Source organism: Scardinius erythrophthalmus (assembly GCF_964197995.2).
Source record: "Scardinius erythrophthalmus genome assembly, chromosome: 2".
NCBI lineage: Eukaryota > Metazoa > Chordata > Actinopteri > Cypriniformes > Leuciscidae > Scardinius > Scardinius erythrophthalmus.
Window position 1 is genome coordinate 62,361,639 of NC_138222.1, and position 72,089 is coordinate 62,433,727.

Sequence of the window (72,089 nt, forward strand, 5' to 3'; positions counted from 1 at the left end):
ATCAGCCCAATCTGCATTCCCTGAAGAGGATATCTTCGCGGGAAAACTTCACTCTCGTTGACGAACCGGCCGGTTCCGATGACGAAGCTCTTAAGCACAGCTGGAGCATCCCGCTAGACTGTTAACACGGTCTCACGGGCCTTGATGTGTTACTATCACGTGTTAAGGTTTTCAATTTATGCCTTCCTAGGAAGGTGGCCCCGAACGCAAGCGGCCTGCCTGTTGTTCGACCATTGGGAGTATCGAGCCCGCTTTCACGGGCCACAAGCCCTCCGGATTCTCTCCCAGTCCCGGAACCCCTGTCCAAAAGACACAGGGTCTCCCGCGGACGGTCGGTTAATCCCGTCTTGTGGCTGCCCAGCCCGTGTGTTTAGTGACGCTGTCGTGAGGAAAAGTACATAAGCAGTGTTACCACACCGCACGCACTTGGTTCCCCTCACCCAGTTATTAAAGGCTTCGGCCCCAGTGTTTTCCCAACACAAAACACACACATCACTAAACAACACATTTAACAAACGAATCAGATGGATTGGCCTGACTCAGATTGTTTATTGGACTCTGATTATTGCTGCCTGCCCTGACCTCTGCCTGTTATTTGGATATCCTACTTTGATATGTTCGCTGTTGATGACCCTGCCTGTACGACTACTCTTTAAATAAACTGCATTTGGATCTTCACCTTTGAGTCTCGGAGCAGTTCATAACACATAGAGAGCAAATCTCTCTGATCCCATGCATGTCGCCCTGAGTCTGTCCACAAGAGGGCGCCATTGCCTCACAAATCAACCAGCTGGGCTCACACAGCTCAGTTGCGGCTGCCCAGCCCGTATTTTTAGTGGACATCGTGTGTGGAGGGCTTCGGCCCCTGTGTTCGCCAACACAAAACACACACATCACCAAACAACACATTTAACAAACGAATCAGATGAATTTGTGCAGATTTATATATCTGCCAACATAGAGAGCAAATCTCTCTGATCCCATGCATGTCGCCCTGAGTCTGTCCACAAGAGGGCGCCATTGCCTCACAAATCAACCAGCTGGGCTCACACAGCTCAGTTGCGGCTGCCCAGCTCATGTGTTTTTACTGGCATTGTGTGTGGAAGGCTTCGGCCCCTGTGTTCCCCAACACAAAACACACACATAACTAAATAACACTTTAAAACAAACAAATTAAATAAATCTGTTACAGAGAGAGTATCTCTCTCTGCGGATATTATTTTTCTGCCTGCACTTGAGACTGCCCAGTTCATGTGTTCAGGAGATGTGTGTTTTCCCCCCCACTTAAAAATCAGGGGGCACTTTGTGAGGGAAAGTTTAGCACAGTGAACACCACACTATGTTCCCCTCACTCTGACAATAAAGGCTTTCAGCCCCAGTGTTTGCCCAACACAAAACGCACAAAGTTACAAATCAAATGAGAAAACTTCTCACTGCAGAGAGAGGAGATCCCTACAAATCCCTGCATGTCGCCTCTAGTGTGCCCACTAGATGGCGCATTTGCAAATGAACCAGCTGGGCCCATACAGCCCCGCTCCGGCCCGAGCGGGGGCGCTCGCGAGTCACGAAGCGACTTGGCAAGCCGGTTCAGCGCCCGAGTGGGTTTTGCGTACCACAACCCAGGGTTACAGGCTGCAGATTGCAATAAAACCTTCGCAATTTAACGGCGTTCTCTCTTCTCACACAGAAGAAAACGCCTCACACATTCTGAAAGAGGAAATTTCCTCCCTCCTAAACAAGGGAGCGATTCAGATGGTGCCACCCAATCTGATAAACCATGATTTTTATTCCTGGTACTTTCATTATCCAAAAGGCATGGCGCCCCCCACCCTATATTGGACCTTAGAGTGTTGAACAAACATTTGAGGAAATACAATTTCAGAATGTGACACAAGGCTCTCTCGCCCGTGCCATAAAGCAGAACGACTGGTTCACATCAGTCGATCTGAAAGATGCTTTCTTTCACATAAGCATCTACCCTCCACACAGGAAATATCTTCGTTTCGCCAACCAAGGCATTTGTTACGAATTCAAAGTTCTTCCGTTCGGGCGCATTTTGAGTCCCCAAACTTTCTGTCTGTGTGCGGAGGTGGGCGTGGCGGCCCTGAGACTATCAGGGCCGAGAGTTCGTACTTTCATAGACGATTGGCTCATCATAGCCAAATCAAAGGAGAAGGTGTCGCTGGTCACCGGCCGGGTGCTCGCGCACATCACATCCCTCGGGTTCAAGGTGAATGCGAGCAAAAGCAATCTGACTCCCAGTCAGAATGTTATTTTCCTGGGCTTGGAATTGAACTCAGTCTCCATGCAACGCGTCTCTCTCAAGAGCGCGTTCGCTCGCTGATGGACTGTCTGTCTCAGTTCAGAAGAGGGGCGAGAGTACAATATCGCACATGCCTCAGGCTGCAGGGTCTATCCAAGTTGTGCCGTTGGGTCTCCTGAGAATGAGAGCGTTCACGAAATGGGTTTTGTCACTACATTTCAGCCCGATTCGTAATCTCTGCCGCTCGGTAACGGTGACGTGCGCCTGCTCGGCGGCCCTGCGCAATTGGGAGAGCGAGAACTTTTACGCACGGGGAACCCCCCTCTAGACGGTTACGATGCGGAAAGTTGTGACGACAAGATGCGTCCTTAACAGGCTGGGGAACCACCCAGTAAGGCAGAATGCTGAACGGTGTGTGGCTGAGCAGACTACGTTCAGCGCACATTAACTATTTAGAGCTTTTACCATTTGGAAAGCTCTGAATCATTTTCTGCCTTGCCTGCAGACCACGGCAGTGGCTTATATCAACCGTCAGGGCGGCATGTGTTTGTCGAAACTCCACGCCGCTGTAGCTTACAGGCTTTTGATGTGGAGCAGACGGGTTTTTCTGTCATTACGCGTGACTCATGTTCCGGGCATTCTGAACAGAGGCGCCGGATCTGCTATCGAGGGGAAACCCAATCTACGGGGATAGTGAAGATGTTATGGATGAGATTTGGACAGACAGCTGTAGATCTTTTCGCCTCGCGCGAAAACGACCATTGTCCTATGTTCTTCTCGCTAAAGGACATGGACGCGCCCCTCGGGGCAGACGCACTGGCCCACCCATGGCCCAGAGTGCTCCTGTATGCTTTTCCTCCCCTGTGCCTGATGAATTTCACACTGGCCAGGGTGAGAGAGCACGGCCTGTCTCTCATTCTGATAGCACCCAGGTGGCCCAAAGCCCCGTGGCTGGCAGAGATAATCCCTCTGTTATACGCCAAGCCATGGCGCCTCCCCCCTCGCACGGACATACTGTCCCAAGCCAACGGGGAGATTTACCACCCCCACCCGGACAGGGTGACTCTCTGGGCCTGGCCCGTGAGAGGACGAACCTAAATGCACTGGGGCTCCCGCAGCGTGTAATCGCCACTACTCAGAATGCCAGGGCCGTTTCTACGCGATCCCTATATGGCTGTAAGTGGCAAGTGTTCGAAGGGTGGTGTGATGGGCGTGGTCTCACATCTTATCAGTGCTCGGTGCCTGTTATTTTGTGTTACATGCAAGACCTCATGGAAAGAGGCAGGTCCTTTTCCACCATTAAGGTCTACCTGGCTGCGATTTCAGCCTGTCATGTGGGTTTTGAGGGCTCCACCGTCACACCCTCTAACCCACAGTTTTATGAAGGGTGCACGCCGCTCTTTGCCGGTCATCAGGAGATCTGTTCCTGAGTGGGACTTCTCCATGGTGCTGGAAGCACGGCCTCTGTATCTTTTGAGTCTCTGGGGAGTATTTCCCTTAAGCTGCTGTCCCTCAAGACAGCTTTGCTCTCGGCCTTGGCATCTGCTAAACGGGTCAGTGCTTTCCGCAAGAGCTCTTTGTTTCAATGGCTCCCCCCGCACAAGGGGAGTCCCATTTCAAAGGAATGCCTCTCACATTGGCTTGTGGACGCTATACTATGGCTTATGAAACTAAGGGAGTGCAGCCCCCAGGGGGCATCAGAGCTCATTCCACAAGGGGCTTAGCCGCCTCTTGGGCTCTGTTCAGGGGAGTGCCACTGCAGGACATCTGCTCCGCTGCCAGCTGGGCCTCTCCTCATACCTTTGAGCGTTACTACCGGTTGGATGTCACCAGAACCTCTGTGGCACACTCGGTCCTAGGGGTAGGGTCCTCTTAGCCCTTTCCCACAGCCCCATTGGGTTAACCAACGAGGAGTGAATAGGCCGGCTGGCCATGTTCATTCCTGTCACCAAGCATTTGCATTCCTTCTTGGGTTTGGCTATGTGCATTGGTGGTGCGGGGGCCATTATCATGTATGTGTCTCATGCATGTTTCATGCCCTGCTTGTCCACAGCAGTTTAGCGTGGCGTCACCCTTGCAGGGTCATGTTTGTGGGACGTGTCAGGCACCGCCTCTTTGAGGTGACCGTCCTTCTCTGGCCTTCAGAACCTCACTGTGAGTGTATTGGGCAATCGGGGAGCTGTCCATGTCTCTCCCATAGGTGGATCTCGAAACGAGATGATGAAAGAGAACAATAGGTTACTGTCGTAACCCCGGTTCTCTGAAACATCGAATGGAGAGATCCACCAGCGTTGCCCCGCTTGCCGCACGAGAAGCGAATATACTTACTGAGGAATAGCAGCACGCGGAGAAGTTATATGCCTAGGTAAGGGGTGTGGCCTTACCTGGCATTGGCTGCTGACTTCTGGCATTGGCTGCATTGACTTCTGTCTTTCTAGCCAGACTTGGTGCAATTGGATGCTTCTGCAGAGGTCAGGTACGGATGCCCTTCCCATAGGTGGATCTCTCCACTCGATGTTTCAGAGAACCGGGGTTACGACAGTAACCTATTGTTTTTCTACCTTACAAGGAAGTTGTAAGTTTCTCAGTGGTGTATATAAGCTCAACCCTTACTGTACTACTTCATAAAAACACATAGACCTGGCACAAATACAACATATTTTCAAGTTTCTCTCCTGACACATATGAAGAATAAAGTAAAATAACTTCTTGGCAAAATAACTGCTGTCTGGTCCCGTGAATAAAATAATAACAGGGAAAGGCTTAATTCCAAGTCTACAGTAAACATATAAAACTCATGAATAGAGAAAGTAATTAAATGCAGGTGCATGCATACAAAGACACACACACACACACACACACACACACACACACACACACACTTTTACACGATTATAGTAAATCTGTAGCCTACAGACCAACAATGTAGGCTACTGTAGCCTGGATGGGCAATGCTTATGGAGACTTAATGAACATTGTAAGAAGTGTTCTTTAAAATTATTGGTGCTTGGAGAGAGGGCAGTGCTTAAAGTCTGATATATAAGTCAATTCTACGCAAAACCCCTCTGTATTTGAATTCTTTACTCACCATTGCCTTACCAGTCCGTAACCTGCGCTCTAGTAAGTACATTTCCCTAGTACCCCTTAAAGCAAATACTTCCTTTGGTCGTAGCTCCTTCCAATTTGCAGCTGCACATGACTGGAATGAGTTACAAAAGACTATGAAACTTGAGAACACCATCTCCCTCATGTCTTTTAAAGCACAACTATCAGAGCTTTTTCCTCTTCGTTGCACATGTTGATCTCCTTAATTATAATATTGCACTTAATTTATCTCTGCTCTGGTGCCTTTTTGTCCGTTGGTGACCTGCTGAGAGTCTGTGCACTCTGTTTGTGTGCTGTATGCTATTTGCACAATTTCTCCTTGCACAATTACGCCCAGTATTATTACTACTTATGTAGTTGCCTTGTTATTTTATTATCATCTCAATCCTTTATTGTACATTATGATGCACTAGTTGTATGTATACCAACGCTGTTTTTTACTACTTCCTAGAAAACTTGTATTTTTATTCATAATTTTTATCTGCTTGTGTATTTTTGTGTAACTTTATGTTATCTTGCACCTTCGCTTTAACTTGGCCAGGTCGCCGTTTCAATTGAGAACGTGTTCTCTACGTGCTCACCTGGTTAAATAAAGGTAAAATAAAAAATAAAAAAATTTAAAAAAGTGTTTTGAAGTGTTTGAACACAATATACTTAAACAATCCACGCAACACAAGGAAGCCCCCCTGTGTCACACATTTTTAAACCTTTGAATAAGCGTACGAAGCAGTCACGTGGGTGTGTGTGAAATGAATCTTTGGATGTCATTGGTCATGTGATTTTGATAGAACAAATCAAGCATCTATACAAAGCTTCACTGAAATTGTTTATTTTTTTTGACACACGCCTCTGAGCTTTGGTGTCATGGCTAACATCTAATTTACACAGCAAGTGTGGCAATGCAAGAACAAATAAAATTTAAAACAGCAAAGGTGAAGACAGAATATTATGGATTTGCCAGACAGAATATTATGGATTTTCCAGTTGTTCAACTCCTCTGCCTTGAACTAGAGCAGTGGTTCTCAAACCTGTCCTAGTTTTCTTTGTTATCAGTTTTCCCACCACTTGTTTGTCACTATGGTTAGTTTGTTAGTATGGTTTGTCACTACTATGTATGTTGTCCTCCACTGAATGTTGTTCTGTTGATTACCATTCCTGTATATCTTAGCCCTCTGTTTCTCCAGTCCTTTGTCATGCGTTGATGTTGATATTGTAAGCTAGTCTGTTACTCTGTTCATTAAATCTCCTTTTGCTTTATTTTCTTCTCGTCTTCTGGCTTGTAAACAGCAAGTGACAGAGATAATCTAGTCAATATAATGATGAAAAAAAGTACCTGGCGCATACAATACCAGTTATGTTTTTATTAGAAAAACAGCTGTAAAAAAAAGAACTAATTTAATTAATTTTGGTAACACTTTATAATAAGTATATAGTAATATAGTACTTACAAATCATCAACAAACTATTCATTTAATTCATAGTTAATTTGTTGTCTCTACATTGTAAATATGCTTTAAACATATTAGAGTGAGTTCTTCATTCTTTGTCACTGTAATTAACAATATTATTTGTGGCAAGCAGGGCATTGTACTTTGTTTTGCAAAAAACATTTTAAGTACAGACAGGAATAGCTGACCCAGAATTTAAAACAAAAACACAAAAGAACGAGACAATGGTGATTGTGATTGTAACTGGGAAGTTCCGAACTCGTGAAAGTAGTCCATATGATTTGTGTGCATTATTTCCGAGTCTTCTGAATTCAGTAGATTGCTTTATGTGAAGAACATACCCTAATTTAAGGGGTATTTACTCCAGTCGTGTCCTCCCTCATTTGAATCCGGCGCGCTCAAGAGACTGTTGGTTTGTTTACATAAGCGCGCACAATGAGCGCCATTTAGAAGAAACTACGGCACACGTTGGTTGTCGCGCCTTTCGTCAGTGCGGTATATTTGAGTGTTGAAAGTGAAGAAGAAGATTTGAAAACTCGGTAAGTCTCACTTACCCTCATTACAATACGTCTGTAGAGAGCAACACACACATGTGACAACCATTTAGATCGTACTTTAGCCTTTCTAGTGTGGTATATTACACTTTTGACAGGATTGAACGAAGCTGTGAGGGATAGAAATAAAGTGTTCATTAACGACATGCTAATTGTTCATATGACAAAACGTAAAAAATTCGTAAAGTGTTGACCAGACTAGAAAATTTTGTTTTAAAAGAGATCAGTAATGTCTCAAACTATGTTCAGGTTTGTCTAGACACCAAAGTCTGCATTCAAAAGTCAGTCATCTCAAAATGTCTCAAATGATCTGAGCTGCACACCACATTTTTTAAATGTGATTTTAAACTCACACCAGATTTTAAAAATCGAATTATATCGAATTATTTAAAATCATAAGGATCATCAGAATTATTAAACATTTCAAATCATCAAAATAGTCATAAAGAAAAAAAAGTGTGGCCGATTGAGATCACAGAAACTGAGCCATGCCGGAAGAGGCTGCTGGTCAATATGTAATCTATGTACAAAGCACAATCTGATTGGAGCCTCATAAATCATTTACGTTTAAAATTTAAGAATCATAATTTGAGGTTAAACAAACATACTTGCTAATTATTAATAAACCTGAGTGTGTGTGTTTTAGGTTAGCAGCCCCAAAAGTCACACTTCAAAATGTGTGCATGTCATTTTATTAAATCCAAAACATCAAGCTCACTTTTCTTCATCAACTTTTAAAGTCTTTTCAGTGCCTTTGAATCAACTGGTGTTTTACATGTGCATTTATGCATTTGGCAGGCACTTTTATCCTAAGAAAATAATATACTCATCTGCAATATAGTCTGTTAAATATATGTTGTGATCGAGAATATATGTTGAATATCGATGAATCGTGATTGATGAATATATGTTGTGATTTTTTTTTTTTTTTTTTACTTGGTGTAATGAGACAATCAATGAAAATTGAGATGTCTGCCATTGTGCGGAATTGTATTTTTCACATTGAAAAGCACATCAAGAACATATTTGTAATTTTACATATTTATAACAACAACCTAATAATTTACCATTCATATACAGTCAAAATGTAACATTTTTCTAACATTATTATTGTGTCTTTATTATTATGGCATGACACTCTTATATTCTACTTTGAAACGAAAGTCCTTAGATAAATGACTTCCCTCCACCAACATAACTCCATTGCATTTATATTTTATGTTTATATACACTCACCTAAAGGATTATTAGGAACACCTGTTCAATTTCTCATTAATGCAATTATCTAATCAACCAATCACATGGCAGTTGCTTCAATGCATTTAGGGGTGTGGTCCTGGTCAAGACAATCTCCTGAACTACAAACTGAATGTCAGAATGGGAAAGAAAGGTGATTTAAGCAATTTTGAGCGTGGCATGGTTGTTGGTGCCAGACAGGCCGGTCTGAGTATTTCACAATCTGCTCAGTTGCTGGGATTTTCATGCACAACCATTTCTAGGGTTTACAAAGAATGGTGTGAAAAGGGAAAAACATCCAGTATGCGGCAGTCCTGAGGGGGAAAATGCCTTGTTGATGCTACAGGTCAGAGGAAAATGGGCCGACTGATTCAAACTGATAGAAGAGCAACTTTGACTGAAATAACCACTCGTTACAACCGAGGTATGCAGCAAAGCATTTGTGAAGCCACAACACGCACAACCTTGAGGCGGATGGGCTACAACAGCAGAAGACCCCACCAGGTACCACTCATCTCCACTACAAATAGGAAAAAGAGGCTACAATTTGCATGAGCTCACCAAAATTGGACAGTTGAAGACTGGAAAAATGTTGCCTGGTCTGATGAGTCTCGATTTCTGTTGAGACATTCAGATAGTAGAGTCAGAATTTGGCTTAAAAAGAATGAGAACATGGATCCATCATGCCTTGTTACCACTGTGCAGGCTGGTGGTGGTGGTGTAATGGTATGGGGGATGTTTTCTTGGCACACTTTAGGCCCCTTAGTGCCAATTGGGCATTGTTTAAATGCCACGGCCATTGCCACGGCATTGTTTCTGACCATGTCCATCCCTTTATGACCACCATGTACCCATCCTCTGATGGGTACTTCCAGCAGGATAATGCACCATGTCACAAAGCTTGAATCATTTCAAATTGGTTTGAGTTCACTGTACTAAAATGGCCCCCATAGTCACCAGATCTCAACCCAATAGAGCATCTTTGGGATGTGGTGGAACGAGAGCTTCGTGCCCTGGATGTGCATCCCACAAATCTCCATCAACTGCAAGATGCTATCTTATCAATATGGGCCAACATTTCTAAAAAATGCTTTCAGCACCTTGTTGAATCAATGCCACGTAGAATTAAGGCAGTTCTGAAGGCGAAAGGGGGTCAAACACAGTATTAGTATGGTGTTCCTAATAATCCTTTAGGTGAGTGTATAATATAAATTGTATTATATATATATATATATATATATATATATATATATATATATATATATATATATATATGTTGTCGACTCTGTCTGACCTGACATCCTTGAAGATAATACAGACAAATGACCATGTGATATACATATACATTGTAATAGAATCAGTGTACAAGAGGATTAAGCAGCTCATTTCAGTTCAACAGGTCTGATTCACAGCAAGTTTAATCTTCACATGACTGAAACTGACAGCAGCTTCACCTGCAGGAATTATTGTGTTTAATGATGAACTCACATTAATGTGAGTGTTTTACTGGCAGTAGAAGGTCATGACATTCTCTTGGTTTCCTCGTATGAGCAGGGTGGGACAGTGGATGCCGTAACTCAGCGCTTCCACCCAGGCCATATAGAGAGAACTGGGACAGTTGACATCAGGGACTGGAAGAGAACTGAAACACACACACATTCTGTTTAGAGCTGTTATCAGGCATACATTGACTGGCAACGCTTTCGCTCTCAAACGCCCCAGTTTATGCAAAAGTATGACCAATTGCTTGTGATGTCACTTGTTTGTGAATCACTTTGGATTGATACATGAAAATGACGTATCATATGGGATGGGTAAACTGCTCTAACTAGCAATACTCACATTACAACCAAAGCCGCTGGGATGGAGTTCTTCTTGATGATCTCATTTAGTCTCACTGACCTCTCCACCTGAAAATAAAATACAGTCAAATGGAGGGTCTGATGGATTGCACTCGTGTTCAAAACGACCCACACCATCAACACACCTTGGGTTTTATGGCCTCCAGGTCTTTTTTGGAAACTTTCCATGGACTCAGTCTCTTGAGCTCCTGTACGTCTGCTCCAGCCTGTTCTTCACTCAGCATGAAGGGGGCGATGTTTTCCTCATACCGCTGCCAACTACAGGAACAGAGAGGAAGAAGAATTTTTACATACTGTACATTATTACAGCTCCTCTATTCCCAGTTTGTCTGAAACACGCTGATTTCTTCAAAGCCCCTCCTTCTGAAAAACTCAGAGTGCTCTGATTGGCCACCTGACCCATTAGGTTGTGATTGGACAAACACCTCAAGCGTGCATCGGAAATGTAACAGGCCTCGCCATTATCACAAGCTTAAGCTTCCAAGGCTTCTATAGCATTTGTAAATGCATAGTTAAAATTTATGTCATTGATTTTACCTTATCAGTTCAATCCCCAGTCGGATTCTGAAAATGAGGATGATCAAGCCAATCGATTGGTACCCACTTTGCAAGTTTAACCCCTCTGGTCCTGCTCCAAGCAGGACTCAAACAGGCATCTTCGACATGGGAAGCGGGCGCGCTAACAAGGACGCTAAAGACCACAGCGTCAGTCGCTAGTGCACCTCTTGAGATCAGGGGAGTGAGGATTACTCTCACAACTCTTACTGGCCTACATTACTCTCACCCCCTAAACTTCACTTCCATCCGTGTCACGGCACCATTGTAACCCCTCCGGTCCTACTCACCCTGCTCCAAGTGGGACTCAAACCAGCGTCTCCAGCATGGGAAGCGGGTGCGCTAACAACAAGGCTGCAGCGTCAGTCGCTATTGCACTTCTTGAGATCAGGGGAGTGAGGATTACTCTCACAGCTCTACGTTACACTCACCCCCTAAACCTCACTCCCATCAATGTCACGGCACCATTGTAACCCCTCCGGTCCTACTCACCCTGCTCCAAGTGGGAATCGAACCAGCGTCTCCAGCATGGGAAGCGTAAAACTACAGTGCCAGTTGCTATTGCACTTCTTGAGATCAGGGGAGTGAGGATTACTCTCACAGCTCTTACTGGCCTCCGTTACACAAGCACGACTTGAGCAGAACGTTTCACAGTGGTAACTTGTCTAAAGTGATATCTGGAGTTGTATGGCAGGTCTGGATAAGTGTTCTGACTTTATGAACTTCTTCACTTATAAGATTGATAATATCAGGGACAAAATTATAACTATGCAACCGTCTACTACAGTATCACATCAGGCAGTGCATTGTAGTCTCCCTGAGGAAAAATCTGATTCATTCGTTGCTATAGGAGAGGAAGAATTTACTAAACTCATTAAATCATCTAAATCTACAACATGTATGTTAGACCCTATACCGATTAAGCTACTGAAAGAAATACTTCCAGAGGTCATAGATCCTCTTCTTAATATCATTAATTCCTCTTTGTCTCTAGGATACGTACCAAAAAACTTTAAGCTGGCTATGATTGAACTGCTTGTTAAAAAAACGCAACTTGATCCTTCAGAATTAGTCAATTACAGGCCGATCTCGATTCTACCTTTTCTGTCAAAGATATTAGAAAAGGCGGTATCCTCACAACTGTGTTCCTTTCTTGAAAGAAATGATATCTGCGAGGATTTCCAGTCAGGATTTAGACCGTACCATAGTACCGAAACAGCTCTCGTTAGAGTCACAAATGATTTGCTCTTATCATCCGATCGTGGTTGTATCTCGCTATTAGTGTTACTCGATCTTAGTGCTGCATTTGACACCATCGACCACAACGTTCTTTTAAATAGATTAGAACATTATGTTGGCATTACGGGAAATGCACTAGCATGGTTTAAATCATACTTATCTGACCGTTATCAATTTGTAGCAGTAAATTATGAGATGTCTCATCGATCACAAGTTCAGTATGGCGTACCACAAGGCTCAGTACTAGGACCGCTGCTGTTCACTCTGTACATGCTACCCTTAGGAGATATCATTAGGAAACATGGCATTAGCTTTCACTGTTATGCCGATGATACTCAGCTCTATATTTCTTCAAAACCTAACGAAACTTACCAATTCACAAAATTAACGGAATGCATAGCGGATATAAAAAATTGGATGACTTGTAATTTCCTACTTCTGAATTCTGAAAAAACAGAGTTTCTAATTATTGGACAAAAAACTTCCTCACGTAATAACCTAGAATACTGTCTAACACTCGATGGCTGCTCTGTTAAGTCTTCGTCGTCGGTTAGGAACCTGGGTGTGCTCTTTGATACCAATCTTTCATTTGAAAGTCACGTGTCTAGTATCTGTAAAACTGCATTTTTCCATCTTAAAAATCTAAATTACGCCATATGCTCTCATTGACAAATGCGGAACAGTTAGTTCATGCGTTCATGACCTCAAGGCTAGATTATTGTAATGCTCTACTGGGTGGTTGCCCTGCACGCTTAATAAACAAACTACAGCTGGTTCAAAACGCAGCAGCTCGAGTTCTTACCAGAACCAGGACGTATGACCATATTAGCACAGTTCTGTCAAAACTGCATTGGCTCCCTATTAAACATCGCATCAATTTTAAAATATTGCTGATTACTTACAAAGCACTGAATGGTTTAGCTCCGCAGTACTTGAGCGAGCTCTTAACGCATTATAGTCCGTCACGTCTATTACGATCTCAAAATTCCGGCCAGTTGATAATACCTAGAATATCAAAATCGACTGCTGGCGGTAGATCCTTTTCCTATTTAGCACCAAAACTCTGGAACAGTCTTCCTACCATTGTCCGGGAAACAGACACACTCTGTCAGTTCAAAGCCAGATTAAAGACACATCTCTTTGACCTAGCTTTCACATAATACATTATAGACTTCTATAATTGAATGTTAGGCTGCATATAGTAGGTCAGCCGGAACCGGGAACACTTCCCAAAAATCCTGATGTAATCGTTACATCATGAGAAGAATGGCATCTACGCTAATTTTAGTGTCTGTGTTTATCCCGAGGTTTTCCTGCAGCCTGCCGGATCGAGGCCGTATCCAGATCTGACGAAGGACCTTCGCCTGGACCGATGACAACGCAGTGCTGAAGTGCCAACTAGTCTCTCCCTATGGAGGATCCCACTACCACTCTACAGATAAGGCGTTGTCGGGAAAATTCGTCTCGCGGTCCTACCCCAAAGCAACAAATAAAATAAAATTCCTTATCAAAATTTATAAGGAAAGACAAGTATTCTGTTTAGGCTTGGCTTGTAGGGAATTCCAAACCTGCGTATATTCAAACGCACATAACTATAGAACCCATTCTAAATGCGCATGTGAACGCCATCAGTGTTTCTCACAGGTTCGCGTTTAAAGTCTGTGTAGAGGGAATGGTGTCGTCTTAGCGGCCCCTAATTTAATAACAAATGATCATTGCGACGGAAGCAAATCAATTAAAACTAACTTTAGATGGAAATAACTTAACTCTGCTGTAAAGCCGAAACAATCTCTGTTGCCTTAAATTATACGCTTATCTCTGTAAAGCTGCTTTGAGACAATCTACATTGTTAAAAGCGCTATATAAATGAAGATGACTTGACTTGACTTCTCTGTTACATAGAATAAATCACTTTGTGGGAGACTATGAGCTTTGTAGATTACTTTGTAGATTATATACAAACATAAACAGATACATTACACACTACAGGTAAAGGAAAACATTAAAAAGAATAATTTGACCATTTACCAAACAGTGTTCAGAAGTGGTAAGTAGGATGTTTCCGATAGCACATTAAGGCAGCATTCCTACAAACCTGCAAGTTTGTGTCCATGTTTATTTGTGAACATTTCTCACTTTTTAGGCAGAGGAGCTTTATCCACATCTGTTATCACGACAATGTCCTCGAACTCCAGCCGGAATGTCTTCAAAAGCATTTTCATGCTGGAATGAGAACAACCGTTTAAAGAATCACTGTTTCTGCATGTCAAAACTAGTAACAGATGATGATGATGATATAATGATCCTCTCACTCTTTACGGTCTTCCTTCATGGTCTCCTGGTCTCCTAAGATAAACACTCTGATTTTGCACTTTTTCCAGCGGTTTCTTCTGGTCAACAAATACGGCACTAAAAGAGTCAGACCTGAAAGAGAGCAACAGCCTTGAGAATAAGAAAATGGGAGTGCAAACAGATTGTGCTGGAGGTTGATCAGACCCCCTTGAGCTTTACCAAGACCAAAACCATGGTTGTCTACCAACCCAGACTGAACCAGTTGGAACTTCATGCCATGATTTTTTTTTTCCCCATAGTGAGTTTAAGTATCATTCATGCAGTCGTATCTCACCGCCATCATCAGAGATCCAGTAGATGTCAATAGTCTTCCTGCCCTGTTTCGTCTGAAACACCGACCTGACTTGATCGTTCGAGCCATCGTCAGACATATCTGGATGGGGAGTCAAAAAAACAGGTGAGACGTGTATAAAAAACATTTACATCACACCAGTCAAAGCTTGATTGAGAAAAAGTTAGTGCACCCTGTCTACAATGCAGTTTTGCTGATTATAACAGGATTGACTGACTGGGTGATGATTTAAATGCAAATGAGCTGCTGCTCCCAGCACAGGGGGCGGAACTACAACAGCTTGTTTCTTTTTACCTCACACAGACATGCACTGAAAATGTAAAATTTTTAGCCTTTTATGTTCAAACCGGAGTCAGATGGAGTCAATAGCCGCGTTTCCATTACCCTTCAAATTGCGCAAATTGAAATTGCGAATTGGAAATATGCTCACTGGAAACACGTCAATTTCGCAAAAACTCCCATTTATTGCAAAAAAGTTTTTACGCTCACATGAGGGGGTTTTTCAGGCAATTTGAAAAATAAATATTTCGCAAAACTGCAATGGAAACAGTTTTTGCGCATTTACAGGTCACATGACTTAGAAGGCGTGGTGTGTTTGGACAGAAGACGAGACGGAGTTCTTTATTGAATTCATAAAAGACAAATGAATGACAGAAATACTAGATTCTAAACCTCAAAGAAATGCCACAATCAAGACCTCTGAGCAGAAATGAGTGAGAAAAACCCAGAAACACCTCATATGTGCTGCTCACAGACACAGTATGGGTCTTTCCTTACCATTAATGCTTGGATAACACGCCTACGTTTCCTTCCATTAATAATAATAATGTCTAGTGCGGTACGTGGCTGAGATATATATATAAACTTACCAACGTCCGTTGCCATGATTTTTGGAATGACTTATCACGAGAGGAAAAAATTACGTTTTAGTCGCATAACATCGGTTAATGGAAACGCTGTCATTTTGCAATAATTTTTTATCAATATTTAGAAAAAATTGAATGGAAAACACGGCTGATGATGGAGAGACTCAAGAAGAAGTGACAACATGTAGAATGCAACAGGACATTTCTGAATGGTTAGTTGATAAATTTATGTAGCTGATGTGTAGTTATCGTCTAGTCATTGATTAGCATATTCTTTCATAACAATCTGTAAATCGTGTCCTGGGGGCGAGGTTTATGTAAATTTTAGGGTTGGTGATGTCATTAACCCGGGAGGAAGCTCGTGTAGTCCCTACCAGCCGTTTGTTGTAGTCCTTAAAACGCAATGTCTTTAAAAGTAAATATCTCCCTTTGCTTTGAACTTCGAGCATTGTAACTTTGCAGATGTTGTTTATGCTCAAACAGCAAACATTACACACTAAAATCATAAACAACCACCTCTTTAAAAACATAACAGTGAGCTGAGAGAAGGCTACAGTAAACCTTAGTGACCTTTAGTGTGTATAAAACATGCAGTCAGATTGTATTTGAACGGTTATTTTCTTGCTTCCATTGGCATCAGTGTGAATTTTTACAAACTATCAATATTTTTTGTACTAATTCTGTGTATTTAATTGTCTGAAACATAAAGTAATTCACTAGAGTGGAACTGTTCTGATTGGTCGACTGGATGTCTATGTCCACTGTTCTGATCGGCTGACTGGGTGATGATGACATCAGGATTCCATTGCTTGCAGTGTAGACGGTTGATTGTAACGTTCTAGTTTGTCACAACGCTTCACTAGCAGTGCCAGTAGGGTAAAAGTGCACCAAAAAAGACTTCAAGTGTGTTTGTCACCTGAATTCCGGTCTGTCTCATCTTTTTCAGATTGCGGGACTTCGTCTGCATCGAATGCCGGATTATCAATTGCAGATGATCTTCCTGCTGCTCAAAATAGACCCATGTCAAACTTTGTTTTATGATTCAAACTGCAGCACCAATGCATTTTTTAATCATTATACTGTATAAAAAAACACTCTACACACCTGAACTCTGAAAAGCATCCATAACGTCCAATCCATCCATCATTCTCAGAATTGCAAGGCCGTAGCTGGAGTCAAACGCGTCGCTACACAAAAAACATGAAACAATGTCAATATACAAAGAACTGAATGACAAATAAACTGATATTTGTGAACAAAAGCAGCATCTGAACTCACCTGATGGTGTTGACGTAGTCCTGTAAGCTCTCAGGTTTACATTCCTTCCAGTTTGTCTTGTATCCCATAACGAGGGTGTTCGGCTTCAGTTTACCAAGACCTGAAGCCTAGAAAGATGATTGAGTCTTTGAGAAGGATGTTATGAGGAGAAGAAAAAGGTGTTAGAACAGATTAGCGACGGTCTTACCTGCATGAGATTGCACGCGCCCTCTTTCAGACTGTCGGCATTGAAGGACGTGTAGAAAGAACGAACCTTCCTCTGATTCAGCCAGTCCACCAGCATATCAGTGCTGTGCTGCGGAAAACTGGACTTCTCGTCCTCCTGAAAGCATGAGAGCGCAATAAACCCACGACATCTTCACATCTTGAGTGCACACTGAATAAGCCGTTTGGTGAAATCAAGGTTATCTGCTTGTGTCAGTCAGGTTTTTTGTAAATCATCTTTCCTGAATAAAAATGTTATATAGGGATGCACCAATTTCGGTATCAGGCCAATACTGCGCTCGTGTACTCATACTCGTACTCATTAAAATGCTCAGATACCAACAACCAATACTATACAATGCTTGTGACAAAGAAACAGACAACAGAGCAAAAAGATAGCAGAAGGGGAGGAGGAGCTTATTACTAACGTTAACCGACGGGAGAGAGAGAGAGAGAGAGAGAGAGAGAGAGAGAGAGAGAGAGAGAGAGAGAGAGAGAGAGAGAGAGAGAGAGAATTTGAATTTGAAAACACCTTTATTACAAATTAAGTGTTTTAAAACATTAAAAACAAACTATTTAAAATAAATTACATAAATTGAGTAAAATAAAGATTGTCATCTACAACAGAGCACAAAACCCCTCCATAACACCAAACATCCTCAAACATGGCAAGACATGAAGTAGCTTTATAAAACTTAAAATCAATCAAAATTCTTGACTTCACCATGGCACCAAACATAGATACCAGATCAAATTCCTGATTTTGTTCAATTTTATCTTTCCGACTCATGTATATTGCCATTTTACTTTTGCCCAAAACAAAATTTAACAACTGACTCTCTCTGTCTTCTCTTTGTATATTTAACACCAAAGATAAAAGCTTGCATTGAAAATTCTTCATCAAAAGACTTAAACAAATTTTGTAAAACTTCAAATAAAGGTTTAAGTCTATGACAACTCATAAAAACATGAAACACAGTCTCCCTTTGTGAGCAAAATGGGCATTCATGACCTACATCAGGATTCAACACAGATATAAAGGCATTTACAGCAATAATACAATGTAAAATCCTCCACTGCAAATCTCCAATTTTCTTATTCAATGGTGGCTTGTAAAAAGTTCTCCAATTTGGCTTAAAAACATCATCCAAACCTAACACAATTCTCCAAGGTGTATCAGTTTTTCCATTTAATGCTTTTTTATTAAAACATTTCCCACATGACTTATACAGTTTCTTGCCATTCACTTCTTCAAAGTCCATGACCACTACTTTTTCTACTTCCAGAAAAATTCCACCTTCCTCCTCTAAATTAGGTGAAACCATCAACTTTGGAAAAAAATCTTTATCATTGGGAGTAATTTCTCCCTCACAATATTTTCTTGAGTAAATCAGTCTCTTCCACTGTAAGGATAGTCTGTAACTTCCGTAATAGTTTCTCAACCACTCGAATGGATCTAAACCCCAATTGTGTTGCCACTGCATCCACTTCAACAAAATCTGGTCCTGCCAGACTCATTAATTGACGAAGAGTCACCACTTTAGCCTTAACAAAGGCTTCTGTCAGTGACACAGATGCATTAGTAATGTCCAGTCTTGCACCATAAAGCAAAGGCTCTTCCAAAAGCCAATACAACGATGTGGGATTGCTCATCCTTTGGAGTTTAAAAAGACTCCATACTTTAAAAAGATTCCGATAAAAAACTGGAAATTTCTCCACATTTAAAGTTTTTGGATCCAATAAAAATAAGGATTTGTCCAAAGTTATACCTGCAGCAGTTTTTAAAATAGCACTTGCTACTGGTCTCCAACTTACAGACTCTGGGCCTGTCAGGAAACGTTGTATAAACTGTGCACGAAATGTTGCTGTCCTACTTTGTAGATGCACAAGTAGATGCACAAGTCCTTGTCCACCTTCTTCCTTTGGTAAGTACAAGATGTTATGGATCACCCAGTGCATCTTATCCCAGAAGAAGTCTATCAACATCGATTGTATCTTGGCAAGAAAGAGTAGTGGTGGGTCAACACAAGTCAGTCGATGCCAAAGAGATGAAGCAACAAGGTTATTAATAATAAGGGTTCGACCCCTATAGGACAATATTTTCTTAATCCACTTCCATTTATCCAAGCGGCCCTTTATTTTCTCAATCATCCCTTCCCAATTTTTTAATTGAAAAGACTCGTCCCCCAAATAAACTCCCAAATACTTTAACCCATCTTTTTTCCATGTCAGACCACCAGGGAGTTTGGGGGGCACTGTTGTCCGCTCTCCCACCAAAACAGCTTCGCTTTTTGACCAATTCACTTTTGCAGCTGATACCATTTCAAAATCATCCAAAGTTTTCATTAAAAGGTTCACATCATTTTGCTCTTTTACAATTACAACAACATCATCAGCATAAGCTGATAAAACAAAAGTACTTTCACATCTCATCAATGAGAGGCCTTTCATTACCCTTCTCAATCTTTGCAAAAGTGGTTCTATTGCCAATGTATAGAGCATACCTGATAATGAACAACCTTGCCTCACTCCACGCTGAACTTTAAAAGGAAAACACAAGCCACCATTAAATTTCAACATACTCTCAATGTCATTATATAACACTTTAATATAGCCTTTAAAATCCAAATTAAAACCAAAGGCATCTAGAGTCTTCCATAAATAACCATGCTCTACACGGTCAAATGCCTTTTCCTGATCAATGGAAATCAAGCCAAAATTAACACCACAAATCTTTGAAAATCCATCAAATCTCGGATTAAAAAAAATGTTATCAAATATAGATCTTCCAGGCACACATAGGATTGGTCAGGACTAATTATATCATCTAAAACTTTCCCTAATCTAATCGCCAATACCTTAGACAGAATTTTGTAGTCAGAGCACAGTAAAGACACAGGTCTTCAATTTTTAATATCACTCAGATCTCCTTTCTCTGGGAGGAGTGTAAGAACTGCTCTCCGACTACTAAGTGGTAACAAACCACAGACCAAACTATCACTAAGAACTGCAAGCAAGTCTTCTCCTATAATGCTCCAGTATGCTTTATAGAATTCAAAAGGAATCCCATCTACCCCTGGAACTTTCCCGTTTTACGTACTCTGGAGAGCTTCATACAGTTCAATTAAAGTTATATCTTCACTAAGTTTTGCATTGGCACTTTCTGATAATTTTGGCAGATCTTCAAAGAAACAACCATCAATATCTTGATCTATCCTATGATCAGAACTATAAAGATTTTTATAAAATGTTACGGCTCTTTTTCTCATTTCGACTGGGTCTGATAACAGAACCCCAGCTTCAGACCTTAAATTCTGAATATACCGTCTTTGACCATTCTTTTTTTCTAATCCGAAAAAAAAAACTTTGATGGAACGTCCATCTGCTCTACATCCTGGAAACGTGATCTGACCAATGCCCCTTGTGCCTTTCTTTTATAAAATTCAGACAAGGCTGATTTTTTCATGAAAAGAGAATCTAAATGGTCTTGATTTCCTGTTTCTTGAATTAAAACTTGAATCTCTATAATTTCCTCTTCTAACTTCTTTATAGACTGAGTTAAAACTCTTGTGACATTTAGAGTATATTGTTGACATAATTGCCTAATATTTATTTTCCCAATGTCCCACCATTCATGTAAAGAGGGAAATTGATCTTTTTGTTCTCTAAAAGACTCCCAAAAAAAACTAAAAACATCTTTAAACTGTAAATCTGACAACAATGTCACATTAAAATGCCAATAAGAACTACTTAATTTAACAGAACTAACAATCATTCTACACACAACCAAACTATGGTCAGAGAAACCTACTGGAAGGATTGAGCCATTTACAAAAAAACTAAGATGATGTTTGAAAACATAAAATCTATCTAATCGTGCCATTGACAACACATTTTCGTGAGCATGCGTCCATGTGTATTGTTTAACATCATGATTAAAATTTCTCCATACATCACCAAGCTCATTCCCTTCTATCATTTGTATCAGTTTTCGGCGTTAAGCCATATGTGGTTCTACATGATTCCTATCTATATTTCTTTCGACACAATTAAAATCTCCTCCCACAACCAAAAATTCCTCATTATCAAACTTTTCTATTACTGTATTCAATTGATCTAAAAACAACATTCTTTCTATCTGTGAGGTTGGTGCATATACACAAATAAAAACAAAAACATGATCAAATTGAGCTTTTATCTTTAACAATCTACCTTTTACAATCTCCTCTACTGAACAAGATGAGGGAGAACAATTTTTATTAAACAAAACTGCAACTCCTCCACTGAGTGAAGTATTATGACTCAGAAAAAGAAGACCTCCCCATTCCTTAGCCCATTCAACAGCAATGTTCACGTCACTATGTGTCTCCTGTAAAAACAGGACATCAATTTTATTCTGTTTCGCTACTTCATATATCTGAGCTCTCTTTCTGCAATCTCTAACCCCATTCACATTTAAAGATGCAATGCGAATGTCACTCATAAATAAAAATGAAAAAGAAACTACAGCACAGAGAGCAATACATCCAATAAGGGCATAAATACTAAACCATTTCATCATCATTATTCAATTGGAGTTGAATTTTTGTAACGATTTTTTTTAAACGATATACTTCTTTATCTGCAAATCTTCCTTATTTTCTATAAATATTTTTAATATTTTCCAGAAGTCTTCTGAGATCTGGAAAATAATCATAAATTTTCACTCCTCTCATATTTTTGGTCACTTTCAAGATTTTTTTGATCTCATCTACTCCATATTCAAGACATGACCAACTGGATTGAGAACAAACGGAACCACTGGAATCAGAGCACTCGCTCTCACTGCTTTCATTGTCCACTTTATTCTCTTATTGATTCTTTCTAGCCTGTTTCAAAACCATGCTCTTGCCATTTTTTTTCCTCTTCAGAGGTGTTTTAAAAACAACCTGATCCATATCCATTAATGTATCCTCATTTTGAACTACACTCTCCACTTGTGACTCAGTATCAGAAACCTGATTTAACTTCGTTTGTGTTTTACCAAGAACTTCTTCACAATCACTACTGTTGCTTTCAACACTCTCACAGATTACAATTTCGGATTTGTTTGCGTTTCTTTCATCAATTTCAATGCTTTGTCTAGTTAATTCAGATTCAACATTTTTTCCTACAGACACTATTTTTGGACCACTAAAAATCGGCGCATTAGAAGTACTGGCGACTTCTCCATCTCCATTCTGCTCAGCGTTACCTTTTTCACCATCATTCTGCCCACTGTGATGAGAGCTGTTTTCCGGACACCCGCGGATCAAATGACCAGACTTTCCGCAACCAAAACACTTCATCGTGTCTGTAGTTACAAAAACGGTGTAATCAAAATCATCCACTTTAAATTTAAAATTCACGTCAAGATCAGTTCTATTTCCGTTCAGAATCATATACGTGAAACGCCTGAACGACACTACATGTTTCACTAACCCCGATTTGCATCCTATAGCGATCTTTTTTATAAGAGCAATCAGTTTGCCAAAGCGTGACAATTCCTTCATCAACATCTCATCTTTAATAAAGGGGGGTACATTTGAAATGGTGACTTTTTTAGCGGGAGTAGAAAGAGGTAGTACTTGAGTAAATAAACCACATGTTTATTCCCTTTCCAACAACTTCATTCGCTTTCTCTACTGTACTTAAAAACAGTACAATTGAATTATTCATTTTGGACGCCGCTAACACACATTCATGACCACATCACCGACCGCTACACTACACTCTTCCACACTCCCCGCAGCCACCACCTTCACACCGTGGCGAGTGAATCGAGAACATTAACTCCTTGAGTTGCCATGCTTCCCAGTGCGAAGACTGGTTTAAAGGGGGGGGTGAATTACTGTTTCATGCATACTGAGTTTTTTACACTGGTAAAGAGTTGGATTCCCATGCTAAACATGGACAAAGTTTCAAAAGTTAAGTTGTACGTTTGAAGGAGTATTTTTGTTCCAAAAAATGTCCTTCCGGTTTGTCACAAGTTTCGGGAAGTTTTTTTCGAGTATGGCTCTCTCTCACGTAAGAGAGGGCGGAATTTCCTTATATGGGTCCAAAGGGCACTTCCCCCGGAAAGACGCACGCGCGCACGCACTCGTAGACCAGAGCAAGAGAGTGAAAGCAGTTCGCCATCAAAGCGCCCTGCCCGGCTTTTGGGAAGTCATGGTCACCAAAGAAGTGTGTTTTTGGTTGCCAGGGCAAGACAACCCTGCACAGATTCCCAAAGAACCCAGCGTTAAGGGACCCGTGGATGGAGTTTGTTTTCCTGAGCATAAAGAGTTGTGTAAGACTGTTGTTCCCTGCATTTCGACGATGATTGTTTTATAAACAAAGCCCAGATCGATGGATTTGCAGATCGTCTAATGCTTAAGGATCGAGCAGTCACAATGATAAAGGTTCGCGGTCGTGCGTTGGAACCGGACGGTGAGTAAAACTGTTGAACAAATGTCTCTGTGTGTTGTCACTAGCTCGGCGCGTTAGAACAGCTAAGCTTCGCCCACACGGCCCGCCCTCAGCTGCTCGTTTTTTTCCGGAAAGACTCGGTACAGCCAATCTCTCAATTAAAAATATAATAAAGCAAAATACTTTTTGGAGATATGAAGGATGCAATATTACTCTATAGGTACTCAAGATTAACAGGAGACTGAGTGAAAATGAGCATTTCGACCCCCCTTTAAGCAGGCGCTCAGTTAGGTTTCTCTGCTAATTTCACAACAAACACAAACAAAACAAACAAAAAACACAAAAAAGGGGGAGAAAAAAGTATTTTTTAAAGCCACAGCGGGCACAAAAAAAGACCACACACTCACCACACCACTCACTCCACTCAACAAACGCCCGCACAAGAGAGAGAGAGAGAGAGAGAGAGAGAGAGAGAGAGAGAGAGAGAGAGAGAGAGAGAGAGAGAGAGAGAGAGAGAGAGAGAGAGAGAGAGAGAGAGAGAGAGAGAGAGAGGGCTGCGTTCGAAACCGCATACTTCCCTACTATTAAGTATGGGAAAAAGAGTAGGCGAGCGAAAAAGTATGTACGAATTCCAAAAGAGTAGGCGTGAATTACCTGGGTGACGTACTAATTATCGCGAGATTCGGACTTAAGTGCGTTCGAATATGCCTACTTTCCTACTATATATTAGGCGAAAACAGTACGTGAAGGAAGCAGTACGTTCGAAACATCAGTATTCATAAAAGAGTAGGCGAGAAGTTCCCGGATGGCTTACTGCTTCCAGCCAGATTTTTGAGTGCTCGACCGATGGATACTCTTCTATCCCAGGAGGCCACGCGAGAGGATACGTCATAAAAAAGAAGGATAGGTCATACTCGAACGTGACGGAAAGGATGACGGACGAGACTGTTTTCAAATGTGAGTATTACAAATCAAATGATCGCATGTGTTGAACTTCTGTACAGTAAACTGTTGAATTGTTGAAGGTGTAAAGACGCTATATATGTGTGATTTTGCTGTAAATCACATTTTATTATGTATAGCTAACAGAGAAGCTCCAGTAAGGACACATACGTCTCAAAAGTGGATTTGCATACATTTTAAACCGTATACATCTTAAATACAATTACTAAATGTCTATTTAATATTTATTTAATATTTATTTAATTCTATTTAATTTAATAATATCTGGCAAGAAACTCTTCTATAAGAATTGCAGATTACTATATGAAATAGGCATCTGAGTGATGTATGTGTGCTATTATGTAGAACAAATCTATAAAGTAACTAAACATAAGTTATCTATTTTATTTGTCCATTAGTTGATACATTGAGGAACATTTATATTGGATAAAAACTAAAAGTTAAAACAACCTCAACATGTAAATGTAGTGTTGAGCTCATAAATCACAGAGGTAATGTGAGTCTGGTCTGGATGTTACAAGGACAGATGAACACGTGTGTGTTTATCCAGTGGAGAGTGGCTCATGAAGCTGAATGCTGCCATCAAAGACTTTGTGACATTACAGAAATGGATAACAACAACTATTTAAATATTAAGTTGTAGTTTATTTTAATTATTGTAATTTCAAACAGAGCTATTACAGCACTTTTCTGATTCTTGATTTATGTGCATTTGCTGCACAGCTTTTGTGGTGGAGCAGGACCTGCAAAGAAAGATGATGGCGGCATTTGTGGAAAAAAGCGTTTTTGTCTTCTAAATAATACTGAAATCAAATGACATTGTGCTGTTAAAATGACCATTCCTCTGCACTTGAGTTTTTTCCTCGTTTTCTTAAGCTTTACCGTGACAGAACGATCCGACCATGTAAAAAACTCAAGTGCAGAGGAATGGTTTAATAAACAAATGAACAAAGTAAAACAAACACCCACGAGGGGGAAAACACAACTAAATACAAAACAACAACTTCAAAAACAAACATACCAGAAGGGTCACGGGAGAACAGGAGACGTGTACAAGACAACGATCCGACACAGACAGCAAACACAAAGGAACTTATAAAAGGGACAAATCAGGCAGGTGATGAGGAACAACAGGTGGGGCAAATGAAACCAATAATGAGATAACAAGGAGGGTGGGGTCAAACAGTGACAGGAACACAAACACCACATGTGCTACACGAGACAGGACAGGCATGTGACATACACCTGGCTGTTATCATGTGTACTGCTGGCTTTTGATGTCTCCGAAGTAAATGAACTTACTTGAATGGATTTGTCTCCTGCAAGTTATTACATTTTGGCGACAAGGATAAAAGCAAGAAAAGGAAATGCCTTGGAGAGAAGTGCTGGAAGGTGAAGAAGTTTAACAAGTTGGAGCTTTGGAAAAGAAGATGGCCAACATGGTAGGAACAGTCACACCATTTGACAGTCAATCTCAGTCTTGGGAAGAATATTGTGAAATCTTGCAGCATTTTTTGTGGCCAATGAAATTACAGAAGCAGTCAAGCAAAGAGCTATATTGTTGAGCACTGTAGGAGGTCAAACATACAGTCTACTGAGGAATTTACTGAGCCCAGTTAAACCAGGAGCAAAGACATTTGATGAATTAGTGGATTTGCTTAAAGAGCATTTCAACCCAAAACCTAGTGAAATTGTACAGCGGTTTAAATTCAACTCAAGATCAAGAGAAGAAGGGGAAACTGTACTCGAGTATGTGGCAATTTTGAGGAAATTGGCTCATGATTGTAACTATGGAGAAAAATTGACAGAAATGCTTCGGGATAGACTGGTATGTGGCATAAATGATGACCGTATTCAACTTAGACTGTTGGCAGAAGTGGATTTAACCTTTGAAAAGGCTTTGAAAGTAGCTCAAGCAATGGAAATGGCCAATAAGGATGTGAGGGACTTGCAAGCTAAGCACTCAGAAACATCCATGTCAATGAGAGTGCATAAAATGGCAGTAAAGCAAGAAGAAAGTCAAAGCAGAGCATGTTACAGATGTGGAAGTTTGCAACATTTGGCCAATGAGTGCAGATTTGTTTCTGAGAAATGTCACAAATGTGGGAAACAAGGTCACATCATGAAAGTATGCAAATCAAAAAGTTCCACCAGAGACACAAACTTACAAGGGGGAGAAAGACGTAAGAGAGTTGTGACCAGAGGAGAACAGAGATCGTATTATGTGGGCCGAGACGAAAAAAGTGCATCTGATGAAGAGGGTATTTTTACAGATCATAGTTTGAAGGAAACTGAGATTCCAAAGGTTGCCCCACTGACTATCACATTGGCTGTTAATGAGACAATAATACCTTTTGAAGTTGATACTGGTTGTGGTGTGACTGTGATGAATGGGTCAAATTTTTCCAAATTATGGAGAAGGCGTCAAATTCCAGAATTAAAGACCTGTTCTTTGAAGTTAAAAACCTATACTGGCCAAACTTTAACAGTGTTAGGTTCTGCGCAGGTGGAAGTTAAACATAAACATAAGTTACCGGTAGTGGTAGTACCTGGAACAGGACCCAATCTATTGGGTAGAGCAGAGGTCTTCATTCCTGCTCCTGGAGAGCCACTGTCCTGCAGAGTTTAGTTCCAACCTGCTTCAGCACACCTGCCTTTGAATACTTAAGTGATTCTGAAGAGCTTGATGAGCTGATTCAGGTGTGTTTAATTAGGGTTGGAACTAAACTCTGCAGGACAGTGGCTCTCCAGGAGCAGGAATGAGTATGTGGGGGGTAGAGGATGGATTAAAGACTTGGGCATGGAATGGGAGGCCATACATAAAATTCAAGGGGTGGAAAATGTAACCTTGACTGAAGTGCTTAGCCAACATTCAGAGTTGTTTAAAGAGGAACTGGGTGAATTGAGAGGTCCACCAGCAAAGATTTATGTTGACAAGGAAGCAGTTCCCAGATTTTTCAAAGCCAGACCAGTTCCTTATGCAATGAAGACGAAAGTAGAGGCTGAAATAGAACGCCTGTTAAAAGAAAAAATCATAGAACCTGTTAAACACTCAGAATGGGCTGCACCTGTAGTGCCAGTCTTAAAGTCAGATAATACTGTACGACTATGTGGGGACTATAAGTTAACAGTAAATCGAGTCTCAAAGTTGGAACAATATCCTATCCCTCGAATAGACGATTTGTTTGCCACACTGTCAGGTGGGCAAAAGTTTACTAACCTGGATATGAGCCATGCTTACCATCAGATTGCATTAGATGCAGAGTCCAAGAAATATGTCACAGTGAATACCCACAAGGGTCTGTTTACTTACCGTGTTTTACCCTTTGGAGTTTCTTCTAGTCCTGCCATCTTTCAGAGGACCATTGAGGGAGTACTGCAAGGTCTTCCGTATGTGGCAGTTTTCCTGGATGACATTCTGGTGACTGGTCGCAATGATGAGGAACATCTTCAAACGCTTGCCAGGGTATTGGAAAGATTGCAAGAAGCAGGACTGCGGTTGAAACGGAGCAAATGTTCCTTCATGGAAAAAGAGGTAGCGTTCTTAGGTCATAAAGTAGATGAGACCGGTCTCCACCCCGTACCAGAAAAGGTGACTGCTATTCAAAACGCTCCATCACCAAAGAATGTGACAGAGTTGAAGGCCTATTTAGGACTATTAAACTACTATAATAAGTTCTTACCCAACTTGTCTACCGTTTTAGCCCCTGTGCACCAGTTGCTGTGGAAAGATGAAAAATGGAACTGGAAGGAGGAACAAGAGGTTGCTTTTGCTCAGTCCAAGAAAACGATCCAATCAGTACAAGTTCTGGTCCACTATGACCCCCAGAAGGATGTGATTTTATCATGTGATGCTTCTCCTTATGGCCTAGGTGCAGTTCTTTCACATAAGATGCCAAATGGGAGTGAGAGACCCATTGGATTTATGTCACGGACTTTGAATCAAGCTGAGTGGAATTATTCGCAGTTGGACAAGGAAGGGTTGGCCATCATGTTCGGCTTACAACGCTTCCATAAGTATTTGTATGGTCGTAAGTTTACTATAGTTACGGACCATAAACCCTTGTTGTCTTTATTTAATGAGTTAAAAGCTGTTCCTCAAATGTCATCTCCTAGGATCCAGCGATGGGCTGTGACACTAAGAGCCTATGAATATAACATCCTCTACAAGCCGGGCAAAGATCATGGAAATGCAGATGCTCTAAGTCGGTTACCATTGTCAATGGAATCGGACATTAAAATGGAGGAAAGAGTCCTGATGCTGGAGAATGCAGACGTAACCTTAATTACTGCCGAACAAGTGAGAGGGTGGACGCAAAAAGATCCGGTATTATCCAGGGTGAGAGAAATGGTGCAGCGTGGTGGGCATGAATTAATTGGAGCAGAGTTTGACCCTTTTACATCATGAAAAGATGAATTAAGTGTACAGGATGGTTGTGTGCTCTGGGGGGCCAGAGTCATCATTCCCAGTGTGGGTAGACCAGAAGTCCTGAACCAACTTCATCAGTGCCACGCAGGAGTGTCCAGGATGAAAGCTATGGCCCGAAGTTATGTGTGGTGGCCAAAGCTAGATCAAGTTGTTGAAAGGTTGGTTAAAACCTGTTGTCTGTGCCAACAGCATAGGAACGTTCCGGCTGTAGCCCCACTGCATCCTTGGAATTGGCCAGAAAAACCATGGCAAAGACTGCATGTAGATTATGCTGGACCATTCATGGGAAAAATGTTCTTGGTCTTGATTGATGCACATTCAAAGTGGATGGACGTGTATCCTGTGAACTCAGCCACATCTGCTGCCACCATTGAATGTTTACGTAAGAGTTTCAGCAACCAGGGTCTACCGGAACTTATTGTATCAGATAATGCTACTTGTTTTGTTAGTGCTGAAGTTAAAGAGTTCCTGAATAAAAACGGAGTATAGCATGTTACTTCTGCACCTTATCATGCTTCCAGTAATGGATTAGTTGAACGGGCTGTACAAATTCTGAAAGGCATGCTAAAAAAATGTGTGGAAGGCACAATTGCAACTAAATTGGCCCGAGTGTTACTCAGCTATAGGATTACTCCTTAGACCACCACCGGTCTCTCTCCAGCTGAACTGTTACAAGGACGGAAATTGCGGTGTTCTTTGGACTTTATGCATCCTGATTTGACGAGGAAGATTCAGAAACAACAACAAAAGCAAAAAGCACATCATGATACGAAGGCCCGCGAACGCAGTTTTGGTGTCGGAGATCCAGTACTGGTTCGCAACTTTAGTTATGGACCGAAATGGATTCCGAGGGGACATAGAGACTGTGACTGGACCACTTTCTTATAAAGTAATCCTGGGCGATGGGAGAGTGGTCCGAAGACATGTGAATCAAATTCATGGCCGACAGAAATTGCTTGTGAAGCTTTCAGGGGAGGAAATGGACGGTAAATCTCTTGATTTTGACATTTTTGACAACTCTGCTGCTGTATGCTCTAAAGAGACTGAGAAAACAGGGGCTGAGGACATTCCTGGGGAAGTTAATCCCCTTGAAGCAGATGGGGCTTCTTCTCCAACTGCTGAGATAACAACTGAAATGAACAAATCTGTTAGCCCTGTTGTGATTATGAGAAGGTCACAAAGAACCAGGAAATTGCCTGGTCATTTGAAAGATTATGAAATGAAGTAAAAAAAAAAAAAAAAAAAAAAAAAAATGTAACTGTATTGTGATTACAGGATTGTAAAATGAAGTTCATAGTATGATGATTATATTGTAAACTTGGGGGGAAGGGGATGTTGTAGAGTGAGCTTTTGGTAGATTTACCTGTAGGGGGCAATCTAATGCAGTTTGACTTTGGCTTAAGAGTAGCAAAGAAGAACTTGTTAGTAAGACAATGGGTGCTTCTCAATATCCCTCCTCGTCTCCTCTCTCCTCCGTCCTCCATCCTATGACCCGGAAACCGATTGAGCTCAGCCATCTTGAAGGACATCTCAATTCTCTAATTGCACCGTGAGGAGTCGAGGATCGAGGAGTTAGGAGGCTTCCTGAGGAGTCATGAGCGAGGATACACAGGTGTATCCTATGCGGAAGAGTTTTAAAGACTTAAACGTGACGCACGTCTAAATTCTCCTCCCCCTTCACATCGGTCACAATCATTTTAATTTATACTTTACCTTTGCAGTTTATATAAACCACACATCTCACATATTTCAACAGGGTATCTTGCTTTATTATTATTTATTATGAATTTCTTAAATAAACAAACTTCAACAACATAAGGGCAGATCCTTTGAGCGCTGCTCATGACGCGATGAAGTGACGCTCGAGTGATCAAGGATTCCAATGTATAAAAAAAAGTTACATTCGATTCCTCCATCCTCGCGTCTTTTCCTTGCAGCCTTCCCTCGCATCCTACAGGGGGCGGAGCTGAGACGCGAGGAAAGGAAGCGAGGAAAGGAAACGAGGATGCACAAATAAGAAATGAGAAGCACCCATGGATTACACCTGGCTGTTATCATGTGTACTGCTGGCTTTTGATGTCTCCGAAGTAAATGAACTTACTTGAATGGATTTGTCTCCTGCAAGTTATTACACAAGAAAAAGAGGAAAACAAAGCAGTAAGCCACTTTTGCTTATGGATGAAAATGTTTGGATATAAAATAAAGAAATTAACAACATATTCAAGAGATGACAATTTTGGGATTTCGTAATAAAAATAAATATCGTTAAGGATAAAACGGTGGGTCACATTAGTAGGTTTAAATATAAGAACTTAAATCAACCCTAAATGTACTCACAAAATAAATGGGCAGCAGTTTCTTCAAAAAGACCACAAAATGAGCAAGTTTAATCAATATCATGATATTTACAGATAGATGAATTAAACGTGTCGTTCAAATCTTTTAAGTTGTTGCGCGTGTGATAACGCATCGTAGGTCACATGATAACGTCAACATGGCAGATGTCCGGTTCTCATTCATACTCAACGAGATCTGGCTATAAAGTACCTACTCTTTTAGCGCTCGTTAAGTAAGTACTCATTGAAATTAAGAACCTACTCATTGAGTATGCGGTTTCGAACGCAGCCAGAGAGCACTTCTGGTGAATGCTCTTGATTGCTGATTGCTCAATCAGCACACACATGTCATTTGAAATAAAACTAAATCGTATGTGCAAGTAAAAACATGAACTTTTACATGATTTACCGGTATGTATAAAGAGTGGTTCCATACATTACAACAGGAATGCAGTACAGTGATCACGTTTTCAAGAAGTTTTCTATGTGCAACATCCAAAGCGAGCGGCCAGAAATCTGCCTCTCTGACAATGCGCGAATAGCTCATTAAATCTTCTCTTTCATTACATGTCTCATTGAGCTTAAACAGAAAATTCAAACAAAATGATGTCAAAATGCCTGTATAGGCAAGTATCCTTGTGAAACAGTCGGTTATGTCTTAAGTGAAAATAAAACGTGTGTAAAGCTCTTATAGTGACAGCAGCCTAATAAACCTATTGCTGTCTTTGTCCTCAATGTTTAATCTGACAACAAAAATAGAAAATCACTCTCTGCTCGTTTGGAAGCTTGTTTCCGCCACAAAATAAAACATTTTAAAAGATAATTGCGACTTTTTATCTCACAATTGCGAGTTCACATCTCACAATTCTGACTTTATTTCTCAGAATTGTGAGATATAAAGTCAGAATTGCGAGATATAAAGTCAGAATTGCGTGAAATAAAGTTGAAATTGCGTGTTATAAAGTCAGAATTGCGTGATATAAAGTCAGAATTGTGTGATATAAAGTCAGAATTGCATGAAATAAAGTCGCAATTGCGTGTTATAAAGTCAGAATTGCGAGATATAAAGTCTGAATTGCGTGTTATAAAGTCAGAATTCGGACTTTTTTTCTCGCAATATCACGCAATTTGACTTTATAACACGCAATTCAGACTTTATATCTCACAATTCTGACATCTTTTCTCACAATGTGAGATATAAAGTCCAATTCTAAGGAAAAAAAAGATAGACTTTTTTTACCTCAGAATAGTTTATATCTCACAATTCTGACTTTATAACACGCAATTGCGACTTTATATCGTGCAATTCTGACTTTATATCTCGCAATTCTGAGAAAAAAAGTCACAATTCTGACTTGATATATCGCAAATGTGAAAAAAAAGTCAGAATTGTGAGATAAAAAGTCGCAATTATTATTATTTATTTATTATTCAGTGGTGGAAACAAGCTTCCATAGGTTGAGACCTGCTGGAGCAGCTCTAAATATTCACTCTGCTATTAAATTAAATATATAATTGATAGAGGGTCATTAAAGATATAATTGATGGAGGGTCACTATCACTAATGTGCATCATAATGTTATATACCATTGCTATAAACATTAATAATCTCACTGATCCCAAACTTTACAATGGGAGTGCATATATTTAAGTTGTCAAAATAAAATACTGCTAGTGTTTGCATTCTGTTTAAACTTCATAACGTGATGCATTTCTGAGTGACGCTGGACAGAATGGGCATGCATATATGATTCGAACCGGGATCTATAATTAATAAAGTAAATAGCTTCAACCCATTTGCATGATCTTTCATATCATAGATTTATCGGTGTAAGACTGTGCATCAAATATGGCCCAGCTGAGGTTCTTACCATGATGATGTTCCCACAGATCATCAGGCAGATGCTTTTGGTGAAAGTGCCCACAAAGTCCACCAGAGCGGGACGGGCGTTCGGAGGGCCGGTCAGAACGAGACACTGAGGCCTAAGAGAGAGCTTATCATGAGCGGCTGGTGTATCGTGATCAGATCAGATTTGTAATATTTACTTTAACAGTCTTACCTGTAGTTTTTGACGTGATCAGTTACACCAGTCAGAGACATCGAGAAGGACAAAGCCATATTGTAGAAACTGGACTGATAAGATGATCCCCAGTTAATCTCTGGACAGACGATAAGACAACAGTCAATGTGTTCAAATGACTGAACATAAATTATATTTTGATGATAAGTGGAAAATGTAAGTCACAATCTGCAACATATTGGATCATTGAAAGCAAACCAGACAAACAATAAGGTTACTCACGAGGTTTTGTATAGGAAACATAACCTATGAGGAAGAGGATGACAGCGAACGTGACAAGAGCGTACCACCATGTGAACAGAAACATGAGGATAAAAGACAAGCAAGCACCAAACAGAGAAGTCCACGGACTGAAGAAACGGTACTGCGGCCGCCAGCCTGCGCGAGACAGACAACAAACACAAATATAAGACACACAGAAGAGCTGCTCTCAAAAAGGGCTTCAGAATGACTTAAAATATAGAAACCAAGATATTTCTTATTTTAGGGTTAGGGTTATTTCACCCCCCCCCCCCCCCCCCAACAACTGTTGGTTTTCTTTTTATTTGAAGACTCAGAATTCATCATTTTAAACCTCATTTTTAATCTCCCACAGAGCAACAACTAACTTTAAACTTTTCATTTACATCCATTTTATTACATCCTGTTTATTGTTATTGATTTATTTTCAAGGTACATTACTGTTTATCTGTTCAGAATGCAAAACTGATGATGATGATGAAGTTCTCACCAGGTGATCTGGTGACCGTCGCATGGAAGCAACTGAAGTTGATGAGGCCATAAGAGCAGAGGAAGAAGTTGGAGATCAGAGGAGCGATTATGTTCAGATTACCTGAAAATATCAACATGACACCAAATGTTAAAGCGTCCGCAGGGAGAAACACCTCAGTGACTGATCTAGAGGTGATCCAGGACTCACCGATGAGGATAAAAGCCAAAGCGATGAGAAACGTGAGACAGTATGCACGTAGAGGCTCGTTGTTTTTCCCATAACCTTTCCCGAAAAAGCCGATGTAGGGGTAGATGTTATCCTTACACAAACACTGTATGAAAACACACATACAAAAATGTTACAGTAAACTGCAGAATACATAACATTAAATCAACAGTCACATCATTTACCTGGAAAATTTTGGGAGCAGACACCAAGAAACCCAGAGCTGATGATAAGGTGGCGGCAAAGACACCAATGGTGATCAAAATGCCAGATCCTGAAACAGTGGTAAGAATCTGGAGGGGAAAAAAAACATGAATAGCTATTAGTAAGTCTATTCCTCCATCCAACAACAAAATAATGAAAACTATAACCATTTGGGCCAATGTGCTCACACGGAGGTTGTTTGCCAGTCCAGAAGTACATGTGTTGTTCTGTTCACACCGGTCAAAGTTCCAGCCAAATTTACAGCCCAGACCGCTGCAGTGGATCGAATAATTCGATAGCGCTAAACTATCGTTCAGATTGCCAGAAGCGTCTCTTACAACAGTTGAAGCTGAGGAGGAAGAGAGGAAGTGATTCAGTGATCACCAACGTGATTTCATGAGAGTTTATGATACACAAAAGTGTGACGGAAAAAGGTCTGATCTCACCGCATGTGATTGAGATCAATAAATAGCTCAAGGTGGTCCACAATATGGCCAGCAGTGTCCCTTTAGGAATCCCACCCGTTGGATCCTGGAAATCCACAAACACAAGTCATTTCTGTAGTGTTTTAGGGCATGGTGACTTTCCTACTTTAGACGCTCTGCCTGAAAAATGGCAATATTACTTTGAGATCTCCACAGATGTTGACGCCAGAAAGAATTCCAGTAGCAGCTGGGAAAAAGATGGCAAACATCCTAAAGAAATATCCATCTGGACCTCGGAAGGAAGGCAGTAGGTTGGACATGAAAATATCATCTGGAAGAAGAAAACTGTGTTTAGGTCTGGTTGTTCCAACACAAACCAACATCAAGTTGAAAGTTCATAATTTGACAAAGTTATTTCACGTTTTAGGTCTGGATTTCAACAAAAAAAAAGTGTGTGTAAACCTCACTCCCCTAATCTCAAGGGGCGATCTAGCGACTGACACTAAAGACTGCAGTCTTTAGCCTCCTTGGTAGAGAGCCCACCTCCCGTGCGGACGTGCCTGGGTTTGCGTCCCACTTAGAGTGGGCAGTGCGAACTGGAGGGACTACAGTGGTGCCGTGACCCGGGTGGGAGTTAGGTTTAGAGGGTGAGTGTAACAAAATTAGGCTAGTGTGAGCTGTGCGTGTAAACCTCACTCCCCTAATCTCCAAGGGGGATCCTAATATAGGGCTACACATGCATTAATCATATGTTGTGTTAACATTGCAGTTCTGAGCTTGATAAACAAGAGCTTGTCAACTACTGTTTATTTGTTTTGTTGCAACAGGTCGAAATAACGACTACAAACTTAGAAACAACTAGATGCACTTGAAGGCCACATTCGATCTGGATCTTGTTTACTCACATTGGTAGCCAAAAAATCCTGCAGCCTGCTTAGCTGTGTCAGGGGGGAGAACCGTCCCAATAAAGTAGCTAGCTAAGGAGAGCATGATCGCAATGAAGAACAGGATCTGAGCCTGTGGTGGAGCGAAAACCAAGAGGAACATTCGTGTTACAAAAGGCAGTTTTGGGAAATGATCAAAAACAGGAGCAGAGGACAGTGTACCTTCGCCTCCCAACTCATGCCAGCGAATGTGATGCAGAGCAGGATGACGACAGTAATCGCACCAATGATCCTCACGTCATCGACATCACTCACCATCTGAGCTTTATAGTCCTGAGAATAAAGAAAACAATTGTGGATGAGATTTAAACAGCGGTTTAAAATAAATGTCTTTAAAAATAAAAATAAAAGTCATGTTATTAATTAGTCAATTTATTAGTTAGTAGCCTGAGCCACAATGAAAACAACCAACAACTCAAATGATGTCTCATGACATCACAGCGTGCACTGACACAAATAAATTAAAGATCTTTGAATTTTCTCCTTACTTTAAAACAAATGCTATTTATTACTATACTAACAAGCACAAATTCACTTCTTTTAAACAAAGAAATGCAACTTTTATTACCAAAAGATCTCTTGCGCTTTTGCTTCTGCCATTGTCCTGTCAGTCATCTCAGGACATTCAAAAACACTTAACGTGAAAAAGCTTAACATAGCATGCTTAGTGTGGTGTTTACTGAGTTTGGTCTTTTAATATCACTAATTAAGCCGCATTAAGTTTTCTTTAAAAAGGTTTTCGGATAATGCTTGTAGCGTATGAGCAGATCATTCATTCATTGGGAATGAATGAATCATGGCTCGCTGAATCTGAACACAAATGCACATTCCTTATGAAACCCAAAGCCTTGTACACTCTGAACTCGTTGAATGTAAATCCTGACTCTCGAGCATCTAAATTACTGGCATGCAGCCACCAGGTCTGGGTTTAGATTGCTTTCTGACACTTTATGGCACCTCGGAGTATTAGCAGAACAACATGACACAGCTTCTTCTCCGAGCTTCGCAAGCCTCAAAGAGATGCACCGAAGAGATAAGTACTTTCTCCTGCTACATGACATTCCACACGCGCACACACACACACGTGGACTTTCCATGGACCTACTCATATACAGACATTTCCAAATGTTTGATATATTCCTGTGTTGCATTTTATATGACCATATCATATTGGGGTTTCTACAATTTTATCGTGTGTTAATCGAACTTTAAAATCCCTACAATCGTGCATTTGATTGTAACTTTGTATCCTTAACTGTTTTATATTTCATTCTTGGTATCTCTGTAACTGTCTCGGTTTGACTGAACCACTCATACATAGGAAATAACAGTAAAATGTATTATTCTGTGTGTACCATCTTTCTGGGTAGAAATGACGAATTCTAAACGCCGTCATAAACTATGTAGATAAACCGTCTGACAGGACAAAGGAACTTTTTCCGCTTCAGATCTTTGGACGTTCATTGGTTGCTCGGGCAACCAGAGTTGTGAATCCATCTTTTCCATAAAAGATCGATCCAGAAGACACACCTTGCACTTAGTCAGTGAGAGGTTTCCGGTTCTACAACTCTTAAGGAGTTTCTCCGTTTTTCTTTTCTTTTCTTTTAGTCTTTTGTCTTTGTTTTTCATATTCTCCTTTGTTCATTTCCACCTACGAGGGAAAATGAACTTAGCCTGAATTATTTCTTTAGTAACTCCGCTTTCAAAGGACCTTGAATTTCCCGCAAACTCTGTTCGCCAGGAAGCAACTTTCACTTCCTCTTGCTCATCCTCTCTCCCTCTCTCTCCCTCTCTCTCACTAACATTTTCGTTATTCGTTTAGTCTTGTATTGTTTATGTGTTCTGTATTTTGTAGGGGTGTCCCCGAATATGGATTTTCATAGTCGAATCAGAATCGTCAAGTCTTGCATATAGTCGACTAATAGTCAAATCATGTGTATGGGGGTATATATATATATATATATATATATATATATACCTTTCTAATAAATAAAAATAAAAATAAAAATACAAAACGAAATAAATCAGAATCAAATCACAAGATGATGCAAATGTGTGCAAAATGCCTAAAGTGCAGGGGAACATATACTCAAAACACAAGCCACAAATAGTTAGATTAGATAACCCTGACAGATCAATAAATAAAATTAAAATAAAAAAATTATTAAAATAACGATAGAATGAATTTTCAACTTTGTCTTTTAAACTGCAGAAACAACAATAAATGCTAAACTGGAGTGGCAGTCTTTTTACCTAAAAATGTTCACAGCATCCAAAAATCAAATAAGAACCGGCTAAAAAGTTTTGAAATCACTTACTTGTACCTGATCGAGAGAACAAATCCAGTCTTTCACTCTGTCTGTGTCCATTGGAGTCTTTTGTGCGCGCGGATAAAATAACACTCAACGTGATAAACCTTTAACGACTTAATCTCCTAAAATAGTTAAATTAAAATATCAAATTATGTAAAGAAAATGCTTTACTATAGGAGGAACGCAATGTTCATATTCTGGGTTCATCATCTGCTTATCTGCACATAGTATGGTTTCTTAATAAAGTGTGTACTGTGTAACGTTACATTAAGCCACGTTAAAGTGCCTTTTAAGCGTTTTAAAAGCTTTTTTCACGTTAAGCATTTTAGAATGTCCCGTGGAAAACCAACTTGTTAACGTTGGCCGGCAGAAGTGCGATCATGGTTTTCCTGATGCTAAATCCAGCCTTGGATAATATCCTTTCTGATGGTGTACATCCACACTTTAGATTTTCTTATCCCAGACATTGTTAAAGATTTAAATCCTTGCCGCCAAGACGCTCTTCTGTCGGTCACGGATTGAAAGCGAAACTTAAATCTGACACGGGGTGTTTGGATTTATTCACGCACGTTACACAATATTTATTAAAAGCTTCTTTCTTTGCACATTTTTATATACAGCATTATCAAAATAGGCTGAATATTAATGTATTAAAGTAAACCGGTAGTTCTATGTGAAATCAGACATTGATTGTGAGGATTGCTCCTGTCTGCTGATCGATTGCTCCTGTCTGCCTTGCTGCCTGCTGTGAGTGTGTTTGTGTGCTTCGGTGCTGTAAGCTCCGTCTTAGCCTTATATTTCTTTGTTTTGAACCATCATTTTACTACCATTCCTAGTTGTTTATACTACTACATTTTACCCAACATCTCAGATTAACCTGACATCGCTAGCTTTTGTTATTAGTACTACTAGGACAAAACGCTAGTAATTGCAAAAACGCTGGGGTGGTGTGGCGCAATGGATAAGACACATGCCTTTGGTGTGAGAGACCCAGGTTCGAATCCACGAACCTGGTTCGAATCCACTGTGAGACACCAATGTGTCCCTGAGCAAGACACTTAACCCCTAGTTGCTCCAGAGGCGTGCGACCTCTGACATATATAGCAATTGTAAGTCGCTTTGGATAAAAGCGTCAGCTAAATGAATAAATGTAAATGTAAATGTAATTCGCTAGCCTGTTAACGCGCCACCCGTGCGCTCAGCTATTTTTATTTATTTATTTTTCTCTCGCGCGTCCGCGCCTTTGAGTTCATAAAAGCTCAGGGGGCTGTTCCATAAAAGACGCTTAGAAAAGCGGGGATTAAACTCCAAAACCGGACTTGAATGAGCCTAACAAATGAGTTGGGGCTAAAGTGGTTCCATAAAAGGTAATTGAAGCTCACGCAATCTCACTAATTTGATCCAGGTTTATCTAGTCTAGATAATTGCGTGTGCACGCGTTTCTTAAGCAGCCCTAGAGGTCGATCGTGGATCAAATCAATCCACCATCAAACAGCGTTCATATTTTGTGCTGTTTTATGCGTTTGTGACATGTTTTTTTCCCCCTCAGTTCAAAACTTACATTTTACAGTTATATTCTCCATCTGTAAATGTTCGAAAGCCATGCAAATGTATCCATTTTGCTGCTAATTTTCATATTGAACGAGCGCTGCTGCGCGCATGCGCGCCAAATAGGAGCGCAATAATTCTTAAAATCGGAAAATTCGGAAAATTAATATGCGATATTTTATAACACTAGAAATATCTTCTAATTATATTAATTTATTTTTAGGATGTTGGATAAGTTGCACTGAACTTCTAGCGAACAGAAGTACTTCAGTGAAGTAGGCTAGCCTATAATTCAGGGAAGTTTATTTTAAGAAACTAAATTATATAAAGATACAAAATATAGTTTTGGGTATAGGACCTATGCTACTTAATAAAGATGATGTATACTTATTTAGAATGCTGAGAATTACAGCTTTTAATGCAATATTTTTTTGGAGAAAGCAAGAATCCCCAGTTTTAAATGAGTAGATTTAGTTTCTAAAGTACATTATGGAGAGGATAACATTAAATTAAGAGCAAATGTATACATTTTGAAAAGATATGTGCAACTCTAAAATCAAAGAATATTCCATAAAATGAAGGAATATATATTATTAACTACATTTTTATACAACACTCCCTCCCTTTTATTTCTAGTAATTTGTTATTTTATTTATTTACTTATTTAATATTGAATATTTGATATTCAAATAATATTACTTGAATAACTATTAGGAATTATGTGTCATTATAAGAGTTTGATATAAATATGTTAATGTTAAATTTTTATTACTATTTATTTATTGTTTTTTGTCTTTTCCCCCTTAAATCATATGTAAAAGTGTCTATGAACTTTTTGGTTATTGTTCTAATCATGTGTGTTTTTAGGCTATGTGTTGGTGGGTATTATCACAAAAGAAAAAAGTAGAAGGAAAAATAAGGAATATTTATTGGGGGAAAATATGATGTCTTTAAAGGAACTGTCAATTTGTATAATTGTGTTAAATGTGTTTGAATTGAAAGACATAATAAAGTACCCACACACACACATATATATATATATATATATATATATATATATATATATATATATATATATATATATATACACTAAAATATTTGTTATTTGGACATTAGATGTGCCTTATTTAGAATTTTAAACCTGTGTGTATATTTTTATGATAGCAATAACTGTAAATGGGTAATAACTATTGTAATGGGGTAAATCAAATGTAGGCTAATATACTGTCAATTACTAAGCTCAGATTCATCTTACCAGTTAAAATTTATACTCTGCTTTTGTAATTATTTATTTTTAATTTTGTGATTTTAACTTATGCTTTACAAAGCTTTTTTAGATTGTGTTCTAATGTTCTTCTAATCATAAACATGTACTACAGCTGCCAAACAAAACCAGAGAGAAATGTATTCATAAATCTTTAAAACAATCTAATTAAATCTTGGGCACAAAACATTCAGCCAGTAAAAAAAGAAAACCTGTAGTATATATATATATATATATATATATATATATATATATATATATATATATATATATATATATATATATATATATATATATATATATATATATATATATATATATATTGTATTTAGGCCTATCTATCTATCTATATATATATAGGTCTATATTGTCTAATTTATCATTGTAGCCTTATTTAAGTTGATTTTTTGTATACTGTGTATTTATTTTTGGACTAATAGTGGTTAATAAAGTCCAATAATGGTATGAGAGAGTGTCAGTGGTAATATCATTGTGTTCCTATAGGTCAGTGTTAGAGGATCTGTGTAACAGCTGAGGCTTAGCCTGACAGTTAGCCTGCCCTGGACCAGGCTAGTTTCCCAGCATAAGTTGCCGGGGTAACTGAGTTTGAACTTTTTTAAGTTTGATTTATGAAACCGAATCTACCAAAAATAAGCCTGACTAATCGAAATAAGCCTGGCTTATACTCTAATCTTTGTTTATGGAACAGCCCCCAGGTGAGTAAGAATCAGTCAACAAACACGGTGAGTAATGTCTTGTCCTGTTATTGTCACTTGCACTTCATGTCACATGTTTAGTATAGCCTTCTCTGTCGACAATATAGGATTTATATGTGATAAATGTAAGGAGACAGTTAGGTTGACAGAGAAGATTTCAGAATTAGAAACACGCATCCAAACTTTAATTGAGGATAGTAAGAGTGCTAGTGCTTTAGATGTTTTGGATGCGCATAGAATAGAGAACTCTTTACATGACGCGGTTCTGCCTGAAGTAGAGCCCGTGCAGCCGGGCAAATGGGTGACAGTGAGGGATCGCTCTAGTCGCGGATCTAAAAACCACTCTTCCGTTCCGATTACCATAACAAATCGATTTGCCCCGCTCAGTGAAACACCCACTGAGAATGATTGTGCCCTAGTTATTGGCGATTCTATCACACGGAACGTGAAAATAGAGACACCAACCACCATTGTCCAATGTTTGCCGGGAGCCAGAGCGCCTGACATCAAAGCAAATTTAAAAGTGCTGGCTAATGCTAATCGTAAATTCTCTAAGATCATTATTCATGTCGGCACTAATGATGTTCGACTCCGCCAGTCGGAGATCACCAAAATTAATATTAAAGAGGTGTGTGAACTTGCAAGTACGATGTCAATTACTGTAATTTGCTCTGGCCCCCTTCCTGTTCGCAGGAGTGATGAGATAGTTAGTAGATTATGTTCGCTTAACGGCTGGCTGTCTCGGTGGTGTCCGCTTAATAATATAGAATTCATAGACAATTGGAAAAGTTTTTGGGGCAAACCTGACCTGTTGAAAAGAGATGGTATTCATCCCTCCTGGGATGGTGCTGCTGTTCTCTCTAGTAATATGGCTCATAGTCTTAGAGCTCAAACATGACAATCTGGGGCTCAGGTCAGGAAGCAGACAGACTGGCTTAACCGACCGTCTGCTAGCGGCCTCGCGTCACCAAGGTCAGATAAATCCTATCACATAGAGCCTCTTTCACCTAGCTATCATCATATAGAGACACATGTCTGTTCCCCGAATTTGGAAATCCAAAAAACGTTAAAACCCATCTAAGGTTAAAAATTTAATTGATGTTAAACAAATAAAAAACAGCTATAATACAGATGAGCAAATGCTAAAGCTTGGGTTGCTGAATATTCGATCGCTTACTTCAAAAGCACTCGTTGTTAACGATATGATTTCAGATAATAACCTAGATTTGCTGTGTTTGACAGAAACCTGGCTAAAACCAAACGATTACATTACTTTAAATGAATCAACCCCGCACGATTACTGTTATAAACATGAGCCTCGTCTGAAACGCAAAGGGGGTGGTGTTGCTGTAATTTATAGTAATAGTTTCAAAACCACTAAGAAATCAAGTTTTAAATATAACTCTTTTGAAGCATTGGTGCTTAATGTAAAAATATATAGTGTAAACGATAAATCACGTTTGAGATTTGTGCTAGCTAATGTATACAGGCCACCAGGGCACCATACAGACTTTATCAAAGAATTTGCGGACTTTCTATCAGAATTAATATTGACTGCAGATAAAGTACTAATTGTTGGTGATTTTAATATACACATCGATAATGAAAAAGATGCATTGGGATTGGCATTTAAAGACATTGTAAATTCAATTGGTGTTAGACAACACGTGTCAGGACCTACTCATCGTCGTAATCATACTCTAGATCTAATATTATCACACGGAATAGATGTGGATGCCGTTGAAATTCTGCAGCAGAGCGATGACATCTCAGATCATTATCTAGTCTCGTGTAAACTTCATTTAGCCAAAGCTGCAAAGCCGACTCCGTGTTACAAATATGTTAGACCTATCACTTCTGCTACTAAAGATTGCTTTATTAATAATCTTTCATCATTTTCATCAGTTTCATCATCTCAGCATCTCAGATAGCTTAGAAGAACTAGATATTACAACAGAAACGTTTAACTCTCTCTTTTCCAGCACTTTAGACACAGTTGCTCCGTTGCGCTTAAAGAAGATTAAAGAAAATAGTCCAACGCCGTGGTACAATGAGCACACTCGGGCCCTTAAGAGAGCAGCTAGAAAAATGGAGCGCAACTGAAAAAAAAAAAAAAAAACTAGAGGTATTTCGCATTTCATGGAAAGAGAGCTCTATTGCTTACAGAGAGGCTTTAAAAGCTGCTAGATCTGCTTATTTTTCAACCCTATTAGAAGAAAATAAACATAATCCTAGGTATTTATTTGAAACGGTGGCAAACTAACAAAAAATAAAGCTTCAAGCCCAGAATTTTCCAAGCAACACAGCAGTAATGACTTTATGAACTTCTTCAATTATAAGATTGATAATATCAGGGACAAAATTATAACTATGCAACCGTCTACTACAGTATCACATCAGGCAGTGCATTGTAGTCTCCCTGAGGAAAAATTTTATTCATTCGTTGCTATAGGAGAGGAAGAATTTACTAAACTCATTAAATCATCTAAATCTACAACATGTATGTTAGACCCTATACCGACTAAGCTACTGAAAGAAATACTTCCAGAGGTCATAGATCCTCTTCTTAATATCATTAATTCGTCTTTGTCTCTAGGATACGTACCAAAAAACTTTAAGCTGGCTATGATTAAACCGCTTGTTAAAAAAACGCAACTTGATCCTACAGAATTAGTCAATTACAGGCCGATCTCGAATCTACCTTTTCTGTCAAAGATATTAGAAAAGGCAGTATCCTCACAACTGTGTTCCTTTCTTGAAAGAAATGATATCTGCGAGGATTTCCAGTCAGGATTTAGACCGTACCATAGTACCGAGACAGCTCTCGTTAGAGTCACAAATGATTTGCTCTTATCATCCGATCGTGGTTGTATCTCTCTATTAGTGTTACTCGATCTTAGTGCTGCATTTGACACCATTGACCACAACGTTCTTTTAAATAGATTAGAACATTATGTTGGCATTAGTGGAATTGCACTAGCATGGTTTAAATCATACTTATCTGACCGTTATCAGTTTGTAGCAGTAAATGATAAGATGTCTCATCGATCACAAGTTCAGTATGGCGTACCACAAGGCTCAGTACTAGGACCGTTGCTGTTCACTCTGTACATGCTACCCTTAGGAGATATCATTAGGAAACATGGCATTAGCTTTCACTGTTATGCCGATGATACTCAGCTCTATATTTCTTCAAAACCTAACGAAACTTATCAATTCACAAAATTAACGGAATGCATAGGGGATATAAAAAATTGGATGACTTGTAATTTCCTACTTCTAAATTCTGAAAAAACAGAGTTTCTAATTATTGGACAAAAAACTTCCTCACGTAATAATCTAGAATACTGTCTAACACTCGATGGCTGCTCTGTCGAGTCTTCGTCGTCGGTTAGGAACCTGGGTGTGCTCTTTGATACCAATCTTTCATTTGAAAGTCACGTGTCTAGTATCTGTAAAACTGCATTTTTCCATCTTAAAAATATATCTAAATTACGCCATATGCTCTCATTGAGAAATGCGGAACAATTAGTTCATGCGTTCATGACCTCAAGGCTAGATTATTGTAATGCTCTACTGGGTGGTTGCCCTGCACGCTTAATAAACAAACTACAGCTGGTTCAAAACGCAGCAGCTCGAGTTCTTACCAGAACCAGGAAGTATGACCATATTAGCCCAGGTCTGTAAACACTGCACTGACTCCCTATTAAACATCGCATCAATTTTAAAATATTGCTGATTACTTACAAAGCACTGAATGGTTTAGCTCCGCAGTACTTGAGCGAGCTCTTAACGCATTATAGTCCGTCACGTCTATTGTGATCTCAAAATTCCGGCCAGTTGATAATACCTAGAATATCAAAATCGACTGCTGGCGGTAGATCCTTTTCCTATTTAGCACCAAAACTCTGGAACAGTCTTCCTACCATTGTCCGGGAAGCAGACACACTCTGTCAGTTCAAAGCCAGATTAAAGACACATCTCTTTGACCTAGCTTTCACATAATACATTATAGACTTCTATAATTTAATGTTAGGCTGCATAGATTAGGTCAGCCGGAACCGGGAACACTTCCCAAAAATCCTGATGTACTCGTTACATCATGAGAAGAATGGCATCTACGCTAATTTTAGTGTCTGTGTTTATCCCGAGGTTTTCCTGCAGCCTGCCGGATCCAGGCCGTATCCAGATCTGACGAAGGACCTTCGCCTGGACTGATGACAACGCAGTGCTGAAGTGCCAACTAGTCTCTCCCTATGGAGGATCCCACTACCACTCTACAGATAAGGCGTTGTCGGGAAAATCCGTTTCGCGTTCCTACCCCAAAGCAACAAAATAAAATAAAGTTCTTTATCAAAATTTATAGGGAAATACAAGTACTTTGTTTAGGCTTGGCTTGTAGGGAATTCCAAACCTGCATATATTCAAACGCACATAACTATAGAACCCATTCTAAATGCGCATGTGAACGCCATCAGTGTTTCTCACAGGTTCGCGTTTAAAGTCTGTGTAGAGAGAATGGTGTCGTCTTAGCGGCCCCTAATTTAATAACAAATGATCATTGGGACGGAAGCAAATAAATCAAAACTAACTTTAGATGGAAATAACTTAACTCTGCTGTAAAGCCGAAACAATCTCTGTTACCTTAAATTATACGCTTATCTCTGTAAAGCTGCTTTGAAACAATCTACATTGTTAAAAGCGCTATATAAATGAAGAAGATGATGAAGACATTGAGCGGCCTCATATAGCCAAAGTGGCATGATCCTCGTTTCATATCACCTCTGCGAAGATTCGACCGTGAGATCGGTAGTCGAATCAGGCTCCTCCAATCGAAGCATCGAATCTTCGACTATTCGGGGTCACCCCTAGTATTTTGTGTATGCATACTCGTGTAAATTGTAGGGTTTTTATACTCGTAGTTCCATTTATTAAAACAATATATTCCTGATTGCTTCTGTTTGCTCAACATTTCGAAGTCCCTGAAACGTCCGATCCAAGCTACAAAAGCTTTACAATTGTGTTACTATTCGTAACCTATATCTTATAAGAACAGGAAAGTGATTTTCAGTGGCCAGAAAATAGCTTTCTTCGAATTATAAGAAAGAGATCATTTTTGTTGAGAAATTGATGGGTTAGTCTTACGGCCGTTTGCCGGACAAACAAATTGTTTGATAGCTACATTCATTTCCATTAAAAATTATTCTGATAATTGATCTGAGGAATGGACTGTTGATATATTAGTGATTAAATCATAATTCATTATGATCGGTCACTAATGTATACAATTGATCTAATTTTATTAATTCTGTATTGCGAATTAGATCCCAATCACAACCCCGATTCATCAATTTTGATTCCCTATATCAATTGAGCTAATACCTAGATTTGTTACATGCTTAACGTGCAATTAAACGCGTTGAGTTCATATTCTTGACTCATCTGCTTTTCTGTACATAGAATGCTTTATTACTATGCATAGTTAGCTTTCACGTTAAGTGTTTCAGAATGTCCCGTCATCGTGCATCACTCTTGTCATGTGACTCTGTGCTTTTTTCTATAAAGCTGCTCTCTGAGTTTCCCTCAAGCCCTACAATGTGTGCATGTCTCACTTTCAGAAGATCTCTGACGGTCTCTGCAAACCCCACTGTGTGGAGCGCACAGGCGAGAGCGTTGGCGAAGGCGAAGAGCAATCCGATGGGCGCTCCGAGCTCCGGACCCAGACTCCGAGAGATCATGAAGTACGTGCCACCTGGAGATGAACAAGTCTGTTTTCACTTGCTTTGACAAGTTGGCTTCACTAGTTATACGCCTCACTAAATACACCTCACTAAATGCGTTTAAGACAAAAAAAAAAAATCTCAGGTAAACTTGTATTGTTTTAAGTAGCATATGTTTACATATTTTACTGGAAACGAGACAAAGATTCTGATTAAACCCATTTGAAATCAAATTTTCCTGTTTTTATGGTAAACAAATCATTTGACTCACCAGACTTGACCTTCCCGTTGGTGGAGATTGCAGACACTGACGTCGCCGTGATTGTTGTGACAACGATAGACATGAAGATAATTACGTAGGTCAGAACTGCAAGCAAAAATGCACAAATGGGTCAAATGACTTTAGATAAGGTCTAGATCTTTCAATTCTCTGAGGGAGGAAACATGAAACGGTTAAAAGTCATTTGAGCAGTGATAAGTGATCAACTCACTGAGTCCGGCTTGAGACGTGATCCATGGCAGCCGCAGGTACATAATGACACCCCAGATGTTCAACATACAGCGAATCTGAAACAGAATCCCAGCAAACTCATCAGTGGTGTGTTTATTTCAACATTATTCAAACTCATGAACGGGAGACAATTGCAGATCTGAAAAATGCTTCAAAGGGTATTTCTTATGAAAGAATAAGTTTCAAGTGCACTTTTTTTTTTCAAGATTTACTTTGATTAAAAAAGTATATTTACAATAAATAAATTACAATTATATACACTTTTATTTGGGAGTATACCTATACAGGTGCTGGTCATATAATTAGAATATCATCAAAAAGTTGATAGATTTATTTCAGTTATTCCATTCAAAAAGTGAAACTTGTATATTATATAGACTCATTACATGCAAAGTGAGATATTTCAAGCCTTTATTTGTTATAATTTTGATGATTATGGCTTACAGCTTGTGAAAACCACAAAATCAAAATCTCAGAAAATTAGAATATTACATGAAATCACACAGTAATTACACAGTAATCCCATGGTCATTGAACCAGGTTTTGGTTCTTTTGGCAGTGTGGGCCGGTGCAAATCCTGCTGGAAAATGAAGTCAGCATCTCCATAAAGCTTGTCTGCTGAAGGAAGCATGAAGTGCTCTGGAAATGTCCTGGTAGACGTCTGCATTGAGTGGACAGCACAGTGGACCAACACCAGCCGATGACATGGCTCCCCAAACCAACACAGACTGTGGAAACTTCACACTGGACTTCAAGCATCTTGGATTGTGTGCCTCTCCATTCTTCCTCCAGACTCTGGGACCTTGGTTTCCAAATGAGATGCAAAATTTGCTCTCATCAGAAAAGAGGACTTTGGTCCACTGTGCTTTATTAAATCCAGAGTCAACGCAGCCGTCTACCAGGACATTTTCAGAGCATTTCATGCTTCCTTCATTTTCCAGCAGGATTTGCACCGGCCCACACTGCCGAAATAGAGCGCCCTCATATAGCCAATGTGGCATTATCCTCGTTTCATAACACCTCTGCGAAGATTCGACCGTGAGATCGGTAGTCGAATCAGGCTCCCCCAATCGAAGCATCGAATCTTCGACTATTCGGGGTCACCCCTAGTATTTTGTGTATGCATACTCGTGTAAATTGTTCATTTCCAGAGCACTTCATGCTTCCTTCAGCAGACAAGCTTTATGGAGATGCTGACTTAATTTTCCAGCAGGATTTGCACCGGCCCACACTGCCAAAAGAACCAAAACCTGGTTCAATGACCATGGTATCACTGTGTAATTACTGTGTGATTTCATGTAATATTCTAATTTTCTGAGATTTTGATTTTGTGGGTTTCACAAGCTGTAAGCCATAATCATCAAAATTATAACAAATAAAGGCTTGAGATATCTCACTTTGCATGGAATGAGTCTATATAATATACAAGTTTCACTTTTTTAACGGAATTACTGAAATAAATCAACTTTTTGATGATATTCTAATTATATGACCAGCACCTGTATACATAGCATCAAACTATCATATGTATAATAACATTATGTAATACAAATTTATGCATCGAGAAAAAGCCGCAATAGTCCAGCAAAACATAGAAGCAAAATCCCTGTTCGCGCACTGCTGATGTCAGTCACGCGATTGGTCGCTGCTCTAGTCAGAAGTGCGATTGCGAGACTTGTGATTGGCTACGGCTGGAGTCAGCCACATGATTGGCCGCTACTGTAGTCAAGCGAAAGCGTGCAGAACCATCGCTGACAAATGTGTTCGCGCCACAAACCCACCAAACAAAACTCTTCGTTTCTGCAAGAATCAAGTAGGTGACACATTTTGCTTTCAAAACAGCGAATTAACTGAAAAGTGAGCAGTTTACATCCCTGCTAAACATAATGTCCCAGTTCTCATCACTGTAATGAGAATGAAGAAACATTCAGATGCTTTATGATAATGTCAATTTGGGTGAAATGTACAGAGAGACATGAGAATAGACTAGCTACTGTTTGTATTCATTATAATTGTTTTTACTTTTTTCATTTTATTATTAATTTAATTTGACTCTGGGAAGCTGAATGTGACCTGAATTCTATAGGCTATAGAGGTATAAAATAAGTTAATATTTAGCTTTTTGCCTAGATAGGACAGTATGAAGCAAGACTGGAGCCGAGATTTAAAGTTGAGGCACCCACAGCTCTCTGATTTTGAGATCTCTCCTTTGTAGAGACAAATCGGGTCTTTTTCTCAGGAGAAAAAATAGGAGAAGCTGGAGACTTAAACATTAGCTCGTCATTTAACATCTAGGAGAAACTTGTTAAAGCAATCAAATATATGATTCCTGTTTTCTCACCATGACTCCCAGAACCCATCCAAAGCGAACGAGTTTTACTTTGGGCCGTTCATCATCCTCTGGTGGTGGAGGAAGATCATCAGGATCCGGCTGTTGACAGAAACATACAGAAAATCAACACCAAATTTCAAAGTGCTGCCATCCAAACAATATTCTTCACGTACAATATTCAATAGACTTAAATATATGTGTTAATAAGTTAAATTAGACAAGAATTTTCATTCAAATAACTATTTAATTAAAATTTTCTTACTGGTTTGCGCAGAACATCCAGTGATGGTCTGGTGCTTTTTATACGTCCAGAGAATGTGTCTTTGGCGTAAAAGTCATATTTTGGCACGGGGTCAAGCGGATTGTAGAACGACATTTTTTTCTTTTCCAGCTCATAATCAACCTCTCCCACATCCACGGTAACACCTTGAGGTGGGACATTGTTGTCCGGGCGCCGCAGACCCGGGATTGAGTTTCTGATGCGATCAATAAATTTGCCCATCGTGGATCCTGTAGGACTTTAAACTTTAAGAAGTCGACCTGCTTTAATCCTTGTGGAGATCACAGAAATGTTCCAACACATCCACGGAAATCACAGCGCCGAGCCGAGTGGAGATGAACTGACCTTTCTCTGCTGTCAGGAAATGAGTTGCGTTTTCTTTTATACCTTAATAACACACACCCATTATTAGACGTACACAAACATGTTTGAAGAACCATGACTGGCAGTTCTTTGTATTGTGTTCTCTTGCTATCTTTGAAGTCTTTTTCAGAAATATCTACGAACTGGTTTCCCAAGATTTCACATCTGTCAAATCTGTCAAATGGAGTTTGTCTAGCAACAGTATCGATGTGTGAACATCACATACCGTTCTCCTAAAGTGAGCATCATGAATGAAACGATTACAAGTTATTATTATTGGGCTGAAATGACTTGCATAACCCCATATGACTGGACGGGCTTGGAAACTCGCCCTAAAACCTGTGATTTGTTCCATGTTTTGAAGCATGTTTAAAGTTCATCCAGCTGTTATTAGAGAAGCATGTGCAACATCTCAAACCTGCTCACAAAATCTGCTGGAAATTAGGAGACACAAATGAGATCTTTTTAACATATTGACTGTTTCTCCTAACAATTACTGTACATGAAATGGAGAGACTTGCTCAGATGTTGCTCTTGCATAGCTCATCAACTTAATCCTGAAATAAATCAGACCCAAATGAGCCACTCATTGCCATCCAGTAAGAAGCAGGTCAGATCATTTGATGTGAAATGTTCGAGTTCATATTGAGATCTCTGATTTTTGATGGCAGACGTTGGTGTCTTTGCAAACATGAGCACAATCTGAGTCACTGTTGAGATCTCATCTGAAACTCTTGAGGTTACTGGGTTCTCTTTCTCAGGAGAAACATCTGACAAGTAGGAAACTTTAAGAAGCCACAAATTGCTTTTTTAATTTCACTGCTGAGATATTAAAGAATTTTAGTTTCCAAATAATAAAAAGCATTCTCCAATTGCTTAAGATAGATCCGTCTTTACAATTGATTACCCAATAACTATCTGTGTTTATTTTTTTTTTATGTTATTTTGCCCAAAACACATGCTTGGACATGTTAATTGAGTCATTGCTAAGGTTTCTTCCTCCTAAAACACTGAAGGGAGTTGTTCCGCTGCTATCTAACCTTTGTAAACCTGCTTGCATTGTGAAAAGCACTATTTGTAAAAAAATAATAATTGAATTTAAACTTTGCATCAATGGAAAATGGGTCATTATGACAACACATAAAACTTAGTAGCAAGAATAATGAACGTCATTAAAATGTACATTTCCATTATTTTTCCATTTTTATCAGATGGAATTACTGTAAAAGAGCCTTGTTATTATATGTGATTTGTACAGTGATTTGAACCGGCAGTACCAGCATATGTGTGTTGTCTGATATCTGCTACTTTTGCCTAGTGTTCCCATTCATTTGTTGTGAGTACTAACATGAAAATGTTTTGTTGATGTGGGTTTTCTTTGGGAACGTGTTCCAGCTTCATGACAATTGTTCTGACTATCTATACTGGGGTATTTGGTAAACACACCCACATGCCCATCTAACCAATCACATCTTGGTATGCAGGTTGTGTTTACTGGAACCATCATGCTTTTCATGAGGGCAAAACATGGATGGCCAAAGGATATGTAATTTATAGAGTGGACATTAGCCAATCAGTTAGTGTTTTTGTCCATTCCTAGAATTTCGATTTCAAAGAGCAATAAACCTTTTCCACTGTTTATACAAGTTTCATGGAACTGCATGCCATAAAGAAGTTCATAAAAGTTTATTTTATGAACAGTAAAACTTCTTACCGTGGCTTTTTTTGGGCATTTATTGGGCACGTTCCCATTTGGGTGGGCTTGTCCACTTTATGTAAGTGACCTTGGGTCTCGAAATGTCATCTCTGTTAACAAGTACAAAGAATAGTACAAACAAGAAATTAGGTGTTGATGTATAGTATGCATCTGCAGAAAATTTTCATAAATTATTCAATGAATAAATACAATTCTGAATAAACTGCTGGTGATTAAATGCTCATTTAGTGGGTCTTAGATCTCATACACTTTTATCCAGCATTTGTAATGCTTGTCTTCTTTTTCTGTGCAAATACATTAAAACTATCAGGTTGATACATGATTATTTTTCTTAATTTTACGAGATCTTTAATGTTACATGAATAAATACAATGATTTTTTTTTTCACATAGTCACATTACATACAGTTCATTTGGGTCACATGGCTATTTGTGTTTGATTTGATGTGCTTTTCAACAGTATGTTATTCCTGGATTTCACCCCAAACAGAAACAACATGATTGCTAAATAAGAATCATCTTTCTAAAAAAAGTGCACGTCTACTTTGTGGTAAACAGAGGAAAACTGTTCACGAAAGTCTGGTATTATGTAGCATTGGCATTTCTGGAAGGTTAAACCATCAACTCTGATGAAAACATGTTTCATAACCTAAAGTTTGATTCTGAGCAAGTTCGAAGTATAGCAAAATAATTCTAAAGTTAGATGGTTTTTGTTCATTATCATCACATGGAATTAATAGCATTATTCATCACTAAAAATTATTTTTAACTTTTATGATCTCTTAAAGAGAACATGTACATGTGACTTTACGTAAGAGATTAAAACAAACATATCAACTTACGAACATATAAATAACCTACAAACTTTTTTTAATGCATGGTTGATATACATGTTATTATATTTGTCAGCTATGGCCAATTATTTAGTCAATACATCTGGCATACTCCGTTTCAATAAGTGGCTATAAAAAACAGACAACTATCTTTTAATGCTTAAATGTCTCGTACTTTTATAGTCATAACAAGAGTGAGTTACAGTGTTACAGTTACAGTGCTTTATACTGTGCTATATGTAAAATGTGAAATGACACACAGATAATATCTGCAAATGGTGTGACTGGTATGAACTGGCCTATGTGTAAATGTAAAACGTTATGTATACAGTTTAAAAATGAAGATGGACATGTACACAACACAGTTAGCGGACAGTGCAAATATACCAGCTCTCATCAAGAAACCTTTAACTTTTGCTGCAAATCCCTTTGACGTGGCAAATGATAACGTCAAACAGGCGGGTCCAGTTCAGCTTTTGGAAACGTGTTTTGCTGTATTTCTGCTTGACTTCAAACTGATCCACCTCTTTTGACATCTGAACAGTTTCTGATCTGTCAAAAAAAATGTAAATGTCTCTAATGAATTTTCCTTAAAATATCTAATTTATCACTGAACATAATGGTGCTCTGTTTTTTTTTTTTTTTTTTTTTTTTTTTAATTATACCAAAAACATGACATTTTATTGTTAACATGACATATTTTTGACTATGACAATGGTCATATTAAACAAGATAAACAAATAAAACAGAAAATCTGTTTTAATGTTTTCATTTCACCCAAAAAAAGGAAAACTTTGAGAAAATTGCCTTTTTTAGAGATATGTACGGTAATTGAAATCTGCAGAAGCAAATAGATAAAGTGCCATAAAAGATACACTTAACCCTCCTATTACCTTTGGGGTCAATTTGACCCCATTCAGTGTTTAACGTCTCTAAATACATACTTTAAAACATTTTTTTTGCTTCATATTTAAAGACTTTTCCTAATTTAATGGGGACAACTGGGTAAACATAAAATTAACATGATGATAGGTTTTCAATGTTCTGTATGTACTTTTGTAGCATCGGTGTTCTTTGGGGTCAATTTGACCCCAGGCTCATTTTGCTGTATAAAACATATAAGAAATATCAAATTTTTGGTTGTTCACATTGGTGATTAGGCACAAATCCCACATTTATTTTGGATGATATTGAGGTCATTATAAGTTGAGATTTAATGATCTTCAAAAACCTTCACTTTGCTTTAGGGCCCTAACCTAACATTACCATATAGGCCTACTTCAAGTATTGCGAGAACCACTGATAGTTCACACGATATAGTGGAGGGGGGAATCGTAATTCTCACAAGAAATTAGATATTTCCAGTGCCAATTATATATTTCCAGGGAAGGGAAAACTTTGATATTTTGTTCCGTGGGGGAGGGGAAAACATAATATAGGGGAGGAGCAAATGTATGAAAGCTTCCACAGAAGCCTTATAAACCATTTTTCTTTGTGCTTTGTGAGCTCTCTCTTTATGCTCTTTCTCAATTGAAAATGACCTCTTAGCAAAGTTTTTTTGGGGGGGGGGGTTTGGGTTCTATACGGACCTGTTCGCCAGCAAGACACCAGTCGACCCACCCGAAATGCAGGACGATGCCATACCAGCCATCGCGTCAGTGTTGACCAGTGAGGTCAGGCATGCGATCCAGAACATCCAGAAAGACCGGGCACCAGGGCTGGACGGAATCGAGGCTGAGCTGCTCAAAGAGGGTGGACCGATGCTTTGGGCAGCATTGGCCAGCCGTTTCAGCCGCTACATAGCGCAGAGAAGAACACCAGATCAATGGAAGACGGCCAAGACAGTGCTGTTGTACAAGAAGGGTGACCGCCAACAGCTGAGGAATTATCGGACAATCTGGCTCCTGCCGACCGTGTACAAGGTTTTCACCAAGGTGCTGTACAACCAACTAGCCAGGCAGTTGGACGAACAACAGCCATCCGAACAGGCCAGCTTCCGGTCTGGCTACAGCACAATGGACCACATCCACGTGCTGAACCAACTGCTTGAACGCTGCCGGAAGTACAAGATGCCCTTGGTACTGGCCTTCGTAGACTACGAGAAAGCCTTCGACAGCATAGAGATCAATGCCGTACTGCTTGCCCTACAACAACAGGGCATCTCCTACGAGTACGTGGACCTTGTGCGGGAGCTGAACAGCGGATGCGCCACCAACATCACCTTGTCCAACCGGATACTTCCCACTTGAATGACAGGGTACAGCTGTGGCCAAATTTTAAATTTTTGCTGCTTCAGTTGTTATGATGTTGATTCACATTTTTCTAGATTATTGTGCAGAGTGATCAGAGGCATTTTACATCATTTCAAAAAGCTTTATCACAAAACCCCAAATTTCACTGTTTTTGTCCTTGGCACCAAATTACCAGCTAACATCATTTTACTAATCATATCATCAGCACATAATTGCTATAAGGAAGGAAGAAGTGCTTCCAATCAATTCTTCTGTTAGCAATGGTTTCCTCCAAAGAAAGATGGAGGATCATCTTTGCATCAAAATGTCTTCCATTTACCAGATCATCAAGAGCTTCAAGAATAGAGGTTCGGCTGCAGTGAAGAAGGCTTTAGGATGTCCCAGAGTGTCCAGCAAGTACCAGGAACTTCTCCTCCTGAGGAATCAGCTAGGGAATCATATCACCACCAGTGCAGAACTGCTCAATATTGGCAGCAGGTGTGGTGTAAGTGCATCTGCACACACAGCGAGGCCAAGACTTTAGGACAACGACCTGGTGTCAAGAAGGGCAGCAAAGAAGCCACTTCTCTCCAATAAAAACATCAAATATTGGCTGAAATTCTGCAGGAAGTACAAGAATTGGACAGCAGAAGACTGGTGCAAAGTTAATGTGTCTGATTAGAACATCTGGAAAATCGATTGTCCAGAGAAGAAAAGGTGAACGCTACCATGAGTCCTGTGTCGTGCCAACAGTGAGGCATCCTGAGACTATCAATGGGAGTGTCATATTGACCCCAAACCCATCCTTGATAAAATATATTGTATAATATAATAAATAAAAAGCTATTAAAACACCAAACATATATATAATTTTTGAATTTTAGATAAATCAGTGACATTTTATAGTGATTTGCTAATTTGTCCATAGTCGTGCAATAGGTATTCTGGATGTATAAGGGGTGGGGGTGGTGGTGGGGGGTTGGTAGTGTTTTATTTAAAGGGCTATTTAAGTAGTTAACAAAGAAACATAAAGTACTTGACTTAAACCTTTGGGGAAAAAATCAAATTGTGGGGGTTTAAATTGCTGGGGTCAAATTGACCCCAGTGGGTAAAAGATGTTGGTAGATTTGAGGGTAACAGGAGGGTTAAAAGTGTATTTTGGATGTTTTCTTTTCACTATAGTCTGAAAAAACACTATGAAAAGCTAAAAAGCCTGTATAGTAAAAAAGTTTTTGCATGTATAGTGTCACGCCTTAACTGACCATAATTATCATGTTAAACAAGATGAAAAAAAAAAAATTTGTTTAAGAACTGAGATACCTTTAAATGTATCCTTCATAATCATCATCAGATTATACAAAATAAAATAAAAAATAAAAATAAAAAACTAGCTAACACTATCTTCATAATAATTGTGACTTAATAATTGTGTACCCTCTGGTTGCATGTCTTGCATGTCTATCGAAATGAGATCTACTGACTCATAAGCTATTATTAGCTTGCTGTTGACTTCAGGGAATTACATGACTTCAGCAAACATGAGTGCCGACTAGACTGAGTGCTGTAAACAGAGAACGGCAGTAAGGAGAAGTATTGTTTTTTCATGGAAATTACAAGAAAATATCTGCCCATGGAATGGGATGAACGCTGGAGAAGAGAGAAGGAGCGCAGGAAAAGGATAATAGAGGAAGGAGGGGAGAAGTTTGAGGAAGAAAACAGGAAGCTAAAATGGATCATGTCCTACAACGACAGCAGGATGGGAATGAAAGAGAGAGCAGTGAAGGACAACGAGTGCGATAATATGGAGGAAGGTGAACTTCTACGAAGGTATCATAGACAAAGTTACCCAAGCGAGATCTTCCAGACTCTAGGGGAGATGAAGATGGAGAACATTCTCACGGATCTGATCCTGAGCACTGAGGATGGGATGAGCTTCCATGTTCACTCGCTCGTCTTGGCTGCAGTGAGCTCACTTATCCAGCAAAAGCTCCAGGAGAGGGATGGAGATGAGAAGGAGATCTCGCTGAGATTGGGTCCCGAGGTTCACGGTTCGGGTTTGGCTGCAGTGGTGGAGTTCGCCTACACTGGAGCCATCCGCAACCTGAACAAAGACGACATGCAACAGATTCAGACTGCAGCTCTTTGTCTGGGAGCACCAAGAGTCCTGGAGATCTCCAAAGAGGAGGAAGATGGAGGTAACAGGGAAGAAAAACTGAGTAAGATCTCAGCGGAGGAGCAGATGAAAGTTGGCCTGCAGTCCATGAAGGACTTGTGGGCCAAGAGAGTGGGATGTGATGTTGAACTGGTTGCAGAAGGAATGGTTTTTCAAGGTAAGACACCTTGAGACATTGTAACATCCTAAATATGATTAGATGACCTACACAAATCGTGACCATTTGTGCAAGAAAGAGTGATGCTTGCCCATGAGTCACCACAATGCTAGTGTTGTGGTTGGTTGCAGGATGTTGCCATATGGTTGCTTCATTAGCCCCTTTCACACAGCAATCCTGGTAAAAAACAGAGGTAGAAAAAAAAATACATTTATGTCGATGACATCACAAACCTTTTGAATCCATTCCATTCATGCATTATTCAAATTTAAAAATAAATAAATAAATTTGAACACAAGAAAATAACAATCGTTTTTCTCTCCCATTTTGTTAGATGGCTGGTCTTGACTTTTATCCAGCTGGAGAAAAAGACAAAAAATAGTTTAAAAGTGGAAAAAAAGAGGCAGGGGAAAATTACAATTACGTCAGTGACTTTATAAAAAGTTTTGATTCCATATAATCAACACATTTTTAGCACAAACTTTGAAAGTTTTAAAAACTTAAATTTGAACAGAAGAAAATGACACTTGTTTGTCCCTCCATTTTGTCAGATGCTGGTCTTGACTTATCCAGCTGGAGAAAAAGACAACAATAGTCATTAGCTAGTCTTCAGTAGTGAAGGACAGGGGTAGAGACAAAATGACAGTTATGTTAATGACTTCACAAACCTTTTGATTCCATTCCATCCATTCTACACAGTTATATCAGTGACCATTCAAATTCGAATGTTTTAGAATTTAGAAAATTACATTGCAATACTGTCCTTGAACAGAGAAAATAGCATCTTTAAAAGACTCAATTCTTTGCCCTCATGAAGCTCACAGGGTGTTACTGGCAGCCAGCAGCGACTACTTCAGAGGCATGTTTACCAGCGGTATGAAGGAGAGCCAGCAGGAGTCCGTGTCTCTGCTGTCGCTCGGAGCCGCTGAGCTTGAGCCCCTCCTGAACTGGGCCTACAGCGGCACTCTGATGCTCGGATGGGGCTGCGTGTTTGACCTCGCCTCTACTTCCCTCCAGTTTCAGATTCAGCCTGCCATCTCGGTCTGCCTTGAGTTCTTGGAGCAAGAAATGGATGCCCACAACTGCCTGGACGTGGCGTCTTTCGCAGAGGCCTACGGGATGGCGGAGCTGATGGAGCTGGCTGAGGATTTTGTCCTGAGACACTTCCAAGAAGTATCTGCCACCCCAAAGTTTCAGGACCTCCCGGCCGAGAAGCTTCTGGCGTTCCTCCGATGCAACGCGCTGTCCACTCCATCGGAGCTGGCAGTTTTCCGAGCGGTCGTCGTTTGGTTGGAGACAGATCTCGCTGAACGGCTCCCACAGGCCGAAGAGCTCATGCAAGCTGTGCGTTTTTCATTTATGACCTTCAAAGAATTTCGAGAAGTTCGTGCTGTAAACCTGAGCATGGAATGCAGTGGAGCATTTGAGGTTGAACTCTACAAATCGGCACTGAAGGAGTTTGGATTTGGCATCTCTGACCGTGTGGCGCAACGTGTGCGTCACCCCAAAGATGCCCTGGTTTTGGTCGGAGGCGATCAGCTGAATCCAGACATGGATCAACGACTTCCCAGCAAGCAGCTCTGGTTTGTTAACTCTCTGAGAAGTGGAACAGGCCTTGTGAAGGAGATAGAGTGGAGAATGCTGGGAGAAATGCCAGATCAGGCCAGATTTAGACATGGTGTTGGGGTCCATCATGGTCAACTGTATGTAGCTGGAGGTTGCCACTTTTACACAAAGTATGATGTCATGAAATCTGTTTACAGGTAAAGTGATGCATACTTAAAGACCTCACAAAATCCAAAGTCCGGTTTTGTGTAATAAGTAATGAGGTCTTTAAGTCTCGTTCTATTAATTTAGCTAAAAACATATAAAAAACAGAATTTGCATTGCATCGCAGTTTTTCTGTGGGTATGTCAGCCTGTTTTTGTTCACTTTTCTTTCACCTGTTCTCACTTTTTCTCTATCCGCACATCTGCATCAACAGGTACGACCCTGTGCGAGATCATTGGAAAAGGCTGGCAGACCTTCTTGAACTAAGGAGTAACTTTACGCTGGTGGTGAGTGGAGACGCCCTGTATGCTGTCGGAGGAGACAAAGACATCAACACAAATCTTGACAGCGTGGAAAAATACTCACTAGAAACAGATTCCTGGAGGTAGGAGAAAAACATAAAACATGATAAAAGAGCAAGTTAAATATTTTCTAAAAGATTCCTAAGTAACAATTAACTATATTCGGCCTGTTATTGTGAAAATAAAAATGTAAACACAGAATGCACAGAATGAATGAACTGACTGACATCTTGTGGCTCTCAGAAGCACAACATACCTGTAAATGATGGAGAATCTTTGGACAATCATTTGATTTGCCAGTCCAAAGTCAAATGTTATTGTTTAGAGGTTGCTCTTTCAGCTTTGTCTCAGGCTTTTCTCTTTTACGATTAATTGGGATAAATAAAACATAGGCACAAATGAGTCAATTGCCTTTTCTGCTCTGTGGAACAGCTTCACCCATCCTTTGGACCAAGCCTTAAGCGGTCATGCTGCCACCGTCTGGGGAGGTGAAATCTTCATTTCTGGAGGCTTCAACTGCAAGTACCAATGCCTGATGTCGATGTTCCTCTACCACCCAGTGAGAGGAACCACATACCTCGCTGACATGACCCACGACCGGGCCCAGCACTGTATGGAGAGCATGAGAAACCATTTCTATGTAGCTGGCGGGGTGTGCAACCTTAATAAGTACTACACCAACCAGCTCGTCTGCGAGATGTACGACCCGGTACACGACACCTGGACCGTGTTCACTCCTCTTCCCATTCCCCACGTTGGCGCGGCCTCTGCTGTCCTGGAGGAGAGGCTGTATATTCTAGGCGGTTATTGCCAGGAGGACTATAGCGAGGCAAGGCAAACTCACCGCTATGACCCTGTGACTCAGAGATGGGACAGCATGGGAAAGATGCCCGGTCCCGTCACTGACGTGCGCGCATGCCTCCTTCATCTACCTGAGCACATCAGGAAATGAGAAAAATATTTGTTGCTTTTATTTGTATAGCCTTAATGTCTACATAGGGAGCTGCCTTGTGAGGGAGAATTTTCTCTCAAATGAAAACTCATATGGAACGCTCTGTGTATGAGCAGCAAGTCTGATTATCATACAAATAAAAGTCCTTACATGAAGACATTTTATAATTCATGTTAATCAGAACTATTTAAACTATTTATATAGATGCATATCCTTATATAACCATTAAAAAGCATTTACGTTACTTAATAAATAACTGACAGCAAATAAAATATAAAAAATCTATTGTATTTAGGCTACATAAAGCTGAAAAAAACTATACAGATATTACAAAAACAAAAACTAATAAAAATGACAAAAAAAATCAACACTCAAAAATACTAAAACTTTAACTAACATTAAAATCAAAACAGAAACTGAAATCAAATTCAGACAACAACAAAAAAGCTATACTATAATACTAAAATAACACACAATAAATAATACGTTTCTTCTAAGAAACCAATTATTTTTAAAGAATCAAATTCTTATGACGGAGCGTCATGGCGACTATAAAATGTGCCATTTATCTGATATGTCAATCCTGCCACAAGCTCCAGTATTATTTAAATATCACAGATAAACTTTGTCTGACAAGGAAAATTACCCTACACTAACAGATAAGCATGTATTCCTATTTACTGTCGACTGTTTTGAATAGTTTTCACTGCTTCGTGAATGAATCACTCTGTTCAGTTAGTTCATTTTAATATACTCACTCAAAATGGTTCAAATGCTTTCAGTCAATACTTTGGAACAACACAGAGAAAAAAATCATCGCTGAATAAGGTGGATATTTACCTACAATCCGCTGAATCCACATCTTCAAATGTTTCTTATTTTCTGTCAGCGATGACTTTAATGTTGATCAACACCTGCATCTGGTGTTTGTAAATGACTCTGTACTACAGGTGCAGGTAAGATGTTTGCCAACAGCAGAAACACTTAACAGTACTCGAAAGCAGTAAACGTACCACAAAGTACCATGACATTACTATGTGTTTTATGAATTCTGTGATACTGTTTATGAATTAGGTATTCACTATACTTTACCTTGGTTCTGCCACTTTACATTTTCCCATAAATGATCTAGTTCTGAGTCATGTTAAATCTAGAGGTGATTTGAAACCCAATAGAACTAGACCTGTAAAATGTTGCTCACCAGTTTTGAACACTGAATGTTTTAGTAGGCCAACAGCATTTATTTACAAAATAAGGGAAGCTATATAGACCTACCTCTTTTACTTGAACGGAGGCCTGTGACCAGTATTTTAACTTCTGTTTACTTCTGTTCATGGTTACATCTATTTATTAATCTATAACATGGCCTTGATATGTTGATTTGTATTGGTGCTTGTATGTTGTCGTTAAATCTACCTCAAAAGTAAACATGCACAATGACACTTTTAGTATGTTTTGAATTTGTGCATCACAGGCTCAAAATGACAAATATTTATTGCTTATATTGTGAGCATACATGAAACATATTTTAACATTTATATAGCCTAAATAAGAATATGCATTATAATCTTATGTACTGTATGCACTGCATATTTTAAAAGACATGCATTTGTAGGAAGCTATGAAAGTTCTCTTTTTTATCATATCATGCACATCCAGTTGTTCTACTAGGTCTTTGTGTGTCTATCATGCTAAACGTGGAAAGCCTAAGAGATTCTTTCACCTCTAAAAAACATTCAAATTTAAGAAAAGTGAAATGACATATTCAAGTAAGATGGCCAGTTTTTAGGCCGGGTCTGTTGGCTGGTTAATTTCCTCTATTAACTTTTAGATGTCTGAACTACACCTGAACTTTATGAGGACAGAAATCATGTTCCCTTTGAAATGGGAACTCACACTACGTCCTCTAGAGGACACTTTGGGGAAAGCCTGGAGCGTGACGAGTGTTTGAATCACAACAATGTCATTGGCCAACGACAGTCTGTGACGTCACTACTGGTGCAATAGTGATTATAAAAGGGCACCTCTATTAGATGTCATCAATTTCTTTCATCTTCAGGATCCATTTGTTTGTGTACGCATGAACGTGAATATCATGAAGAAACCCTCAACACGCCAAGTGTTTTCAGGAAGCATGTGCGTCTGGTGCAAGAATGAGGTGTGCACGCAATGTGTCGAAGAGGCTGAATGTGCTGGGTAGGATGGGTAGGATGGGTAGAAATGGGTAGGATGGGTTTTGCTGAGGCCTCTGCTTTCCTGAGCTCCACCTAGACAGTGACATCAAATGTGTCTGCTCTCTGCGGGCTGCTGTGATAAGCTATCTTTGAAGTTTAGTGCAGTTTGCCCTCCTCTAGTCTCGCGTAGCCAGACCTTCAGACTGACGGCTGAAGGTCTGGAATTCATAGCAGCTTTCTTTGGCCAAGCCCGCCCATAAGGCCGTTTGACCGACATGTCAAACAACCAATTACAGTTCGTTTCATTCAGCGTCACGTTTCGGGGCGTGGAAATGTCCCCACAACAACAGACCGGCGTGCAACAAGTCAGTCAGCATAGAAAATCAAAGAAGGAAAAGAAAACAAGCAGTAAGTCATTGATCTGTTCGTGCACGTATACTTTTGAGAATCCTACGTTTAGCTGATCTTGATTAATGTTCATTGTCACTCGTGTAAACACAACAGTTTTTTTTCCGCAATCACACGTCTGCGCTTTGTTTCCCGGCTGACCGAAAATAAATGCGACACTCGCGCCCCCCGGAAATCCGATAAAATTCAACCAATCAGATGACGACTTCGACATTCCTGAAGTGTTTCCAGTTAAGTGTACCATATGCATCAGACGTTTAGCCAACGTTCTGTGGGCGTGACGTCTGAGGCTGAGACTAGCCCTCTTCTCACTCTAGAGAGTCGTTTGACTGAGGCTTCCGCTCTCCTGAGGTCCATTTAGACAGTGACATCAAGCTTGTCTGCTCTTTGTGGGCCGCCTTGTTAAACTGTCTTTAAAGTTGAGTGCAGTTTGCCCTCCTCTCGCTCTAGAGAATCGTTTGGATGAGGTCTCCGCTTGCCTAAACTCCATCTCGACAGTGATATCAAGTGTGTCGACTCTCTGTGATAAGCTGTCCTTAAGGAGTAGTGTAGTTTGGCCTCCTCATTAGAGAGTCGTTCTGCTGGGGCCTCCACACTTCTGAGCTCCATCAGACAGCAATTTCACGTGAGTTGGCCCTCTGTGGTCTGTTATGGTGAGCTGTCTTCAAGATGTGCATTGTTTGACCTCCTCTCACTATAGAGAGTCTGCCTTCCCTGTTTCGGGTTATTTTAATAGGCAGCTTCCCTAGAATGCAAACTTCAGCAAATTGGCAAGGTCGTAACTGCCTCCCCCTATTGTGGGTTAAGCAGGCGGTTCCCTTGTGTTAACACTGAAGTACAAACTGCCTTCCCTGAGGCCCCTAAGCAGGCAGTTTCCTGGTGTGCTTCGGAGATTAATAGCTTGGGCCTATTAAATTAGCTTAAGATGATCCCAGACTGCAGGGGCTACCGTGGTGTGTACCCTCCCTGTTAGTGGGATACCCTCTCTTGGGTCCTTCATGCTCGGTTCATGCTCAGGCAGACTTAGGGGACTTTAGCATGGTGTTACGTCCTATTAGTGTCTAGGGTTCTTTTAACGGAACGTAACATATTACAATTTTAAAGATTTTAAAGAGCATTAGTCTGGGCCCTGCCACAGCACCACAACAACAACAAGATTCTTTTTAACCCTTTTTTATTCAAAGGCTCTTAACATATCACAACTTGCTCAGAAAATAAGCTTCAGGGGAGGAACAAAGGTCTCAGAAGGGGGCAATGCCAAAATAATAAACAAAAGCCAGATCTACCTGGGTTTAGGAATTCTTAATAAGCCTCACAAAGGATATACAAATAAATGACAGAAATCTATCCTGACTCCCTACCTAGCCACAAAACAGGAGAAAAAGGGTTACAAAATAAAATGGCGCCCACCTCCCTACAGTTCCCAAGTAACAAGGCAAAAAGAAAGTAACAACAAACAATCAGGAGAATAACAGCTTTTAAAGGAAAACAAATCAAAAGGTGGCTTTACAACTTAAAGGTTTTAGATGGAGGCGTCTCACAACAAAGCAAGAGATCCTTCAGCAACAGCATTCAACAGCATTCAACAGTGAGCAGGCTACAGCACAGATCCACAACAAAAAGCACAACAGCTCCAATCAACAGGACCGGGCAGGACGCAGACCAAGCTCTGGAGAAGAGTTCTCCCCGATTGAGAGTTCTGCTGGATTTTATGCTGCTTCCCTCCTGGATGGTAAGCAGGTGCAGCTGGAGACGCAATCAGCTACCTGCCAGAGGAAAGAGTGGGAGGAGCCAAAGGAGAGCAAGAGACAACAAAAACAACAGAAAGAAAAAACATACCACAGTACAATAATAACTCACAAAAATATACGTCTTTAGACGTAACAATGGCTAACACTTTGCAGTTTTTTTTTTTTCCAATTTCCTCTAATGGGTGTAGTTCACCCTTCCTTTATCAGGGTCTATGGTCCCTGCTTGTAGCCTAGTCTAAGTTGGGGATGACAGTATTGGGTGAGCATTGGACTCCTCTCACTTAAAGGGTCCTCAGCTCCCCAGAGAACCCATCTCTGGGCCCTGGTTTTGCCTGAGCTTTGCATCCCTTCCCACTGGTTAAGCACCCTTAATTCAGGAGTGCTGGCCTTGCGAGATCCTGACTCTAGGTAAGACGAGATGTTGCTACTAAAATGTTCCCCTGTGGTTTTTAGGGGTTGAACCAGATAACCCTATATATCATGCCTCATGTAAGGCTCATGCCTAAGCCTAATGGCGGGTTTTTCATTTCATTTCATTTCATTTCATTTCATTTCATTTCATTTCATTTCATTTCATAACACTTTATTTGTCCCCAAGCCTCCTCATAATCTACTGGTCATAATGACTTCAGGAGAGTCCAGACTAAATCAAATATAACATTTTAATTCTCAGGTAAAAATTGTATCATGCCAATTACATAACATCACTTGCTCAAATATTACTCCAAGTGTAAGAAATGCATTCCTGACAGAGACACGCAGTGGAGTGTCAGTGTGTCCCGAGTGTAAGCCTCGGGAAGACTGCTCGGCTACTTACCCTTAAATACCCAGACCACAACAAAAGGCTTGTATCCGTTTTTTTTTTTTAGTATTGTTTTGGGTCAATTCATGTACCCCAGGGGGTAACTCCTGATTTTGGAGGAGAGGAGAGAATTATCAGATGTCTTGAAGAGCAGAACAGAGTTCTCCAAGTTTTCAATCTTTCTCATACCAATGGCTGCAATGAAATTAAGAGCATTTTTACCAATCGCATTTAAAATGAAAAACAATAGATTCACAAGATAAATCATATGTGATAATCTCAGTGAACTTTTAGTGACTTGAGGAGGGAGAGGGGGATGCATATATAAACAATGAGATAAGTTTGGACAAGACAATGTCCTGTGCTCTTTCTTTGCGATCTTCTGTCCAGGGTACGTTTTATTGCTTTATTGTAGGGTGAGTTTTATCTCAGCTTTTATCTTAGAAGGAAATGGAGGAAAGGTTTTAAGAAAGAACATATATCTAAAAATGTAAATAAAACACCTATGCTATTATCACAGGATCTTTCCCTCTACAGAAAGTATACATCTTTTACACTAATATGAGCAGTTTGTAGCCTACAACATAATGGAAATTCAATGTTCATTCAATGTGAATGAATTTAATTAAAAGGTTACTATTTCAGATGTACAGACAAAAACAAGTGTTCCTCTATTTCTTAACACTGCATGACAAGGGTCACACTGGGTACTATTTGGCCATGATAAACTGCAGTGTAATTTCAGGTTTGCCAGATGTGGAAAAATCCTGAGCCAAAGTACACAGAACAGTAAATTTCCAGAAATACCTGTATACTTGGTGTACACCGACTTATACAGGAATCTATGAAGTTTCATGGACACACACAACTGAAACACTGATGGCTGTCAGGTGTGCATACATAGTGCATGTGTAACTGGTGTTATATTTATTTATTAATTTCACTCAAAATATCTCCCTGTGTTATTATCATTTGTTTCATTATTTTGTATTCTGGAATTATTCTTTTAATATTTAATTTAATTTATTCTTCTAATATTGATTTCTATTAACTGAAATGTCATATTTCTATGGTTAGATGGTCATTTTCCAGTATTGTTCAATACAGTGCGTGGTTCCTTTAAGACTTTTGTTCCGGTTCCGGTTGCTCTCCTTCAGTTCGCGGTAAATGCGACTGAAGAGAGGTAAGTTGATGCTCCGTCTAAAAGTTTTCTTTATTGTAATACAACATGTAATTTTGTTCTAAAATGCACTTTAATCTTATTCAAACATGTATGAAGTTTGTGTTAATGATGAGATGAGTTATAACATGTATTTTCGGAGAGAATTCATTAAGCATTCGTGCAAGCTCTGTTGGCTGAAATAATGCCTTTCACTGACAGGCTGAATTGTGAGAGAAGGCCACAGACTCGAGGTTGTTCTTAAAATTCTTTTTATTCATTCAGATATGTTTTCTTCCATTCTTCTATAAAGTTTATAAAGTAGTTTATAAAAATGTCAAAAGTGTAAAATGTTTCAGTTCTGCGACTGAAGAGAGGCTGAATTGTGAGAGAAGGCCACAGACTCGAGCTTGTTCTTAAAATTCTTTTTATTCATGCAGAATAAAATCTGGCATGAGAAATTTCTGCTGCCTGCTCTCGTTTATCGACCAACACAACACATAGCTAAACGAAGACCGGTGTAGCAGTCGATTCTGTTCCCCCTGAACGAGCCGTGTCTGCTGACAGCGCATGCGTCAAAGCCTTAATAAACCTTAATAAATCAAAGCCTTAATAAACATTACATTGGAATCTGTAATATAGTTTTAAATTTGAAAAGAAATAATCTGGATTGAATTGACAGATGGGGAAAAACTCGCTTCTAATAAAAAAAAAAAAATCAAAACAATAAAAAAAACAAATTTCGGGAAAAAATACAATCCTTTTGGCTTCCCGTACATCCAGTTGTGCTTCTTGCTCGTATTCAGTTTTGATGGTACGCATGGTAACTCGGCAACTACGCATGATTTGTAGTATGATTGCGTAAAGGGAACAGGAATTCCGATAGGGAACAGAATCGACTGCTTCACCGGTCACACGTGCTTACTGTTTTTAATATCAATCATTCTGATCACTTACTTTATTCCACTCGGCTCATGTGATTATTAAAATATTCACCCAGGAACACTAAATTTAGAACAGCGTTCTCTGTCTGTACCGTATTGACTTTTGCTATTATTCTTGTTCACTGACTCATTCATTAAACTGAACAGCCAATCAGAGTTCTCTCTCTCACGACAGCCCGATTTATTTATGTATGTATTTTTGGCCCAAAAAAACACAACACCATCCAACGTTGCAGAACACCAAATCGCTTAAAAACAGCACAACACTGTCCGGTGGCCGATCGTCGGCTTAGTGTGTCCCTGTCATTTACCGTATCCCTACCCTACCCATAAGTTCTCTTTAAAATCAGGGGAAAATGATGGTGAATAACACTGATGTAGAAGCATCTAACTCTTGCCTAAACTTGACATAAACTGTAAACTTGTCCCTCAAATCTGGTTTGTTGAATGGAATGTTGTTCCAGGATCAATAAAGATATTGATTCAGGAACATATTGTGCTTGGCAAAATCAGGTTCTGCCTTGATTTGGCTATCTTGGCTCTCCAAATAGGGACTCACCCTAGACGTCTGTTGTTTTATATAAAGTTATTTATTGTGCAGACTATCTGAATGTTTCCAGTTTTTCTAAGTGAGTACAGTAGTGGCCAAAAGTGATGTCTGAGGGGGATATTTGTTTTTAATGGCCCTACAAGTTCAATTTAACCATCAAAATATGAGGATAACCATCTTCCATATGATGGAAGAACAAAACACTAAACTTGGTTAAGGTATGGTTCTCTCTTGTTTTTACATGTGTTTATAATTTCTTTGTATGACAGCCTGCCAAAAAAATATGTCTGCACAATTTGGCATGTTTCATTGTGTTGTCACAAATAAAACAATTGACTCCTAGCACAACTACACAATGTGCTCACACAATCTTTAATATTATTTGAATATAGATGTCAATTTTCCTAGGCCAGACCTCACTTTTGGCCACTAATGTACATCCCTAGATGGGAGGATTTCTCATATTTAACTTCCTCACAACCCCCCCACCCCCTAAAAAAAAATAGTTAAGTAAACCCATACACACAAAACAACTGTCAAATTAATATTCTGGATTAAATGCAAACTAAGCTTGGTTGATGGATAAAATGTATCCTCAATTTGTCAAAATAAAGAATATGTTGACAGCAAAGCACTGTCAAATTTTCTTTGCCATCCAATCCAACAAAACTTTTTTTGAGAGATTTAAGTTGGTATACTGAATTGTACTGTAATAGATCACAATGTTGAATAAATGTCTTAATAAACTGCACACAGTAGTAAGAAATTATTTTCCTTTATTTTTGTTTATTCTAGAAGCAATGCTCAAAACAAATATTATATACATATAAAATCTGGCATAAAGCTGAGAAAATTGTGTTCTTTAAAGACAACAACATGTATAAGCAATGCTTTATCCAGGGCTAAAAAAACAGAAGAAAAAAAATCCAATAGTTCACTCCGAGCAGAATCAGTATTTTAACATTTCTGTTTATGCTCTATTTCTTTAACAGTATCGTTCCGAAAACGGATTAATTAGAAAAAATACTGGTTAATAAAAAAACAAAAAAAAAATTGCGTACACTTTATACCAGACCTTGTGACTAAACCTCGTAACTCGATGGATCCTTAAACTGTCGCCAAATCTCATACAGTAGCTCCACCCGCCTCAATCGTGAATGAAGTCTCGCATGCATTTTGGAGACTGTTTGCAGTGCAAGGGTAAATAAAAAAACTGGTTATTTTATAAGTACCGCATTTTCTTTATTCAAAACTGTATTTGAGGAGCGGAGTGTCTTTGTCTGGAATTTGCCGTCTAGTCATCCTGTGCATAACACTTTTTTTTATTTTTGCCAAATATATTAAATGACGGTAAAAACTGTTCTACGGTAACCTGCAATTTTCGCTAGTTTCAAAACACACCACACTGGATAGAACCGGATATGGTAATATATCCTTGGATAAACTCCTGCGATCCAACAGCTAATGCCTGCACATTGCCTTGCGACTTACAGAGGATGATTTGACAACTGAGCGCGGGCATTTCACTCACGTTGGATGCGTCAAAGTCAGATTTGCATAGGTTCTACTATTTGAATTCATGATTGGTTGACTGCCAAATTAAAATCTTAAACAGAACAATAAAATAACGTTATTAACCGGTTAATGGTATTTTCAAATAAGCGTTTATGTTCAGAATGTTCCATCAGTGGCCGGGAAAGAGTTAATACTCAACCATTGCCTTGCTGTGTGTATTGTAGGGCTGCACAACATTTTTGTTTTTCTGTGATATACATTGCGATATGAAAAAAAAAAAAAAAAAAAATTCAGCAGATGATTTTAATTGCTCAATTTTTTAAAAATTAATCATTCTAGGATAATTGGGTTGATTTTGTTGGGGAGAAAAAAAATAATTACAAGCATAGATAAATAAAATAGAACAAAGATACAAATGAAAATTAAGCAGTGATTTATATTTTTTTTTGGTTTAGTCTAACCGTATTCAGGTACAGAAATTGAATAATCAAATGTAAAATAACACTGCATAGTCTTCACTGTTTAAATTAAATATAATTAATATAATTAATTAATACAATTTATCTTTGTTAAAGCTACAAAAGCAATTTTCTATTTTGTTGTTTGATTAACATTGGTGGCACAAACAGCTGTGGGTATATTAGGCTGCCGTTACTTTAAGAAGAAATGCAAGGATCCAATATAATGATACGCATCCATTTTCTTTCTCAATTGTTTACAGCACATAACCGACAGTGTTTATTCAAGCTCAAAAAGAAGAGAAATAGAACTGAATTTGGTGCTCACGTTCTGTCTGCGTGACTTTGTGTCAAAAAAACAGTGCGCGAGTTCCAGTCGTCTTGTGTTTTATGTTTAAAGTGCCAGGACTTGCAACACATGCAAATGATTAACATTCACTCTATGATGGTAAAACTCTGCAAATAAACTGCGAATCACATGCGTTCCGAACCGGGGGGCAGTTGGGATGTGACTTTCGTGGATGCGCACATCGCGATATTGATTCTAAAATGACATATCGTGCAGCCCTAGTGTATTGATAATTTATTGTATTCAGGATATTCTCCTCTTACTTTCTAAGGTGAATAGGTATGGGCATCACACAGGCCGCTATGCATGTGTTCGGGCCTGGTGTCACGCTCATGTTCTCCCAGTGTGCTGTTGCAGGATCATAGCGGTGCACGGATGTGATATCTCTGTAGTTATCATGGCAGTAGCCTCCGATAACGTAGACCTTCCCCTCTAAGACAGCTGATGCTGACCCAACATGAGGCACTGGGATTGGCATAATGGCACTCCAGGAGTTGGCCACAGGGTCATAGACCTCACAGCCTAATTGATCTACCAGATGGCCATCAGCATCGCTTGAAACCCCACCAGCTACGTACAGACGGTCATCCAGGGTCTCCATGCAGTGCAGTGCTCTGTCATTTCTCATCTCACCCAGGTTAGTGGATCCTCGTTCTGGGTGGTAAAGGATCATAGACGACAGGCATTGGTACTGGCTGTTTAAGCCTCCGGATAGGAAGATTGTGCCGTTCCATACAGTGGCTGCATGACAGCATAGAGCTTGGTCTAATGGGCAGACAAAACTGAAGAAGTAGAGAATT

The 72,089-nt window shown here is 39.6% G+C and overlaps 3 protein-coding genes across 4 annotated transcripts in view; 1 reads left to right on the plus strand and 2 right to left on the minus strand.

Moving 5' to 3' along the window:
• Positions 1-9,994: 9,994 nt before the first annotated feature.
• On the minus strand, positions 9,995-50,904 carry LOC308681422 (solute carrier family 12 member 3-like; the record flags this gene model as incomplete). Its single annotated transcript, XM_081350289.1, has 26 exons — positions 9,995-10,248; positions 10,449-10,516; positions 10,594-10,726; positions 14,399-14,485; positions 14,575-14,686; positions 14,889-14,987; positions 16,689-16,775; positions 16,877-16,959; positions 17,051-17,157; positions 17,238-17,372; positions 33,280-33,391; positions 33,469-33,568; positions 33,712-33,867; positions 34,220-34,321; positions 34,409-34,532; positions 34,612-34,719; positions 34,819-34,979; positions 35,077-35,161; positions 35,256-35,386; positions 35,961-36,072; positions 36,162-36,272; positions 47,452-47,591; positions 47,831-47,926; positions 48,051-48,126; positions 50,412-50,501; positions 50,665-50,904. 26 exons carry the CDS (start codon positions 50,902-50,904, stop codon positions 10,110-10,112), a joined length of 2,994 nt encoding a protein of 997 aa, XP_081206415.1. The 3' UTR covers positions 9,995-10,109.
• A 6,449-nt stretch (positions 50,905-57,353) lies between these two features.
• LOC308686968 (kelch-like protein 33) lies at positions 57,354-61,334 on the plus strand. Of its 2 annotated transcripts, none has more exons than XM_081359106.1 (4): positions 57,354-58,155; positions 58,973-59,918; positions 60,140-60,310; positions 60,660-61,334. In XM_081359106.1, exons 1-4 carry the CDS (start codon positions 57,429-57,431, stop codon positions 61,177-61,179), a joined length of 2,364 nt encoding a protein of 787 aa, XP_081215232.1. In that variant the 5' UTR covers positions 57,354-57,428; the 3' UTR covers positions 61,180-61,334. The 2 variants fall into 2 exon arrangements, with proteins under 2 accessions (XP_081215232.1, XP_081215233.1); XM_081359107.1 differs by having other exon boundaries at positions 58,973-59,738.
• Positions 61,335-66,436: 5,102 nt separating this feature from the next.
• The window catches only part of LOC308705645 (kelch-like protein 33), a gene marked incomplete at its 5' end in the record, with an annotated part of 9,368 nt that continues 3,715 nt past the window's right edge, over positions 66,437-72,089 (minus strand). The window contains 2 exons of the mRNA XM_081390746.1: positions 66,437-66,509; positions 71,553-72,071. Coding sequence (XP_081246872.1) covers positions 66,488-66,509; positions 71,553-72,071 — 541 coding nt within the window. The 3' untranslated portion in view covers positions 66,437-66,487. The remainder of the gene's footprint in view (positions 66,510-71,552; positions 72,072-72,089) is intronic.

Bases quoted from the DNA above. Each gene is read 5' to 3' on its own strand.
- LOC308686968 (XM_081359106.1), top strand. From the start codon at position 57,429: ATGGAAATTACAAGAAAATATCTGCCCATGGAATGGGATGAACGCTGG. The intron at 58,156-58,972 runs GTAAGACACCTT...GCCCTCATGAAG, and splicing joins AGAAGGAATGGTTTTTCAAG to CTCACAGGGTGTTACTGGCA. The intron at 60,311-60,659 runs GTAGGAGAAAAA...TCTGTGGAACAG, and splicing joins CTAGAAACAGATTCCTGGAG to CTTCACCCATCCTTTGGACC.